Raw genomic sequence first — 72,089 nt, forward strand, 5'->3', positions numbered from 1 at the left:
TAATTTACTTATTCAGTTGAAAAGATACAGATAAGGTTTCCCCTGTCAAGTTGTATCTGACCATAGGGGGATGTGTTCAACTCAGTTTTTTAGCTGAGGCAAACAGGTTTGTCAGAAGACACTTCCATGGTTGTGTGGCCAGCAGGACTACAATATACGCTAAGGCACATTAAATGCTGTTACCTTCCTAGCAAAGTCTTATTTGTCTGCTTGCATTCACATGCTTTCAAACTGCTGCCCTGTTTCCCTGAAAATAAGACCTCCCTGGATAATAAGCCCAATTGTGCTTTTGAGTGCATGTGCTCAAATAAGCCCTCCCCCCAAAATAAGCCCTCTCTGAAAATATTGCAACACAGCAGCAGCCATGAGGTGACCACGCTCATCGCCTCCTGCACCTCAAAAATAATAAGGCCTCCCTGAAAATAAGGCCAAGCGCTTATTTTGGGGGTGAAAAAAGAAGACCCTGTCTTATTTTCAGGGAAATACCTTAATGAGCAGGAACTGGAGAAAGTAACGGGAGCTCACTCAGTTGCGCGGTGCTTGGGTCTCGAACCCAAGTTCATTTTTTAGCTGATAAGTTCAGTGTCTTTAACTGCTGAGTTATCGCGTCCCCACTGTTGTTCATTTGTAAAATTCTTAAGAACACATCCAATGCTTGGACTTAAAATTTTTTATAACTCTTCCTTGGCCTCTGTTAAGGAAGTAATTTCAGGTTTTTTTAATTCACGGGTGAGGACCATAACATTCTGGCTTTTTGCTTGTTTTATACAAAGTGCTCACCTCTATAAAGCTTGTCTATTTGCCAGTTTATACTCACATTGTAGGAACTTTCAGTATGAGTTGGTTCCAAGAGATGTACTCAGGTTGGTGCAAAAAACACCTAATTCTGATCCTTTTCTAATCCTGTGTTTATCATGCCATCCACCACCAATTCTCTTGGTTCTTCATGCAGGCATATCTAACATTAAATGGATATTCATGTGCTAGTTAAGTAAATACTGTTTTTGATGCCTCCATTGAATTTTATAAATATTCCAGTCCCTTAAGTATTGTGGAAAAACTGGAGAAATGCACAATTTCTAAGTAAAAATAGCAATAGCAATAGCAGTTCGACTTATATACCGCTTCATAGGGCTTTCAGCCCTCTCTAAGCGGTTTACAGAGTCAGCATAATGCCCCCAACAACAATCTGGGTCCTCATTTTACCCACCTCAGAAGGATGGAAGGCTGAGTCAACCCTGAGCTGGTGAGATTTGAACCGCCGAACTGCAGAACTGCAGTCAGCTGAAGTAGCCTGCAGTGCTGCATTTAACCACTGCGCCACCTCGGCTCAAAATACCAGATAGGAAATGTTAGTTATTACCTTGGAATTCTTACTGTTCAAAACCCTCTACTAATAGCACAGGATGAATAAAACTGCTCTTTGGTTTTAATATTTCGTCAGGTGTTTTCCTGACCACTATTGGAAATAAAACCAAAGGCCATGATTCAAGGGTATAACTCTTCATAAGCTAGTTTTACTGTATGTGGAAGAGCAGACTGCTTAGCAAAATTGCAGGCATCTGTGCTGCCTGCTTTACTTCTCTTGAGTCGCCTTCCCAGTGTCAATACCACAGAGTTTCCAAAAAGCTTCAATCTTCACACAGGGGCGAGAAGAGGCAGGTAGTTTTGAAACTCTGCAAGCCACAAGCAAACAGTACAGCAGCCAAACAGGGAGGCATTTTCCCGTAAGAAGTGGACAGTTCAAAAGAAAGGAAAAGGAGTAGCAGCCCAGCAAGACGAAGCACAACGTAAAAAGTGCAAGAGCTCAGGCATGGGTGTTTTCATTGGGCGCTACTTTAGCATAAACATTGGGACTCATGGGAAAGAAAAGGAGAGTTTGAGACTGCAAAAAAAGTGACTTTTTAAAGAATGCAGTGCAATTCCCACTGCTTAAGGATGGGGTAATGCAACACTTTGGAACCGAAGATGGTCCACCAATTTTCTGCCAAGAGCAGCTCACAGGTGGTTTAAAACTCTGAATATTACACTGGTCTGCTTTCCACATGAGTTGTCAAGGCTAAAAAAGATGACCCGACTTTTCATGCAGATGTTTTCAGAATAGTGAAGGTGAACCTATGACATGTCTCAAAGGTGAGATACATCACAAGGTTTTGAGTGACATATCAATGTTCACCAACACCCCACAACAACTACTCTTGAAAGCACACCCTGTTCTCATATGATTTTCAGAGGGTGTGGAGGCCAATTAGACTGTGCTCTCACACAGAAGTTGACTGAGAGGGTTAACTTATTTCATGAGCTGCAACTCAACTCAGATGAAGAGAAATCTGGAAAGAAGCATTTCAAATCACTCAAAGTTCTCTTTAACTATAAATGTGGCTGGGAAATTCTTATGAACGTTTTTTAAAAGTAACACTAAGCATCACACTGGGCAAAAGAAAGAAATCAGAAGTATACATATTTTAATCTTTAATGCTAGTTGGGGGCGTTTTGGAGGAGGGTAGGGTTAAATAATTACAAGAGAATATTTTCAACCTCATTAATAGTCATTTAAAATGAAGCTTCTTGGAATATTTTAAATGGTTTTCCCCAGAGTTTTCCCCATTTGAGCTGGATTGCTGCCAATAGCCTCACTTCCTTTGGATGCTATAAAACTACTCTTCCTGTCCGTCACTTCCCTGCAATCTCTCACATCTGTTGAAATATACTATTCTATGATTGAAGGGCCAGGCTACAATTTTTGGCTTTATTTCCCCCAAGGGAGGATTTAAGAATGAGAGTAATTTTTCTTCTCAAATGCCTTCTGCCCTCATACCACATAAACACAAAGATTACAATTGGGCAGAAAACATCACCCCTATCCAAATGTCTCTGGAGATTCTCAATCATCCAGGCTTTTTTGGATGAGAGGCGAAACATTTTCAAAGAAAACTAAGGAGTCCAGTTGTTTTTTTGCAAAAAGCCCCTTTAGGACATCAGCCCTGTCCATTTCTCTGATACTACAACAGTCTCTTGTCATTGCGGTCATCTGAAAAATCAGGAGGCCAATCATAACAGTGAAGGTCTTTCTAGCTTCAGAAGACCATGGATGATGTATGTCCGCAAGGTCTTGATTTTTCAATCCACAATGTGGATTGAAAGCTGCCTTGTCAACCTTTCTTTTGAGGGAATAAAGCTCATTGCTGTAATAGGCCTGGCCGGAGATGTATTATCTCTTCCCAAAGTAAAGGTGATGGCTTGTCAAAGGCTCTCATTGCTAGGGCTGACTGACCCAATGCTTCTGCATCGTTGTAACTACAGCATTTTTAAAAAAATGGCCGTTTCATATCAGAATCTACTTAAACTAAACTGATTAAATCAATCTTGTTGGCAGATTCTTTGGTCCATCTCTAAGAAATGCTGGGGAAAGCTACCTGCAATTTAAATGAGATGGCCTCAGCAAGTAACAACATCTGACTGCCCTCACTAGATTAGAAGACTCTCAGGGAATCATCACAATTATGGTGAAATCCTCCCATGAACCACTATGGCCATTAGGTGGCACTGTAAAATCACAAAATGTACATGGCAGGCTTGAAATACTTTTTCCTTTGACTATATCCTGCCTCCTATGCTTTTCTATCAACTGTAGACTGCTTGTCTAAGCTGCTTTTTATCATCATTTAAAGGTTACTGATTGGATTCATTTTAGTCGCTCTAAGGTAAAGGTTCCCCTCGTACCGACTCTAAGGGGTGGTGCTCATCTCTATTTCAAAGCCGAAGAGCCAGCACTGTCCAAAGACGTCTCTGTGTCATGTGGCTGGCATGAATAAAGGTGCACAGAACGCTGTTACCTTCCCACCAAAGATGGTTTCTATTTTTCTACTTGCATTTTTACATGCTTTCGAACTGCTAGGTTGGTAGAAGCTGGGACTAGTAATGGGAGCTCACTCCGTTATGCAGTCCTAGGGATTCGACCCACTGAACTGCCGACCTTTCTGATCGACAAGCTCAGCATCTTAGCCACTGAGCCACTGCATCCCTCTTTAGTTGCTTTGCAGTAGAGAACAATCAAGCCAATGAAGACTATTTTAACATATGCTGATTAGCGTATGCTACGCTAAGCCTGCAACACAAGAAGATAAGTATTCTGGTGACTTCGAGTTTGAGTTGGCTGTGGAAGGAATGACTTTGTGCTCCTTTTGGGTATGGCTTTGGCTAACTCGCGCAGGAGTTACCTCTGGTTGCCTAAGAGTGGAGTTGGAGAGGCGGCCACGGAGTTGGTCAACGTGCCTTCTCCAATTCCGACTGTCCTCGAGCTCTATGAGACAAGAGCGAGGCCCGGTGATGCCTATCACTATGGCAGGAATCCACAGAGTTCCCCCAGTGTAGTTGTGGGCGTAAACTGAATCCCCTATGCTAAAATTTCAAATTTTGCTTGTTGAGTCTGGGGGCAATGTAGCAGAATAGTTTGGGTGTAGCCAGTCTAAGTGGGACCTTAGCTGGCGACCCATGAGAAGCTCGGAGGGGCTCATAGTAGCGCTTGGCTTGTTGTGTTGAATTAGAAGATAATGATCAAACTGTGTTTGCCAATCTCCCGGGCCCATCCTGGATAGGGCCTCTTTTGCAGATCTCATCATTCTCTCTGCCTGACCATTGGAGGCCGGATGGAATGGCGTGACCAGGGCATGTCTGATTCCCTGTGCTGCTAAGTAGGTCTCAAATTGCATGGCCGTGAATTGGGGCCCATTGTCAGAGACCAGGACATCAGGCAGACCGTGTGTGGAGAAAAGTCTCTGTAGTACCATGATGACTGCTTCTGCCATGTTAGAGGTCGTGAGGACTACCTCTAGCCATTTCAAGTAGGTGTCCACAACTACTAAGAATGTCTGGCCATGATCTGGGCCGCAAAATCTATGTGTTCGGTCCTATCCCCCCTTCTGTTCAATATCTACATGAAGCCACTGGGTGAGATCATTCGACGGCACGGGATAAAATACCATCAATATGCGGACGATACTCACTTGTATCTGTCCGCCCCAACTCAGTGAAGCGATTGACATGATGTGCCAGTGCCTGGAGGCTGTCAGGGTCTGGATGGGAGTTAACAAGCTTGTACTCAATCCAGACAAGACCGAGTGGCTGTTATGTTTCCCTCCCAAGAATTTGGCCAGTATTCCATCACTCAGGCTGGGGGATGAAAATTTGCGCCCCTCAGACAGGGCGCGCAACTTGGGAGTCCTCCTGGACCCACAGCTGACCTTAGAACATCACCTGTCGGCTGTGACCAGGGGGGCATTTGCCCAGGTTCGCCTGGTGCACCAGTTGCGCCCCTACCTGAACCGGGAGGCACTCGCGACAGTCACTCATGCCCTCGTGACCTCAAGACTGGACTACTGCAATGCGCTCTACATGGGGCAGCCTTTGAAGAGTATTCGGAGACTACAACTCGTCCAGAATGCAGCCGCGCGAGCGATTGTGGGTGCACCTCGGTACACCCACATTACACCTATCCTCCGCGAGCTGCACTGGTTACTGATCGGTCTCCGGATACGCTTCAAAGTGCTAGTCGTAACTTATAAAGCCCTTCATGGTATTGGACCTGGGTACTTGAGAGACCGCCTTCTGCCAATTACCTCCCACAGACCCATTAGATCGCACAGGGTCGGCCTCCTCTGGGTTCCGTCTACCAGCCAATGCCATCTGGCTACTACCCGGGGGAGGGCCTTCTCTGTTGCAGCTCCGGCCCTTTGGAATGAACTCCCCGCGGAGATTCGGACCCTCACCCCTCTCCAGGCCTTCCGGAAAGCCGTCAAAACCTGGCTGTGCCGGCAGGCCTGGGGTTGATGAGTTCCCCTCCCCTCTCGACTTGTATGGCCATATGACTCTTGTGTATTTTAATTATATGTATTGTGTTTGTATCCCCTTTCCCCTTTTGAGTTGTTTGCCGCCCTGAGTCCCTCCCGGAGAAGGGCGGCATACAAATAAATTAAATCTGAATCTGAATCTGTGTACCCTAGACCATGGTGCTTGAGGTCACTCCCACTCTTTAGTGGGCACCTCTGGGGGAGCTGGTCTGGACTCCTGGCATGGTGCCAGGAGCCACCAATTCTTCGATCTCCCTATCCATGTTAGGCCACCACACATAACTCCTAGCCAAAGACTTCATCCTGACAATTCCAGGATGCCCTATGTGTAAAGCCTCTAATACTGCAACACGCAGTTTGGATGGAACAACGACCAGGTCCCCCCACAGCAAACAGCCATTAATAAAGACAATTCATCTCTTTTACAATAATACATTTTGAAATCAAATCCACAGGCCCCTTGGGCCACCCCCTCCACACCCAGTTCAAAACTTGTTTGATCGTGGGGTCTCTTGCAGAATGGCGGGCAATGTCATTAGATAAGACAGGACCAGTCTCTAAGCAGTCAATGAGAGGTTCTGGCATCTCAGGGGTAGGGTTGGCAAGTAGTTCTAGCAGTGGGCAATGACTCAAAGTGTTGATATGCCCCAAGGTTGAGCCATAGCAAATGCGGCTGCTTCAACTCTGCCCCAGGACCACTTTGTGTTGTTTGCCAGGAGACAATGTAAGGGCTCAGCAACGGTGGCTTTTTGTTTAAGAAAGACGCTGTAGAAATTAAGGAGCCCGAGGAACGCCTGCAGCGCGGCCTGATTGTGAGGTGTAGGGGTGTCCTGGATAATTTTAATTTTTTAAAAGGTCGGGTGAATCCCAGAGCCATCGATGAGGTAGCAATAGCAATAGCAGTAGACTTATATACCGCTTCATAGGGCTTTCAGCCCTCTCTAAGCGGTTTACAGAGAGTCAGCATATTGCCCCCAACAACAATCTGGGTCCTCATTTTACCCACCTTGGAAGGATGGAAGGCTGAGTCAACCCTGAGCCGGTGAGATTTGAACCGCTGAACTGCTGATCTAGCAGTAGCCTGCAGTGCTGCATTTAACCACTGTGCCACCTTGGCTCCTAGGTACCCTAGAAATGCAACCCTTGGCACGTTAATTTGGCATTTTTCTTTTTTGAGACGGAGGCCTTTGTCTCTAATTCTGGTCAAAGCAGTTCTTAAAGAGTCTGAAAAGTTGCACCTCATTTGCAGCTGATACCAAGATGTCGTCAAAATAGGGGACAACACCTGTAATCCCCTGCAAAAGCCATTCCATGATGCTTTGGAACAGTCCAGGGGCGATACTAAAGCCAAATTGCAGGCGGTTACATTTGAATGCACCCCTGTGCGTCACAATGGTTTGGGCCTCCACCGTAGCGCCATCTACAGGCAATAGTTGGTATGCCTGCGCCATGTCTAATTTAGCAAATACTTTGCCGGGGCCTAAGGAATGTAATAAATGCTGTACAATGGGTACAGGGTGCTTTTTTGTAATGCTTTATTAATTGTGCACTTGTAGTCCACACAGATGCAGATAGACCCGTCAGATTTGACAGGTGTCACTATAGGGGTCTCCCAGTGTGCATGATCTACCAGCTCTAGGATTCCCTGACCTATGAGCTTGTCAATTTCCAAATCAATTTTAGGGCGGAGAGCAAAAGGTACTCTCCTGGGTTTTAGCCTGATGGGGACTATGTTGGGATCCAAATTAAAAGAGATTGGAGTCCCCACATACTTACCTAGACAGGTGCTGAAGACATCCTCAAACTTCTTAATGAATTCTTCAGCGCTCTCATCTTTCAAGGCGTTGATACCAGTCACTTCTAGGCCCAGGGCTTCGAACCAGTCAAGCCTCAGGAAGCTCTGCATGTCATCGCTGACCACTGTTACTGGAAGCTGGCCGCTGAAGTTTTTGAATTGCACCTGGAAGGTGCCCTGGCCCACAATGGGGACTTGATTCCCCTGGTAATTGCAAAGGCAGATGTCAGATGCTGCTTCTTCAGGCTAGGGATAGCCTGCTTGAGTGTAGACCACGGCATGATGGTCAGTGATGATCCTGTATTGATCTCCATCTTGCATGGAGAGCCCTCGATGAGGACTGTGACTTTCAGCTTTTTTGGCCGCCTTGTGCGGACTTGGCGGATTGAGGTGTGGTAGGTGACTCTGTTGTCGCCCTCTGAGCGCTGTGGTGGCAGCTGCCATGCCCCTTGGTTGGGCCTCTGCTGGCAGTTAGGTCGGCTTCTGGGCTTCCAGGTCGTTGTGGGGTGCTCTCTTCTGCAAACCTTGGCGATGTGCCCCTTTCGCTCGCAATGCTGGCAGATGGCGTCATGGAAATGGCAAGGCGATTTGGCATTGTCTCCGCATCTTGCGTAAGGTGGGAAACATGGTTTGAATTTGTGCACCCACTTGTTGCTGCTACTGCGCATGCAGCAACTGTCATTTTCACTTTCTGAGCCCTCGGCCTCTGTAGCCTCGCGATGTACATGTGCACTCTTTTGCATGTCTTGTGGAGTGCTTTGGTGCTGCAGGGTTTCTGTAGACTTAATGGCAGATTCAGATGCCCAGGCTTCGTCCAAGGCAATTTGTAGAGTGAGATTAGATTTGGCAAGTAATCTCCTCTGTAAATTAATGTCCCGCACACCACATATGATGCAGTCTAGTATGAGTTCGTCTAGGTTTCTGAACTCGCAGTACGCTGTGGTCTTTCTTAGCGCCGCAACATACTCGTTGATCAATTCGGCTTCCTTCTGATTGCGAATATTAAATTTGTGCCGGCGGATGTGCTTAGATGGCTTAGAAGCGTAATGTGTCCTCAGTGTCTGTTAGAGCACTGACCAAGTGACCGATTGGAGTGGCGTTGGCTCAAATAGATCTTTGACTGTTTCGAAACTTCTTGTCCACAGTAACCCAGGAACATGTTCTCATTTCGGCCTTCAGAAAGGCCCATGAGGTTATTGGCTTCAAGGAAGCAGTCGAACCTCAGCATATACGATTCCCAGTGCTCGGTGACTGGGTCATACGGAGTCGGTGGGGCGTGCATGGCCATTTGAATTTGCCACTCAAAAATGGCTGCTTGAAGCCATGCTGAGCTCTGGGCTGAATGTACTTGCTACGCTCTTTTTGGTTCGCTTAGTTGCCTTCCAATCCCATCCTCGTCGCCAGTGTTAGATCGGGTAAAGGAAAGGCACACTCAGGCTAAAGGCAACAACAGCTCTTTATTGTAACAGAACAACTATGTGCTCTACATGGGGCTGCCCTTGAAGAGCATCCGGCGACTTCAGCTAGTCCAGAATGCAGCCACGCGAGTGATCGTGGGCGCACCGCGGTTTGCCCACATAACACCGATCCTCCGTGAGCTGCGCTGGCTACCTGTTGATCTCCGGGTGCACTTCAAGGTCCTACTTACCATCCACAAAGCGCTCCATGGTAGTGGGTCTGACTATTTGAGAGACCGCCTTCTGCCAATTACCTCCCTGCATCCCATCAGGTCGCACAGGGTAGGCCTCCTCCGAATTCCATCCGCCAGTCAGTGCCGACTGGCGACTACGCGGAGGAGAGCCTTCTCAGTTGCAGCTCCGACGCTATGGAACAATCTCCCCGTGGAGATCCGCACCCTCACCACCGTCCAGGCCTTCCGCACGGCCCTTAAGATCTGGCTATCCCGTCAGGCCTGGGGATAGGACCTTACTCTCTCCCTGCCCGAATGCCAAGTGAATGTTGTGCTTTTATTGTTATTTATTTTTACTCACATTTTCTTTTATGTCTTGTCTTGCACTCCCCTCCCTCATTATTGTAAGCCGCCCTGAGTCCCCTCAGGGAAAAGGGCGGCCTATAAGTGTTTAATAAAACCTAAAAAAAACCCTAAAAACTATGTACAATCCAGCGAAGGTTCAGTCTGACAGCAGCCCTTTTATAGGGAGCTGTCAGACCCTTCGACCAATCAGATTGAATCTCTGTTCCCACCGGATCAGAGGACCTTGGTGGAAATCAATATGACAGTTGTTACCCTGTTTTCCCGAAAGTAAGACCTCCCTGGATAATAAGCCCAATTGGGCTTTTGAGCGCATGAACTAAAATAAGCCCTCCCCTGAAAATAAGCCCTCCCTGAAAATATTGCAACACAGCAGCAGCCATGAGGTGACCATGCTTGCCGCCTCCTGCACCTCAAACATAATAAGACCTCCCCGAAAATAAGGCCAAGCGTTTATTTTGGGTGTCAAAATAAAATAAGATCCTGTCTTATTTTGGGGGGAGCACAGTAATATCTAACATTTATGACGGTTGCAGCCTCTGTGGTCATGAGGTTGCCTTTTGACCTTCTGACAAGCAGTCAGATTCACTTAACCACTGTGTTACTAACAATAACTGCAGTGATCCACTTAACAAGTATGGCAAGAAAAGTGGTAAAACGGGGCAAAGTTCACCAAATTGTCTCACTTACCAATAGAAATGTGGGGCTCAATTTTGGTCATAAATCGAGGATCACTCGTACTTCGCCTTCTGAGGTCCTTTCATATGCCTAGGACCTGGCTTCTCTACCGATGGAACTTTCTTTCCCTGTACAGTTCACTTGTGCTGCTGATGGAATACGCTTCCCACAATGGAACCACATTGCTGGGTTTCAGAGATATGGGAGACTTGCAGTAATTTTGTCCTGGGATGGGAAGAAGGGCAAACCACAAACCTGGAAGGTGATAAGCTCACAAGGATTGACTTAATTGAGTATTAAGTCCATGTCAATTCTTAGCAGCTGTGAAAACCCAAGTTCAAATTATCTTGCTTCAGACACATTTTGCAAAAACCTATCTCTCTGGAGATGTCATTAATGCTAGGAAAGGTGGAAAGAATGAGAAGAGGACAAGCAGCAGTAAGGTGGATGGTCTCAGTTGTAGAAGAGATGTGCACCATTGGAAGATCTAAAGAAGCAGGTTGAGGACAGATCCACCTGGAGGAAAATCTAGGTGGTCTCTAAGAGCTTGGTAAACTCATGGCTATATGCCACCATAAAATGGGAGATTGGCATATTGTGAGGGGCACAGAATGGTGTGTTTAGTTCAGAAGATAAAAAGTAACAAGAACATGCTTATTGTATGGTATTAAATAAATTAGCGGCTTAATGACATTTTTTAGCCTGTGCAAGCAACGCGAGTTTCATACGAGGATCAATATTTTGAACTGAATAAGGACTTAATTGAATTGCTGAAATACTGTCTATTTTACTAACTACTGTACTTCATTAATATGAAGACCAAGCATTTTTTCTACAGATTTTGAAAATGTGTACATAATATCTTGTGACATGTTAAAGAGGCTGCATTATGCATCTTACCTGTGAATACTGTTAATCTAAATTGCTTAGGAACCAGCTATTTTTAAGAGGATGTCTGTGGATGTATTTATAGAAATGTTCATTGTTGCAAGGAACTTGCAGTTCTATAGGAAATGCAACTTCCTTCTGATGTAATTTCTTATGAAATGTACTCAAGTCTTTTGGCTGACACCCTTTTATCATGTATTTATGTTTTGCTTTGTTGCTTTGCCTTCAGTTTGGGGTTGTATTTGTAGATCCTTTATCTGTTGAAAGTTAGATATTAGGAGGTGTATGTATATATATATATGTCTGTGTGTGTGTGTGTGTGTGTGTGTGTGATTGCAATTGTGCTGATAAATAAATAAAGAGAGATATTTGGGTATACCAGGGATTGTGACACAATACATACATATGTGTGTGTGTGTGTGTATGTGTGTATGTATGTATGTATGTATGTATATGTATAATTTATTTACAAACATACAAAATACACAAGACAAAACTTAGACGTACACTACATTTACACAATATAGTACAATATAGTACTATTCTTTCTAATAGAAATTTCAAATCAATACAATTATCTTTACGTTATTTCCCCTTCTAATATATTTCATTTGCGTTTCACCATGTTTAACCCTCTTATTTTACTCATCTATCTGCTATATTGGGTGATTACCTCTAATAAATTTAAACTCTCTTGAGTGCATATATACATGTTAATTCTTCTTAACTTGTATTTTTGAGTTTTATTGACTTCTTTCATTGATCCTTGTTTCTTTCTTCCATCCACCTATACCCGGGATAGCAAACCTATGGCACGCATGCCACAGGCGTTGCCCTGTCAGCTGGCCAGCGCAGTCAGCTGACTGCGCTGGCCAGCTGAGTTCAGCTTTTTTTAAAGCCATTTTTCGCCCTCCCCAGGCTCTAAAGGCTTTATAGGAGCCTGGGGAGGGCAAAAAGAGCCTCTCCCCCTGGAGGCCCTCCGGAGGCTTCAGGAGCTTCCCTGAAGCCTCTGGAGCACCAAAAAACGGTCCTATGGGCAAACCGGAAGGACTTCCAGTTTGCTCATAGGATCAGTTTAAGTCCTCTGGAGGCTTCAGGGACCTGAGGACTAAAAAGGACCCTACAAGGAAACTGGAAGTCACTTCCAGTTTGCTCGTAGGGTCAGTTTAGGCCCTCCAGAGGCTTCAGGGACATTCAGGAGACTTCCCTGAAGCCTCCGGAGGACTAAAAAGGACCCTATGAGCAAACAGGAAGTCACTGAAGGGAAATCATGCATGGGCATGCCGCACCCATAAAGTCACTTCCGGTTTGCTCGTAGGGCCAGTTTAACCCCTCCAGAGGGCCTCCGGGAGACAGAGGAGACTGTATTTGCACTCCCCAGGCTCCTATAAAGCCTCTGGAGCCTGGGGAGCGCGAAAAAAGCATGCAAAAAATGAGGGGGGGAGTGCCTTTCATGTGTGCATGCACACTGGGGGGCTTGCGCGTTGCATTATGGATGCTGCACGCCCACGCACAACCCTTCTGTGCTCCCCTCCTTATGGCACGCGAGCTGACCTATACCATTTTCCCCATATTTGGTAATATTCTGTTTCTTCTTTTAGATGCTAGGAGGTTTTATCTCATACTTATGGTGAATGTTTATTGTGAAGCTTAGCGGCAGAGAGATATCAGGGATACCTGACCAGACAGTGTGAGCTAGATTCTTTCATCTTCTGAAGCATAAACTAACAAAATGGAGTTGCATGTCAAAATAATAGTTTCCATCTTGAAAATGTAAGTTCAGGAAGACATGGAAGGGATGACAACTCAGTCTGACAAAATCAGAAGTGAACAGGCTGAAATTTGAATGCAATAACAAGGGAGAGATGTCAACATTTCCTCCTGGCTTAAAGCAATAGTCCCTTGGTGTATTAAACTGTTTCTGAATTTTATGAGATTCCCCATGCTGACTGGGGAATTCTGAGAGCTGATGTCCGTACATCTTCCAGTTAACAAGGTTGAGAAACAAGGTTGTGTTATTTCAGCAGGAGAAAGAAGCATCAATCTTGAATTTCACTATGCCCATTTGCATTTTGGTTTTTACAGTTGTCAAAATTTTCTTTTCTTTTCTTGTGTTTGCGGTAAACAGAATTTATTGATGCATTTGAATTTGAATCACTGCCAGTAAAGTATCTCATTTCAGTACTTCTTTTTTTGGGGGGGGGGGTGGAGAGAGAGAGATCGTTCTCAAATCAAATCAAACCTTTATTGTCAGTGCACAACATGTGTACAATGAAATTGAATTCTCATTTCCTAATTATGCAAAAAGAAATATTTAGATGTTTCGGCATATAGTTCCTACTTTTGACTATTTGTAATTTTCTTTTGAAGAAAAATTTTAAATCTGTGCTGCCACAAATATATCTGATTAAGTAGGCAGCTTTTATATCTATTTGGATCCAAGGCTGTTCAGATTGGCTGTAACCTGACCCCTGACATATGGATAATATAGTTAAACGGTTTGGTGTCTTTTTGACAACACAACTATACCTCATGACTGAGGCTAGGAGTAGGGGGACATTAAGATAAGGTAAGGCGTTTTTGGCAGGAAGTAGAATGATGTCCACAGATAGAAATGATGTTGGAGACTGTGAAATTTGGGTAGCCACGTTAAAATGTTTCAGTCTTGGAATTAAATAATGGATAAAAGGACATATTGGCCAAAACTGCATCTGGACAGATGGATTAGGAGGCAAAGTCCTGAACATTGAGAAATGTCCTACTCCCAGCTCAAATAAAATAGTTTTAATGGGGAATATTGATGCTTCTCTAACTGGAATTCTTGTCAAAAAGAATGCTGCAGGCAAGTAAAGTCTTCTTTTAGAGCAGGGGTGGGGAATTCTGACCCTTTTATGACCTGTGGACTTCAACTCCCAGAATTCCTGAACAAGCATGGCTGGCTCAGGAATTCTGGGGGTTGAAACCCACATAAAGGGGCCACAACTCCCCACACCTCTGTTTTAGATGATGTGGACATTTTTCAGGCTGACCCTGGGACGGGATCACTGAATGGGAGGCTTGGAAATCTGGCCTGGATAAGGAAAATGAAGTTTGTATTAAGATAGCACCCCACCCCCACCCCAAAATCATGAAAAAGGATTAACTCTGTAGCGTGTTATTTATGTCTTTATTAAATTATAGTCAGCCACATCTCAGCAATTCTTCAGATTGCCAAGGATAAAACACAACAAGATCACAGAAAATACAAATAATACAAGTATAGTAACTAATACTAATGTGGGCATACCCCGTTTCTGAGAATGGAGAAGTTCCAGAATTTCCCAAATTCTCTTTTTAGTGGATTAGTCACAGGGTATTTATATTGCTTCCATAACACTTGGTTTATTTACATGTTAAACATGTCACAACAGCTGAGGCTAGTGAATTTGTCAGAGCTCAAAAAGCTAAGAAAAATCAATCTACTCAATATCTGGATGAAAGGCCACAAGGGGCCTTTCATCCTAGAGCTGAAGGCTAGATAGAGTAGTTGAAAGAAAGGTATGGCAAAAACAAATCCATGCTTTGAAAGAAAATTATAGGTGGTCACCATGAATTTGTGGATTTCAATTGAAGAAAATCTTTATTTTACGGCAGTGTTGCTCAATCTTGGCAACATTATGATGTGTGGACTTCAACTCCCAGAATTCCTTAGCCATGCTACCCTGGGAATTCTGGGACTTGAAGTCCCTACATCTTATTGTCACCATGGTTGAGAAACCCCGCTATAAATATGTAATGTAGTGCAATATTAGTAGTCTAATAGACCCTTGTACCCATTTGATCTGAATTAACATCTTGGAACTATATCTCAGTCTTCATTATTTATTACTTAGGGCTCTTCTCTATGGCAACCAGAAGCTGCTGGTCTCCCATGGTGATACCATTTTTTTCTTTCAATTTTAGAGTAAGACATAATAATATAGTGATCTATGACCATAATAAAGATTTGAAGCCACTGTAAAACATAACCAGTATTCTAAGCTTTAGGCTCCCTACTTAAAGTGATTCCACTTTCTTTTTAGAAAAAGAAAACTAGACATAAAAAGGAAGAATTCCAAAGGTTCAGGAAGCAGGTTTTGCAGGATTTAAGAGTTCAAAAGCAACATTGACTGTCCTTCCCTGTGTGCCAGCTTCAGCTGACAAGATCCCAGTAAGTTAATTTACTTGTTCTCCAACTGCTCCTTCATGAAATACTTTTTTTGCAACTTCAAAGACAAACTTCTAGTGGAAGTTCTTCAGAGGAGTATGTATCAACCATGTCTTGGTGGTGTAAATCTGATGGCATTGACTGTTTTTACCACAAGGAAGTTCACAGAACTCATGGTCTAACTTTCATCTGGTAGGATGTAGTTAGATAAAGGGCTTGCCTATCCTACTTGTATATGCTTGTTGGTCACAAAACCTGCTTCACTAATCCTTGCTCAGATTCGATTCCCATTCTTAGGAACACATACAGAATTTCAACAAAGTGAACAGAAGGAACCACACATTACTTCTGTCCCACCCCCCAATTACACTTTAAAAATTATATTTTCTGTCCCTATGATCCTGAATTTGTCTTGTCATCAAGTCATTGTCCTCCTCTCTTCAATGTTGTTAAAACATTCCTCAACAGTTGCCATGAGCTTGCTACAATGCCATGGTGAGTCAACTTCCATTCATTTTAATTTCAAGGAAATGTTCCCATTATTGTACCAGATGCGATCGGATTACCAGATATAACACCTGAGATGAAAAAGGTGGCTTCACTTTAGGAGGGAAGAGAATTACAGTGCCACTGGCTATTTAATAACCTATTAGCAGTCTCAAACTATTTATCTGTCTTTTTGTTAACCTGCACAGGTGAGGACACAACTGCCTTAACAAGAGTCAGAACAATATAATAATCAAAATATCATTTAGCCACTGCAAAGGGTAGGTTTTGGTATTGTTGGAAAGCTCTTATTTTCAGAATCTGTTTTTCTAAATATTAAAAGGTTTATGGAAATTATTACAAATCTCCTCACCTTTTAAATTATAGTAAGAATATTCAACTCAGCCTTGCCCATATCCCTGTTCTAGAATCAAAAGATCCATCATTGTATCTGAGAACTGAGGATCAGTTGCAAAAGTGGATTTTCACCCTGATAATGATCCTGGTTGATGGGGTATAAACAATTTCTGGGTGCAGGTTAACTTGCTTTCACAAGACATAAACTTCTTCATGGCTTCATAGAAAAATCAATAGTTTTGATAGATTTGTCTCTAGATGGAGTTCAGATTTAAAAGCAAAAATATTCCTGCATGGGCCCCTTTTAAAAATATATTATTAATCAGAATATTGAAGGAGTTTTTCCTTAAATATTCTCTTCCAGTCGTGATTATGGTTATAGAGTTCTGATACTCATAACACCCTAGCAAGTCTCTCAACAGCTACCTGTCTGACTCTTTCCCCTACTGGCCCATCTCAGTCTTGGGAAAAAATTGGACTTGAGCTACAGAATGCCAGGATTCAATTTGCAGTTTTGGGTATTATAATAATCTACTTGTGAAGACACTTATGGGCAGGATATGTGCTCACCTGAACCCAGCATATCTCTGGGTTATGAAAGAGGAAGGAGGATGTCTATAGCAAGATGATCCTAACATGGGTATCTGTAGTATAGATGGATACACCAACATCTCGGAATGATCTTCTCTTCTGAATAGCCTTCCCTATTGGTTCTCCTTAGTGCTTTCTTCGGACACTGTTGCATAGATACATGATTCATGGACTGTATCATAAAGGCTTGGTGGTCTGATTTTCAGTGAATTGTGGTTTATTGCAGCATAAGAAACTTCATCAGGGGTTTCCTCCATGGGAGAGCTTAAGTACTGGAGAGAACAAAAAAAAAAGACATTGAGAGTGTAGTGTTTCTGCTAATGCTTCAACAGAAGCCTTTAAGTATGCTCTAAAAATGTTAAGTGTGGCCTCTCCTGAACAGTTAAATAATGCTGGGATACTGATACTTAACCAAAAGCCAGTTTGGTCTAATGGCTAAGGCACGGCCTAGAAAGCAAGAGACTTTTGAGTTGAAGTTCCACCTGGTCATGAAAACCAGCTGGGTGATCTTGGGCCAGTCACTCCCTCTCAGCTCAACCACCCTTATGCTTTTTGGTGTCCCCATATGCCAAAAGAGGGGTTTTTTATGTTATAATAAACACGTTTTGTCAATTGCCGCCATGTTCTCCCAATAGAAACCTAGGGTTGGTGTGGCTATTCACAATTTGATTACAATTCAAAATATTATGAATCAACAACATTCATTCAATATTCATTGAGAGCTGTCTGGTGTGGTGATTGGGATGCTGGTATGTATGTATGTATGTATGTATGTATGTATGTATGTATGTATGTATGTATGTATATGTTTGTGTGTGTTTTTTGTGTATATGTATACACACACACACACATATACACGTTATCTATCTATCTATCTATCTATCTATCTATCTATCTATCTATCTATCTACCTACCTACCTACCTACCTACCTACCTACCTACCTACCTACCTACCTACCTACCTACCTACCTACCATCTATAAAAATTCCTTCAAGAGCATTATTGAGGGGTAATTTTCTCAAAATCCCTATCATAGTCACTCATGCCCTAGTCACTTCCTGTGTTGACTATTGCAACATGGTCTACATGGGGCTGCCCTTAAAGAGCATCTGGGAGCTCCAGTTGGTGGAAAATGCAGTGGCCTGCATGATTTGTTTAAACACGGGTGTGCACATGTATCACCTCTCCTGTGGAAGTTGCATTGGCTGCTGATTTGCTTCCAGATACAATTCAAGGTGCTGATTGTCACCTTTAAAGCCCTTCCATGGCTTGGGAACAGGTTATCTGAGGGACCGTCTCTTGCCAATTACATATACCTGACCCCTAGAGCGGGAAGGCAAGGAAGAAGGGCCTTCCCCGTTGTGGCTCCCTCTCTCTGGAACATCATTACCCCAGAGATTAGAATGACCTGCATTCTAATACTCTTCCGGAAGGGGCTAAAGACTTGGTTCTACCAGCAGGCCTGGGGAACACAGAGTGGGATAGAGCCCATTAAATGGCTCATGTGAGGTGCTGTTGCCGGAATGGGGGGGGGGGGGAGGATAATTTTAGTATATTAATTTACTATATGACATTTTTAAAATTAATTTTATTGTTTCTTATATGGGGTTTTATATTCTGTAAGCTGCCTTGAGTTGCATTTGTGAATAGGCGGCAATGTAAATTCCGTTAAATAAATAAATAAAATACTATATGCAGGACTCTTGATCACATGGTTTCTTCCTAATTGTATAATCTGGAGTTTTACGGGAACTCATTTTGATTTCATCTTACAAAAGACAATGCAGAAAGCAGAAGTAACCATGTGCCTTGTTCTGTGTTAGCAAATTTAATTGCACTTTCTCATCATTAAGCAAAATTTTACCTCAAACAATAAACAATGTTTGGAGAAATCATGAAGAAAACTTCCAGGGTTGAGATCATTAGAACTTTTGCAGATTAATCATGTACCTTGAGGAGACTTGGATATTGAAAACCATTATTTGGTGATGTGTTGGAGAAGCAGATTTGGAAATTAAGTATTTCTTTCCGTAGCTATTTTTGGCCCTTTGATTGATTACCGGTAAATTCCATCAACTCTTAGTGAACGCATTAATCAACCTTTTCCAGGATGTCCAACTTGATCCTCATGGTGCATCATCATTGTAGTTAAGTCCGTCCAAAGTGCTGATGTTGGTCCTTTTCTCTTCCCTTCCACATTTCCCAGCATTATGGACTTCTCAAAAAGGTTGGGTTTTTTGATTTACATGGTCTAAACGTGATAGTTTGAACATGATTTTTGGTGACTTAAGATTTTGGATTGATTTGTTCTACCATCTGTTTTTTTTTTTTTTTTTTTTTTTGCTGTCCTTGACAGACATCTTCAAGTAATTTCTTCAACTTCAACTTTTAACTAAAGTTGAAAACCATCTACTTCTTCAAAGTCCAAAGTTTACTTCCCTAGAATATCAAAGAAAAACGTTGCCTGCCCAATTCTAACCTTTATAGATATAGGCCCAGCAGGGACCAGAATGATTTTTTCTAAAGCCTTCGTTGCTCCCCTACTGAGTGCTGGTCTGTGGCATATTTCTTGACTGCTGGTTCTTTTATTGCTAATACAGGTAGTACTCAACTTACAACAGTTTGCTTAGCGGACATTTGAGATTACAACGGCACTGAAAAAAGCTATTTATGACCAATTTTCATACATGATCATTACAGCATCCGCATTGCCATGTGATTTACATTTGGATGCTTGACAACTGACTCACATTTATGACAGTTGTGGTGTCCCAGGATCATGAGCCTTCTGTCAAAGAAAGTCAACGGGGAAACCAGATTCACTTAACAACTGTGTTAGTAATTTAACTTCCATAGTGATTCACTTGTCACAAATGTGGCAAGTGAAGTCATAAAATGGGACAAAGCTCACTTAACAAGTTTTTCATTTAGCAACATAAATTTTGGGCTCAATCGTGGTTGAAAGTTGAGGGCTACCTGTAGTTGATCCTAAAAGGCAGATATTGCTTCAATATCTTTGTTGTGAATCTTATGTCTGGGTGCAGTGCCTTTTGCCATAAGCATAGAGGTTGAATAAATAAAGAGAGGATATTTAGCCATGTCTCCTTCTTTTGCTGACATTCAAACTTACCTTGAAAACTTCCATGCTGCTTATGATCGCTTAGCAGACCCAGTAAAAATATTGGCCTAATATGAAATGTGAAGGTATTCTTAAGGCCAAGATACTTTTCCTTGCCTTTTGGGATACTCAAAGATTTTTTAAAAATGAAAATTAGCCCCGACTTCTTGATTTATGACCTACAGATTCATGGACAGAATGTTGACCATTATAGGATTAGTGTGCAGAAAATGTTTCTTACCATCTTGGCTGGTACATTGCTTTCTTTGGTAACAGAACCTGTAAGTCAAAAAAAGCCTTGTGAAAAAATTTTCTTTGGCTTATTTTAAATGATAAATGCTGGTTTATTTTCTATACCCAAGCTCCTGGTTTTAACAGTTTGGCTGCATATAATCTATATTAGAAAATTTCTGCAATCAGGTAGATAGATACATCTTACATTGCTTTCTGTACTCCACAGAAAGGCAGTGAATTTTCCAACCAAATTATGGAATCCTATCGCTGGAAAAGTTCCAGTCTTCCAGATTGAAGGACATTGTCCAATGTGGTGTCATCACCATAAATGAATGTGGTAGAATTTTGGGGTGGATTTTAAGGATAACAATGGGAAAGGAGACCTCTAAAAGAGAAATATTTCCCTTCTTAAAAATCTTTGTTTCAAAGGATGGAGATGGTAGTAGTGATACACCACTCTGTTCCCGCTTTTTACACACCCCTACAACCTGAAAAGTGAACTAAACTCACATTATCGGCAGTTCAGCATTAAATACAGGTAGTCCTCAACTTCCAACAGTTCATTTAGTGGCCGTTCAAAGTGACAATGGCACTGTGACCATTTTTCACACTTAAACCATTGTCTTCTTCCCATGGCCATGTCATCAAAATTCAGACGCTGGCAAATGACTCATATTTATTGTTGTAAAATGGGACAAAACTCACTTAACAAATGTCTAACTTAGCCATAGAAATTTTAGGCTCAATTGTGGTTGAGCCTAAGTTGAGAACCACCGGTACTGATTCACCAAAAAATGATTGTTTAAGGGGATTCCTCAGATTTTCCTTTACATCGATTTAATGCGTTTGTAATATTTATGGACTAATCCAAGCTATAGTAGCAAACAATAGTTGCAAAATACAATAATTAATCGATAATAGCAATAGTATTAAATTACCTGTGGCAATTATCTGAACCCAGCTAAGGATGGAAAGCTGCTGGAATAGTACAGATTTAACTTCTTTCCCAAATCAAATCAGTTTGGAGCCATTTCTACTTCTACATCTGGTATGAAGCTGCTCCAAACAAATGGAATTCTGTGTGTGCTTTCTGCTCCCTTGCTGTTATAGCTTATTTCATTTTTAAAGGGAAACCATTCTCTTTCTCACACAAACTGCATCTTTGTACAGGTAGTCCTTGACTTAACAGTTCATTTAGTGATCGTTCAAAGGTTGAGGTTGAGGTTTGTTTTATTTATATGCCACCCTATTCCCTGCGGGACTCAGGGCGGCGAACAACCCAAGGGGGAAAGGGAAACACAAAAGTACAATACAAGCATTTAAAAATAGCCAGCAGCCACACAGATCGAGAGGGGAAGGGAACTCATCAACCCCAGGCCTGCCGACACAGCCAGGTTTTAACAGCTTTTCGGAAGGCCTGGAGAGAGGTGAGGGTCCGAATCTCTGCGGGCAGTTCGTTCCAAAGGGCCGGAGCTGCCACAGAGAAGGCCCTCCCCCGGGTGGTAGCCAGATGGCATTGGCTAGTAGACGGAACCAGGAGGAGGCCAACCCTGTGGGATCTAATGGGTCTTTGGGAGGTAATTGGCAGCAGGCGGTCTCTCAAGTACCCAGGTCCAATACCATGAAGGGCTTCATAAGTGACGACTACAACGCCACTGCAAAAAGTGACTTATGGCCATTTTCCACCCTTATGACCATTGCAGCATCCCCTGTGTCATGTGATCAAAATTTGGATGCCTAACAATTGATTCATATTTATGATAGTTGCAGTGTCCTGAGGGCGTGTGGTCCCCTTTTGCGACCTTCTGACAAGCAAGATTCACTTAACAACCGTGATACTAACTTAACAGCTGCAGTGAGTCACTTAATGGTGGCAAGAAAGGTCGTAAAATGAGGCACAATTCACGGAACAAATGTTTCGCGTAGCAACATAATTCAATTGTGGTCGTAAGTTGAGGACTACCTGAACTATGAATAGGTTTTTATCAAGTGAGATTCTTAAGCAAACAGAGGAGCATTGGCTTGTGCTCGGCTGCTGTAAAGCCATCCATTTTTAAGGGAGTCTTTGGTGCTCCTTCTGCTGGCACTGATGATGTTACCTAGTCTGGATAATGAAACGTCTGCCAAAAAACAACCAAGCTCATTTCGAACCTGAGCTACAAATATTCTCCTCTACCAATCCGTATCTCTTACCTTTTCTTCTTTTTCTGTATAAAACGAAGATAAGCACCAGGAAGAGGACAGCCAGAAAGAAAAGGCACGCACCAATACTTGTCCATAGAGTTATTAAGGATTTACCTGTAAAGCCATAGACAACTTGGATAGAAGGCTAATAATGTTATCTAATAAATGCAGAGTTGGCGATGGATAACTACCTATTCCGATCTTTTTACCAGTCCAGTCCACCCAAATTGTTCGTCTTCTCAACTTTCCTGGCTTCCAGGCTCTTAACAACCTCTTTAAGATTCCAGGCAAATAATACCGGTTGCAAGGAAAAGAATGGTGGCATTTTCCAGTTTATTTATGTCATCAATATCCTGTCTTTATTTTATACAATTTTAGGCAGAGTACACAATGCTCCCTCTTTCCATTTTCCCATAAGAGCACCCTAAGAAGTGAGTTGGGTTAAGGCGGATGGACAGGCTGATAGTTAGCTAGTTAGCTTCTGCACCTAAAGGAGGATTATAACTCATAACCAACTTAGTTTCTAATCCACTATCTTAACCACTAAAATAAAATAGCTTTTGAACTTCTCCTCCACTCACCAACTCATTACCATCAATCATCTACTGAGAAGAATACTAGAACTGCATATCAGTTTTAAAATCCATTTTATTCTAATTTACAGACAATGCAACTTTTAACAATTTAGGCAAGTTGCACAACTGTGTTTTTCTTGAGGTGGGGTTGAATTGTGGAGTCCTTGGTGCTCTCTGAGCTTGATGGTTTGATTCAAAACAATTGTGATCACGACCTATGACTTGCTATTGATATGTACACTTTGAGCTTATGTACCGGCAACAAATTCCATGTGTGTGTCCAATCACACTTGGTCAATAAAGCTATTCTGTTCTATTTCTAGTTCCATTTCTATTTCAGAACATATCCTCTCCAGTAGCCAATACTGAGATAAGCATGGATTAACATCAGACAAACAATCAAGCAAAGCAGAAAACAATACCCTAATAAAATAAAATAAACTATTAAGAAGAAAACCACATACCCACCAAAACAGGCAGGGCAAGCTACTGAAGCAACCCTTACACTCACTCATGCTGATGATGTCACCTATAGTAGTTGGGTAATGTGACATCTAAACAACGACTTCAGAGAGCACCAAGGACTCCACTTCTGTTTTTTTCTGTATTGTTTTTCAACTGGAAAGGCTTTTTCTGCTCTTGGCCCACTTCCATGCTTGGAGAGCCATCTGAAGCTGGTCATGTGATCAACTTCAGGGGATTGATAGAGCCTGTAGCTGAACCTACTGCAGTTCTGACTGTGATCAAAGGCCTTCTGCCCCCTCACTCCCTGCAGAAAGCAATACATACTGTACATTGCTAACACCTCTACCCCTTCCACATTTTCTTGAGAGCACTTTCTTATCATGGGAATTTGAGCAGTTACTGTCAAAGGAGAACTCTTCCTGCTCCTCCACCTCCACCTCCACCATTATTATCATCATTAACTAAATCTTCTCATTGTATGGTTAACCCAAACTATCATTGGCAAGTGGCTCACTATTTCATTAATAGCCTATAATGTGTATCCTTTTTATAGTCTATTATAATCTGGTGATAGATTAACTCAGCAATGCAGATAAGCCTCTGGTCCATACCAGAGTACGTCTCTACTCTCTCTTGTCTCGCTTTTATGTCTCTTATGTTTATTAATTGAATTTCCATAGCCTGTTTAAAAAAATGGAAAGTCTAGGTCTCATTCTATCTGTCAATATTTCTGTCTCTCTACCTTTACTTGATGGCATCCACTAAACATTTTCAAACGTCCCACAAGCCAGTGATGGGTTGCAGATGGTACGCCTCGGTACGAGTGTAACAGAGCCTGGCCGGAGCACCGGGTACTGTTCTGGTACGGTGCTCCAGAGGACCCACCCACCCACCTGAGCTCCTTTCCTGTCCTTTAAAGCCTTCGGCACTTCCGCACACGTGCATGGCACATACAGCGCCTGCATGACACTCCAACAAGCAGCTGGAGCATCATGGAGGCATCACTGGAAGGTATGACACATGCGCACATTGCATGCATGTGCGCACATACATGTGGAGGACGCCGGGCCCCATTGCAACTGTACCGGTTGCAACTGGATCCAGAACCCACCACTGCCCACAAGCCCACCTACTGCTACTCATATTTAGATGTGTGTGACCACTACATTGTGCAGACAATGTGTCCAATATCCACTGTCCCGGTTCAAGGTCTTTCAGAAATTCAGTCTGTCTCTGACTCACTGACAGGGCAAATGGGAAAAATGAAACATGTTACTTTGTCATCATACCTTTAAAAACACTCTTCAGTGGGTCACTTGGCATTGACCAGACAAAGGGCTTGCTTTTGTTGTGGTATTGGCAGGTATAATTTTGTGTCTCTTCCAACTTCACCCAGCGGGGAGAAAAAATCACCGCCTTTTCCCCTAGCTGTGCAGCTTTGCAATCTATCTGTTCCCCTGATTTCAGAAGAGCAAAAATCAGATCTGGTTCTGTTGCATTGCACTGTATGGAGACATTTGCTTCTGGAGCATCTTGCTCTTCATTTATAATCTGGATGGAAGGCTTGGTCAGGCCGGGATCTAGAAAGGGGAAAAGATTCAGTGGAACCTCAGAGACTCTTGTAGACCAGAATCTCCCGTTTCACTCAACCACAAATAACACCACCCCCATCTCCTTTCAATCTTTTGGCAATAAAAGGATCATCTTCTCCATTCTCACATACATATTTGTTTCAAATAAGAAAGCCTTTTATTTCTTCCCCATTCTGTTAATCTATCCAGGTGTCCAAATATGCCTTATATTACATTATGTGTCTTTAAAGTGATATGCTAAACAATTTAGCTTACAGAGAAGAATGGCATCTGTAAAAGCAGAAAATGTGTCAAAATGAAACTATAGATGCCCAGTGCACCCTCTTCTATCCATCAATCAAAGAAGGGTTGAGGTTAAAGCAGGGTTGGGCAATTAATTTTCCCAGAGGGCCACATGAGAAACTGGGACTCTTGTAGAAGGCTGAGCCAACAGGGCTCTGAAGATGTATAGGCACCCAGGCATGAATATATAATCTTCCTTTTTACAACCCTGTAATCCAGGGGTGGGTTGCTCCCGGTTGGGCGGAATCGGTAGTGGTTTTTTGGCCTGGGTCACAGAACCAGCAGTGAGTCAGGCAGGCCACACCCCTGAACTGGTTCCCTGGTCCCTGCTGCTGTTACTGGCATGTTGTTTTGTAGTGCGCCCGCATATGCAGTTCACTGTAAATTGTTCTGCGCATGTGTGAAGAGTGAGTTACATTGAACTGCGCACGCACACGCAGCCTGCGTCTGGTGCACATGAAGCGAACCAGTAGTAAAACTGGGACCAACCCACCTCTGCTTTAATCCCTTAATTACAATCAGGAACATATTTACAATTTTAAAAAAGCAGTTGCCTTCAAAATAAAAGCAATGCAGTTATATGGTGTGCATAGCATACACTTATTTACATTTGATTTTTAATTTCCAGTTGACCTCGTGAGGGGCAGACAGGGACAGCCAAAGGGCTAGATGTGGGTTAGGATTACACCTAGCTATCTCTGCTACTCCAACTGAAATTTTGTACATCTAATAATCTAATTAAGACTGTGATCCATGAATGCATGTTTGACCCAATTAAGGTGGTGTGAGCTGATACTATGTGCTAAGAATACAAATATTAAAACTAATCAAGCTTCATTTATGGAGAAAATATAATCACCAACTTTTTGTGTAAATCAACCATCCAATCTCAGCATTTCCAAGGAGGACTGGGAAATGTATTCCCTTAAGCCCGTGAAAAGCAAAAGATTATTCTCAAATTTCATTGCAGGAGAGACCTTTGAAATAAATACCTTGACCGAGGGCTTCTGGGAAAGAAATGGCAAACTGAAGATGGGGTCTAGCCCATCCAGAACCAAAGATGTTAAAGAATGTGGTAAGTTATTAAAATTGTTTATGTTTATATATATATTGTAATGAAGGTATTGTAATGGAGAAATTTTCTGACAGTGAGAACAATCAACCAATGGAACAATTTGCCTTCGGATGTTGTATGAGCTTCATCACTGGAGGCTTTCGAGAAAAGACTGGACTCCCATTTGTCAGAAATGGTGTAGGGTCTCCTGCTTGGGGGGGAGGTTGGACTAGATGACCTACAAGGTCCCTTCCAACTCTGTTAATCTGTTTATCTGAAGGGTAGTAATTTCTTTATATATTTCTCTTCCTTTTGTTACAATTTGTTTTTTTCCCCCTTTTCTATTTTTTCTTTTCTGCACTTTCTATTATTTATTCTTTACTTTATATTTTACTTTGTATTAGTTGTGTGTGTGTGTGTGTGTGTGTGTGTGTATGATTAAAAACTAACATATATAAAAACGGGGAGCAGCCGCTCACCCTGATATTGGTACTTTGTTGGTTGTGGAACATTTGCAAGGAGGGGGATGCATTGGCTCAGAGGTTTAATGACGCTGGAACTCCTGGCCAGAAATGGTTTGGCCTTCGGCAGTTTGAGCCCGGCTCCATGAAATGGAGTGAGCTCCTGTCGCTCGATCCCTGACTCCCGCCCACCCAGGAGTTCAAAAGCATGCAATATTGTGAGTAGAAAAATGGATACCACTTTGGTGGTGCTGGTAGTGGTGGGGGTGCCTTTGTATATGTGTAGAACAGAAACCGCTGCTGGATCTGGCCGGATGGGAGGCATCGCAACACAAGGTGAGACCAAGGGAGGAGCCCAGAACAGCCAGCAACTTGAGTACCGCTAGTTAACTGGTGTAAAACTAGTTTTCCCCCCGCAGAGCACCAAGGATAGGTACACAAGCATCAAACAGAATGAGCTAGCAATTTAGGCTGCTAGGACTGCCTTGTGTCTAGCATGTGTAGATTTCTCTGACATTGTGTGCCACAGGCTAAATAAATAAATCTGCAAAGAATCTAAGCTCAGGATTCTATTTATGTCTCTTTCTCCAGGCTGTGGCCTGACGGCAGCCTGCAGAACTGGCAGCAGTGGGCCAGTGAGGAGGTTGGGGAGGAACAGGGGCCAGTCCTGAGGGCTGGAGAAAGCTCAGACGAGGGCTACGCCTCAGAGGAAAAGAGGGAGCTAGACAGCAGCGAGGCAGAGGAACAGCTGGAGCCTGTTCCCAGTGTGCGCATGCGCAGAGCTGCCAGAAGACAAGAACAATTAAGAAAGCAGACTCAACTTAAGAGTAAAGATACACCTTGGAGATGATTGGCCCCTCCCATAGGAAACAAAAGAGGAGTGAATGGGGAGGGGGCTTTTGCAGGAAACAATAAGTTTCAATCAGTCATGTCAAAAGATAAAAGTTCTGTTTGTAACTATAAGAGACTCTGTGCCAAGTTTTGTCTTGCCCTGCATTTGGAACTAGTTCAGTGGTGGGATACGACCGGTGCACCCCGGTATGGGCGTACCGGTGCAGGCTGGCAGCACCAGGCCCCGTTCCAGTATGGTGCTTCAGAGGGCCCACCCATCCGCCCGCTCTCCTTACCACTATTTGAGGTTACTGGGGCATTTGCGCATGCGCACGGGGTGTACGGTGCCTTTGTGATGCTCCGCCGACATCTGGAGCATCACGGGCGGTGGGTACGCATGCACGCGCTGTGCATGTGCACATGGTGGACGCCCAGCTCCGTTGAAGCGTACCAGTTGCAACGGGAACCAGAACCCACCACTGAACTAGTTATTTGGCAACTTGCCAAACAAGATAAGGTTCGTGTTTGATAAACAACCCTCTGAAAGACTGGAGCCTTGTGGACTGTGAATGAAAGGAATTCACAGTTGTGTAAATAAAAGGGGTTTTGCTGGGACCAAGACTCCGCTTCTTGCTTGTTAAGGAAGCCTGGATCAGAACACTCCACCTGCATGGCTTAACAGGCTGGGCTTCACACTTCCTCTAGTAGAAGTGATGAACCCACGCACATATTACACTGTCCCTTTTCTTTTGACTCTATGCATGCTCCTTTTCACACCTACAGTATATACATAATGCATATGAAGTTGGCTGTATTTTTTTCACTTTCTCATTTTTTAAAATACTTCCCTTATTAAAGCATCTCATTCTCAGGTTTCCTCAAATGGTTCAGGATAAATGGTCCCCAATTTTACTCATGGTTCTTATTCAGGATATGGGGTTTGGAAGATAGTGGGGATTGGGGAAGAACTAATTCCTTACCTCTTACTTGAAGCTGCAGAGGGTCACTTAACTTTGAATACATAAAGGGTTTATTTTCAAGCTGATAGCAACAACTGTAGTTTCCTATGTGTTCCATCCTGACTCCCAAAATGGAAAACTCAGCCAAGAAACTGTTTGGTTTTGCCGTTTGGGAAGCTATGAAGTCTGTTGACTTATAGAAGGAATACTTCAGGCCCCCTTTTGGCCCCTGGCAGTAGATCCGGGCGTTTGTTTCAAGCATTTGCTGTCCCTTTGGTTCCATATAGATGGCAGGCCCTGTAACCCCGGGGTCTGAAGGCAAGAAAGTATTAGATAAAGAGCAAAGGCATTAGAAGCACCAAATGACAAGCCTTAAAAGTGGCAAGAACCTACAATTTCTCCCACTTTTAGATTTATGCAAAATCACTAGTAAGACTGATATACTGGGGATGGGGTGAGGAATTTGCTGGATAGGAAAATAAACACAGAGAAATAAGTAAATGAACAGCTTTCCTAAATTTGAACAAGGCTACACATTCATTGTTGACTTAAAAATAATTTTGGGTTTCCACTGAGCGTTCCATAACAAACTTATCAACTCCATCTAAACACAATTTCTTAATCCTTTTAGAACATAGAATAATAGAATTGGAAGGTACCTCAGAGACAGGGGTGAAAGGCTACCGATTCAGACGAGTTCCCCTGAACCGTTAGCATTTTTTTGCTACCAGTTCAGGCGAACCGATAGTTCTGACGATCAGTTGTGCAACAATCAGCTATGCCGCATGATTTATATTCATTAGAAAGTGGAAATCCTGCTTTCTTGAAAATCTAAATCATGCGGCATAGCTGTCCCCCCCCTCCACTGTTCTACTTACCTTTGCAGACTCAGAAAAAGCTTCTTAATCCTCCTTTTTCAGCACTGCGCTCTGTGAAGTGAACCGGTAGCAGACTTCAGAGCATTTCACCCCTGCTCCGAGGTCTTCTAGTCCAACCTCCTGCTCGAGCAGGATACCGTATACCATTCCGGATAAATGATCATCCAGTTTCTTTTTGGAAGCCTCCAATGATGGAGGACCCACATATTCAGAAGGCAAGCTGTTCCATTATTTGATTCTCACTGTTAGGAAGTTTTTCTTCTCCTCAACCCACTCATTCTTCCTAAGGTTTGTTTAATCATTTGTTCATTGTCTTTATATGATCAAACCACATATGTCTTCCATAATCTCATTTGTGCAATCCACATTTTTTCAGCATTCACTCACTCACTCACTCACTCACTCACTCACTCACTCACTCATTGAAATTGTATGGCCACCCATTGCACCTAAGTGATTCTGGGCAGCTCACAACAATTAAAAACAGCAACCTAACATGTTAAAAACCGATATTTGATTATATGCCATCAAATCATTTTCAGTTCCTATTGACCACATATTTCCTGCCACATACATCTACCTTGATCTCTCATCCATGATATTCTAGATTCATATTCCTTAATGCATCATGCAATGTTAATATATAATATTATTATTTATATATAATAAAAGCATTTCTCCCATGCTTTATGCAATCGGTGTAGGGTGCATTCTTTTAATAGATCTTAGGAAATAATGACTTAGCAGATTTTGTATATATAACAATAGCACTTAGAGTTATATACTGCTTCACAATGCTTTTACATTCCTCTCTAAGCAGTTTACAGAGTCAGCCTCTTGCCCCCAATGATCTGGGTCCTCATTTTACACACCTTGAAGGATGGAAGGCTGAGTCCACCTTGAGCCTGCTGAGATTTGATCTGCCAAATTGCAGGCAGCCAGCAGTCAGCAGAAGTAGGCTGCAACATTGCACTCTAACCACTGCACCATTGCAGCTCACACATATGTATGTCAGAGGTGGGTTGCTACCGGTTTGCATTGGTTCAGGCGAATCAGTAGTGAAAATTGCGACTGAGTTGCCGAACCAGTAGGGACGGCAGGCTCTCCATGCCCCCGAACCGATTCCCCAGTTGCCGTGGCATCTTTTTTGGCATTTTAAATCTTATTTACAGGCAACTGGACATGCGCGGAGCAAATCGCGCGGGCACCGAACTGGCAGTAACGCCAGCAGCAACCCACCCCTGATGTATGCATGCATGCATGTAAGTATGTATCTGGAGCAAGTTTGTGTAGTAGTTAAAGGATCAGGCTAGAAACTGAGAGACTGCACATTCCAGTCCCTCCTTCCTAGGCATGGAACTTACAGGGGATCTTCAGCCAGGAGACTGTGAGCTCTAGTCCCTCCTTAAGCAAACCAAGAGAGGATCTTGAGCCAATCACTCACTCTCAGCCTCAAGAAGGAAATGGCAAATCCCTTGTAAAAATCTTGTCAAGAAAACTGCAGGAACTAGTCCAACCAATCATCAGGAGTCACAAATTAACTCAAGGGCCTTCATTCTACAGCATATTATTACCATACAACACAGGGAAGATCACAATATGATTATTACATTTGTATATTCTTTGATGTTCAAGAGAATAATAGCAACTTAACTGAATCGCAGATGCACGAAGAGATGAAGGAAAAAGAAAATTCAAGTGCTAATATTATTTGTATTCTAAGTACAGAAAATACAAAAACTCTGAACTCTCTTTTGTGAAGTAACTATGAAGAATAGGAATCCATATCTTACCAGTTATGTTGATATATATTTCACTGCTGATCTTTGAGTATATATCGTATCTGTACTGCTGATTGTAGATTTGATAGTCACAAAAGTAGATCCCTCCATAAGGTTCTTGGGCACTGTGAATAATGAATTCAGCCATTTTGTTATTTGAAAATTGGGCTGTTGGTGCATGTATATCCCCCTTTTTATAGAGGTTAAATGTTACAGTTTGGTACAATTCCTGTTTACACTGGATGACGACTTTTCTTCCTAGGACAACCAGGCCTTTGGGAATCACTGAAATGAAGGGGCTGGAATAAGATTGTCCTGAGAAAGAGGGAAAAAAGATGTAATTTTAATACTGCAATATTTGCAACAGCCTGAGTCATTAAAGTGGCAAGATACTGTATTTGCATTTCAGAAGGAAACAAACAACTACGGTTAGGTCCAAACCCAGCTGGGAAGGGAGGCAAAGACTCAGGATAGGATCTCAGCTGATCTAAACCTGTCCCCTTTTTACCTGTGTGGCTCCTGAGATGAATGTAGAAATATTGTCACAGCCACCAAGTTGCTTTAATGATCCCATCCTGGAGACTTTGATCAGGCAAGTGTTAAATTAGCACCTTCTCAATTTTTTAAAACCCTTTTTGCTCTCAGTGACAGAATGGATGGTGATCAAGGAATGAAACTTGATCAGTGACCACTTGCCCACTGATTCCCTCCTTTTTCAGCAGAAGAAGAGGCAAAAAGAGGATCATGTCTATTTCTCTATATCAGGGGTGTCAACTCCATTTCATTGAGGGCTGCATTAGGGTTGTGTGACATTGGGGGCAGGGATGGGTGTGGCCAGCTTGATGTCACACATGTCAGGAGTGCCTGTGGGGCCCAAGCACTCTGCCAGCGAAAATGAGTCCCTGAGCTCCGTTTTCAGCTTCAAGGGCCTCCTGCAACCCTCTGCCAGTGAAAATGGAGCTCAGGAGAGTTGCAGGCAGCCCTCGTTAGCTCCATTTTGGGCTGTGATGGCCTCCTCTGTCAATGAAAATGGAGCTTGGGAGGGCTGCACTCGGTCCTCCCAAGCTCTGTTTCAGCTGGCAGAGGCACTACAGACTGGTCCTTTGCTGTTTCCAGGGTGGCCCCATGGGCCGGATCTAAGCACTCATGGGCTGGATCCAGCCCTTGGGCCTTGAGTTTAACACCCTGCTCTATATAGTTCTTGGTGACGTGATACTTATCTCATCTTAGATAATGCTCCCCCTTGTAACTAGCTATGGCAAAATCATTCCTCAACAATGGCCAATATCTATTTGTCTCCAGGATATTGACTTCAGCTCATCCCCAGCTGGTGAGAGCTACAAGTCACCTATTGCAATAGTAAAGTGATGGTTTCCCCCTGATTCTGATCTCAGCTATGGAAAGGTGGTGAAGAAGTAAAGTCGGTTTGGCTTTGCTTATCTTCAAGAGCCAAGGTGGCGCAGTGGTTAAATGCAGCACTGCAGGCTACTGCTAGATCAGCAGTTCAGCGGTTCAAATCTCACCGGCTCAGGGTTGACTCAGCCTTCCATCCTTCCGAGGTGGGTAAAATGAGGACCCAGATTGTTGGGGGCAATATGCTGACTCTCTGTAAACCGCTTAGAGAGGCCTGAAAGGCCTATGAAGCGGTATATAAGTCTACTGCTATTGCTATTGCTATTGCTAGTTTATTTCTTAACAAATTTATGTAGCCACCCAACTTACACATGGGTAACTTAGATGGCTTACAAACATTAATCTTTGCCTTCAAATGATAGGGAACAAGAGCAGTAGGGTAGATTAGACATCGGCAACAGGATAGCAAATTCATGCCAGTACAATTTCCTGCTGGCTTAAAGACAGATGGAGAGATCTAAACTATTACACATTCCCTTAAACTTGCAGGGATGAACAAATCCATGCAAATTTATGTTTTTCTTCCCTCACTTTGTGGGGATGAGGGCAGGGGAAGGACAGATATAGCAGCAGCCACATTTAAGAAAGCTTCTTAATTAATCTGTGGATACTACAGGCTAAGCTGGGTGTCAGAAAGCAGTGGCGTTTGCACTGATAATGTTACCTAGTTTGGTAATGAAGCGTCTGCAAGAAAATAACCAAGATCACAGAGCACCAGTTTAACCTTGAGCTACAAATATTCTCATCTATTGATAATTCTGTCATGCCTTTCATACATTGTCCTGCCTTGATCCTGAAATTTAGAAGGTATTATTTCTACTCTCCCATGGAGATATTGGGGTGGTTGGAAAAATGAGGAATAAACACTTGACCTGCTGAGCTTGGCTGAACAAGAGGCTCCACTCTGGAATGATCTCTCGAGAGCTTGGCAGGAAACAGCCTTGGGGAGAAAATGGCAATTTCCATTCCTTCTGCATTTTGGGGGAATGCAGACTTTGGTTTCCATTTATAGGTGGAGGAAATACAGGTGGTCCTTGACTTCTGATCACAATTGAACCCAAATTTCTGTTGCTAAGTGAGACATTTGATAACTGAGTTTTGCCCCATTTTAAGACCTTTCTTTCCACAGTTGTTAAGTAAACCACTGCAGTTGTTAAGATAGTACTGTGGTTGTCAATTGAACCTGGTTCCCCATTGACTTTGCTTGTCAGAAGATCACAAAAGGGGATCACATGACCCTGGAAACACTGTGATTGTCACAAATATGAGTAATTTGTCAAGCCTCTGAATTTTGACCATGAGGATAAAGCAGTGGTCATACGTGTGAAAAGCGGTCATAAGTCACTTTTTCAATTCTGTTGTAACATCAGATGGTCACTAAACAAACTGTTGTAAATTGAGGTCTACTTGTAGTTTCATGGATGAAAGCAGCACGGAAGAGGACTTACTTCGCACAAAGATATAAACTGGATTGCTGTAGTATGACCAAGTTGGAGATATACGATATATACATTCGTATCTTCCCTGATGTGATTCTTCAGCATTGGAAATATGAAATTCAACCTCATTGTCCTGGGTATCAGCTTCAGCTATGAATCTATTATTATCTTTCCTTAGATAGAAAGTGGATTTCTCTTTTGCGTTCCAATCCTTCTTACAACTGATACTTAGATTCTCTCCCAGAGCAATCACGTTACTGGGATTCACTGAGATGGAAGGTGCGGGATAAGATTGCCCTGGATAAGAGGAGAAGATGAAAGAGTTGCAATATGGATAACCTGAAAGCAGTTGTTTGTGTAAGAGATTGGTAGGCTGTACTTTTAGCCAACAAACAATATTTAATGTGACATATGAGGGCTATATATGAAATTGTGCTAAACCTAAAACAGCAGCAACATTTTCCTTGCTCAGTGACACACACTCACATGAATGAAGAGGGAATGTGTGTGCGACAGAGAGAGAGAGAGAGAGAGAGAGAGAGAGAGAGAGAGAGAGAGAGAGAGAGAGAATATGAAAGGCTGCACTAATGCAAGATACTGTAGTTGTCTGGAAAAAAATAATAATTTGGGCCCCTCTGGTTCCAGGAGTTGATCCCAATGGATTGAGGGATTCCCCCCACCCCATCCTTTGGAAGGGATACCATCTCCCACCTTGATTTGGGGAACAACGGCAGAGTTAGTTCACATGAGATTTTTTTTAAAAAACTTGATGAGAGAGGAAATATTCAAGAAGGCAAGAGACGAACCATTACAATACAAGGGAAAATAATAGGTGGTCTTGAAGCAGGTTCCTCGGAGAGTGAGAGACCTACAGAAACAATATCAATTATTGACTGTGATGCTGATTAAATGTAATGTAAACTACAGATGGCTGATACCTGAGAGAATACAATTGGAATGACAAAAGATACAGACTGGATTCACTAGACTAAGCAATGGAATTTTATGATCACCATTTTAGCACAAATGAGGGGCAGGAAGTGAGGGGAAAAATAGAATATAAAAGTCAGGAAGAATTAACAAGAGAAGAAAAACTTTAGAAGAGGAGCATAAAAGACTTCAATCGGAGCTACAAAAACAACTGCAAAAAGTAAATGTGAATGTAAAAAATCAAATGGAAATAATTAAATATAAATTAAGTATAATGGAGAAAGAAGAATCAGCGCAAAGAATTAAAAGATCAAAACAAAATTTCTTTGAAAACGCGAATGAACCAGGAAGATGGCTAGCATATAAATTGGAAAAGGAGAAAGAGAAGAATCTGGTAACTAAACTACAACATGAGAAGACAACATTACAGTATCAAAATGAAAGTAAAAAGAAAATAATCCAGGAGTTCTATAGGGAGCTATATGACCAAGAAAAAGTTTCAGAGGAAAAAAATTATGCAATACTTGAAAAAAGCCCAATTGCCAAAAGTTCCTGAAACGGTGAAGACTAAATGAAAGAATAATGATGATGGAACAAGTAGAGGCGATTAGAAGAGAAAAGAATAACAAAACACCAGGATCAGATGGATTACCAGTAGAAGTTCATAAAAATCTAAAAGATACATTAAGCGTATCAATGTTAGAGGTGTATAATGAAGTATTGTTAGAAACTAAGATACCACATAGATGGATGGAAGCAAACATTACCTTAATTCCATAAGAGGACTCAGATAAAGAATTACAGACCAATATCCTTATTATTAATTATTTGTTTCAATAATAGTTGAAAGTCTAAAGAGATTTTTGAACGAGTTTATACACTCGGATAAAAATGGCTTTCTATCAAAAAGGCAAATTAAAAATGTGAGAATTATCTTAGACACTTTGGAGTATTATAAACACATTCCGAAAAACAACTGGTGTTGATGGTTCTAGATGCCCAAAGAGCATTTGATAATGTAAACTAGTAATTCATGATGGAACAATTAAAATGTATGGACTTTGAGGAAAATTTTATAAATATGATCAAGACAATATACTGTATTTTTTGGAGTATAAGACGCATCTCCCCCCCCAAAAGAGGGAGAAAATCTGAGTGCATCTTATACACTGAATACAGCATTTTGGCCTCCTGAAACCCTGCCCCTTCACAAAAATTGATGTGCAGAGGGTTTGGGAGGCCTGCAAAGTGCTCCTGGGGGCTGGGGAGGGCAAACCTGAGTGAAAAATGGCCTGGTTTTTTGCTCATTTTTGCACCCCCCCAGTCCCCAGGAGCACTCTACAAGCCTCCCAAAGGCTATGCATGCCCTGTGTTTTTGCAAAAATGGGCTATTTTTTGCTCATTTTTGCCCACCCAGCCCCTTGGAGCACTTTGCAGGCCTCTCAAACTCTCTGCATCCCCGGTTTTCCACAAAAAATGAGGCCTGCAGAGAGTTTGGGAGGCCTGCAAAGTGCAAAAACTTTTTAAAAAATTTACCTCTTCAAAATCTTGGTGCGTCTTATACTCCAAAAAATATGGTATACCGCTCAAAGGGCAAAAGTGATTGTGAATGGGGACGTGGTAGATAATTTTTATATAAAAAAAGACACTAGACAAGGAAGTCCATTGTCACCACTATTACTTATATTGACATTGGAAGTGTTAATTAGAAACATTACCGGTAGGCAGGATTCAGAAATAAAAGGGATGGAAATAAAAATATAAGTTACAAACATTTGCAGATGACCTGATATTCATCTTAGAAGAACCATTAGAAATCGGCCCCAAACTAATAAGAAAAATAGAAGAATATGGAGAAGTTGCAGGACTGAAAATAAATGAATAAAAAACCAAAATAGTAGTTAAAAACTTTACAGAGAAACAGAAAAATGAACTGATAAAGAAAATAGATCTTCTGATAGTAAAGATGGTGAAATATTTAGGAATTTACTTAACAGCACAATGCACAACAATTAAATAAGATAACTACATGAAGTTAATGCAACAAATTAAATTGGATTTGAAGAAATGGAAGACCTTACAACTATCAATGGTAGGAAGAATAGCTACTATAAAAATGAATATATTGCCAAAGCTACTCTTTTTATTTCAAACAATTCTGATAAGATTAGAGAAAAAATATTTTGAGGAACTAAATAAAATAATTTTGAAATATATCTGGCAAGGGAAAAGAGCAAGAATAAGATTGAAAATGCTACAGGAGTCTTAAAGCAAGGGTGAGGGTTGAGTTACCAGACTGGGAGCTGTATTACCAGGCATCTGTACTTATGTGAGTGAAAGAATGGATAAACCTGAGGCATAGAAGATTACTGTTGCTGGAAGGACATGATTTACAATTAGGTTGGAGTGCCTTTTTGTGGTACAGAAAAGAAACACAGGACATGGATATTTTCAAAGACACTACGTGAGGAATGCCCTATTCTTAGTATGGGAAAAAGTTATAACTTTTAAATGCCGAAGGAGAACTTAAAACCAGGCAGGAATTGCAAAACCAAGGGGTGGATTCAGCATGGTGGCCACACCTGCAAATACAGTCTAGATATGAGAAAGATGCCAAGACATAAAGAACCAACAGCACTTGATCGGATACTATTAGGGACAGATGAAAAACTAATAAATAAACGATATAGTTACTTATTAAGCATTAAAATGGAAGATGAAGAAGTGAAAGAAACAATAATAATATGGGCAAATTTTTTGGGGCTATACTATAGAACTAGACAAATGGCAAAAACTTTGGGATAGGAAGTATAAAATGACAATGGCCACCTCATATAAGGAAACCTATAAAAGGTGGCATTTGCCACCAGCAAGGCTAGCAAAGATGTCTAAAAATATGTTTGCCAAATATTGGAAATGTAATCAGGCTCCAGGTACTTATTATCACATATGGTGGACATGTGTGAAGGCAAAAAAAATTCTGGGGGAAAATACATACGTGGTTAGAAAAGATAATTAAGCAATATATAGATCTAAAGCCAGAAATATTCTTGTTAGGCATACTACCAGAAAGCTACAATAAAGGGGCTACATATTTAATACATGTGTTGACAGCAACGAGAATTGTATTTACACAATATTGGAAAAAAGATGAAAATATAATTCGGAAAATATTAGACTGTGCAGCGATGGATAGACTAACTTTAAAAATAAAACATAAAGCAGATACAGAATATTACTCAACATGATATGTTTTACCAGTGGTAAGATATAAGAGGTAGAAATTAGAAGAAAGATTATTACTGTATGTAAGTAAAAAATGAGTTAGTATGACTATGAATATAAATAAATTAACATATTTTTGTTATTATGATTTTTACTGTTACTATTACTTTCAGAACATTTGTTATTTCTCCATATGTAGCTAAAATATAAAATATAAAAAAAGAAAATAAATGGATTTGCTTTGGGGAGACCATGATATGTAATTCTCGTTTTACATCCATCCAATAGTTGTGTGTCTAATGAGACTCACCTTCAGCCGTCCATCTATACTGAGTCAGCCACCATCCTGGAAAAAAAATGATTCGATTAGTGTCAAAATACCTGACCTGTAGAAATTGACACTGGATCTTTGACCTTGGCCCCATGTCTCCATCTTCTGTTTACTAACAATACCAACCCAGGATCAGATTGAAAACGAGCCTCATGCTGAGATTTTTGTAGGTAGCAGAACTTCTGGCTTCCTAGGTCTTCTGAGTTGTCCTGTCCTGTTGCTCAGAGGAACAGATTGGTGCTGAAATGCCACAGGAATTATGCACCCCTCCCCAAAAGCAGCTTAATTCAGACAAACGTTTTCTTGTTCTGCCTGATGATTCTCTAAACTTACAGTTGTGAAAGAAAGAAAATAGAGGAAGTGACAACAATCTATGGGTGTGTTGAAATGGAGGAACTGAAGAATCATTTGCAGGAGACCCAGAGTTTTAAGGCTCTGAGACATTCTCTTTGAAGTGGGGGGAGAAGGACCCCCCCCCCAAGGTACAGAAGGGCATTATCAAGTTTTTTCTCACATTGCCTAGCAGATGGAAAAAAAACAGCTAGAATCATAGAGTTGGAAGGGACCTTGAAGGTCTTCTAGTCCAACACCTTGTCTGTAGTAGGACCATCCCGTACAAGTGGATCTCAAATCTTTTTTTGAAAACCTCCAGTGATGGAGAACCCACAACTCCAGGAGACAAGCTGTTCCATTGATTGATTGTCATTTTGGGGAAATTTGTCTTTAGTTCCAGGTTAGATTTCTTTTTGATCAGCTTCCACTCATTGCTTCCCTCAGGTGCTGGAAAACAGGTATCATGTCGCCCCTGCCCTCTTTAGCCTTCTCTTCGATAGACTGAACACACCTAGTTTCTTTAGCCATTAATCATATAACTTAGCCTCCAGACCCCTTATCATCTCTGTTGCTTTTCTCTGTACTCTTTTTAGGGCCTCAGCATCTTTTTTGTATCTTGGTGGCCAGAGCTAGACACAGTATTCCAATTGTGGCTTCACTAGTGCAGTAAAAATACCATGAGCAAAAGCACTTAGACTTATTTACCGCTTCACAGTGCTTTGCAGCCCTCTCTAAGTGGTTTACAGATTTAGCGTATTGCCCCCAACAATCTGGCTTCTCATTTTACCAGTCTCGGATGGATGGAAGGCTGAGTCAACCTTGAGCCAGTCAGGATTGAACTCTTGACAGTGGGCAGAGTCAGCCTGTAATACTGCATTCTAACCACTGCGCCACCACGGCTCATAGAGGAAGTGACATGGCGTCACTTTTGCAGTGCGTGATCTTGATGGTATCCCTCTGCTAATGCAGCCCAGGATGGCATTGGCTTTTTGGGCAGCTGCAGCATACTCCTGGCTTATATTTAAGAGGTTGTCTACTAGGCTAGGGTCCCAAGAGACCTCTTACAGCTGTTGAGCCAGGTACCACTTATTCTATACCTCTGAGTTTGGTTGGTGCGATGGAAGGAGGATTGGGGGGAATTTTGTATTGTAAAATCAACATCCAATCCACTTCTCTCTCTCTCTCAGTTTGCTTGTATCCAAAGGACAGTCTTCTCCCAGTTGTCTCCACTTGTCCCATTTGGTCAGACGGGTTGGACATGTTGCAGGTCCCATCAGCCAAGAAATGTTAACTGGTGGGAACCAGGAGATGAACCTTCTCTGCCATATTCCCTGCCCTCTAGAATATTTTCCTTTCTGCTATTTGGATGACCCTGTTTGCCTTCCATAAGACTATGAAGACTTGGTTGCTTGCACAGGATTGGAGCCCAGAGTGTGTTAGGGCCCTGTTTATGGATTGAATTAACATCCATATTAATGATACTACTTGGTGCCATTTTTACAAAATTAATTAATTTAATCCAATTTTTATATTCCTATCACACTTGCACACACCTGGAGGATTTACAAATAAAACAGTAAAATGATATAAAAGCTATAGGTAAAAATAAGTGTGCTACACAAAAATGTATTTTGTATCGTTCTGCTTTTATGTTTTACTAGCTGTACCCGGCCATGCGTTGCTGTGGCCCAGTCTGGTTAAATGGAAAAGAAAGAAAAGAGAAAGAGCAAGTTTCTAATATGTTTAATTTCACAATGCTTGTGGGTATACAATATTTTTTGTTGTTCCATTGTCTGTGCAGATATAGAGATTGTCTAGTTTGCCAACTCTAGAACACGCAACATATAATTGTCCATGTGAGAAACAATTTTCAATTGCCGGAAAGACGTTGAACCGGGCACATTTACCAACAGCATGTGAAGAAAGAAACATTCCCAGAGTGGTTCCCTCTGGGCAGGTTCATGCCGTTGCCAGCAGCGGCAAGGTTCGTGACGGCCTTGCTCACCTGGAGGACCCTGCTACTCACTGCACTGGCCACAGCTCCCCCGGCAGAGGTGGCCTCTGCATAAAAGTGAGCCATGGTGGCCCCTGCAAGAGGCACCATGGAGGACGCTCCTGCAGGCCCAAGCCTGGTGCCCTCCAAGCTCCCTGCGAAGGGCAGCCTCCAGAACGATGGGCTGGATGGGGCCCCTCTGGACGTGGGCAGGGGGACCCCAGCATGGGAGGGAAGCTGGGGGTGTCCCCCGTGGGTGTAGTGGGGTGGGCGCTGCCTTTGACCAGGCCTCAGGGCTGCTGGGCCAGGCGAGGCTAGTTGGGGGAGACGGCGCCAGCGTTGTCAGCCTCGTGGAAGTTGTTGAGTGTCTCCTCAGAGGAGCTGCACTCGGGCTCCCCCAGGTCAGTGGCCTGGGAGAGCAAGACGTCCGGGATCTCGGAGGAGAAGTTATCGGTGTGCAACTCGTCCAGGTCGTTGCAGTTCTCTGTGTCTTCGGCGAGGCTGTTGTTGAACCTGAGGCTGGCCGAGATCTGCATCGGGGTCACTTGAGAGACCGCCTCCTGCCAATTACCTCCTCGCGACCCATCAGATCACACAGATTAGGCCTCCTCCGAGTTCCATCCGCCAGTCAGTGTCGACTGGCAACTACACGGAGAAGGGCCTTTTCAGTAGTAGCACCGACCCTTTGGAACAATCTCCCCGTAGAGATTCGTACCCTCACCACCCTCCAGACCTTCCGCACAGCCCTCAAGACCTGGCTATCCCGTCAGACCTGGGGTTAAAGATTGTAATCTGTCCCCTCCCGAATGGTGAATGTTGTTTCTATTTTTAATTATGTAGTTTTTTATATGTCATTGTTTGTATCCCCTTCCTCATAAGTTGTAAGCCGCCCTGAGTCCCCCCAGGGAAAAGGCGGCCTATAAATAAATTTTCCATTCCATTCCATTCCATGCTGGTGATCTGGAAGCCACTCTTCTTCTTCAACTGGACGCCCGCCGGACTTCCGACGCCTCCTCCTCCCTGCAAGAGCAGCTCCAGGCTCTGTGGCAGAGGTGCCCCAGGAGGGCGGGAGGAGATGGAGGTGGTGGCAGAGGCTGGGGGAGGTGTCGTTGGCTAGGCGGGGGGAGGCTGGCTTAAGGGCAGGGGGAGGCAGCCAAGGGATGACGCAGGTGTAGCCCCGCTGCAGACAGCAAAGGCCCGGTTGGAGGAAGAGCAGAAAGGGGAAAGGGTGCAGCCTCAGCCCAGCCACACATATAAAGGGACCATCAGGACAAAGCTGGAGAGAGGCCGACTGTTCCGAATATACTATACTCACAAAATGAACGCTATGGTAAATGACACAGCTCAATTCCAATGCAATGTTACATGAAATAATTACATCAAAATGAAAATAAATTGAATTCTATGAAAATTCGATATAACAATGCAATCAGAAACATTGAAATGGAATCATGAAATATTTAGCATAGCGTGTGTTGCTTTTACGTCCAACAGATGGCGCTGGTTTTCAAAAAAGCATGTTTTTACCTGTCACAGGTGTGACATCTATATAATAATAGGTATTAAAAAACAAGCGCATATTCGAATGCAACATTGTGTCAAAATTTCAAAGCAGTCGGTGAAGAACTTTCGGAGATTTAAGATTTTGAACAAGCGAACATTTACATTTTTTATTTATATAGATGATGTCCCTTGTTGAGATAGGTGGCTGTAGAAATCAAATGAATCCGTGAAGGAATAAATACTAAAATGAGGTGATCTGTACATAGGAAAGAAGCAGTAAGAAGGTACAGGAACAATATTTCTGGAAGAGCAGCTATCGTGACAGCTAGATCCACATTACACAGAATTAATATAATGTGGACCTGACATAGTCTATGACCACAATATTGTGTTGTGAAGAACAGCAGCAGCAATTTTAAAGGTTGGGACAGAATGATGTACCAGTGGTGGGATGCTGCTGGTTGAACAACCAGTTCGCTGAGTGTGCGCTTTGCACGCATGTGTGCTTTGCGTGAACATGCAGTGCTGAAAATGGAACATTTAGAAGCTCATCTGTTTACCTTCCCAATCAGCAAGAGTAAGTAAAACAGCTGGGGGGAGGGGAAATCAGATATGCTGCACGATTGAGATGAGCTGAAAGCAGGAAATAAAGGACAGGATAGAGCAGGGGCAAGTCGGCTGCCTAACTAATTGTTGGTGCTACCGGTTCTCCTGAACTGATCCAAACTGGTAGAATCCCACCCCTAGATGTACCCTAGACTGGAAATGTGAAAAGTAGAATCTCTCCAAAGGATACTTTGGCACAAACTATTTTCACTTTTTTATTACTTTGTAAACTACCACTGTATTCCAGCAGGTGGCCCCATCCAACTGATTTCAAATCATTTTGAAAAGTTAAATTGGATCAGATTTAAGTAGGACTTGATGGGAAAATAGTTCTACTTTGTGCAGAATATGGTCTCTCCTGTTCCTGACAGAAATAGCTTTTTCCGCCTCTTGGAAATATCCAGCTCCAGTTTCTTTGCATGCAAATCCCTGCCCTCACTAAGAGTGCTTTCTTATGGGAGGGTCCACATTACTCCACATGCATTCCTGAGTTGGCTGAAAAAGTATTCAACTCTTATAGCCCCTCCATTGATACCTCAGTTGGTACCTTTAGTGCATCTCAACAGTGGGACTAATGAGTGTGCTGTCTTTCCAGATCTAATGGGGCATAGTTTAAGGGCTGCCATTGGCAGATTCTCTGCCTTTCTTTGTTCAATGAATGCAAGTTGCTTTCCATAAGGATGGGTTGACAGGGTTGGAAAATGGATTATGGCTCACTTCAGCATGTCTTCTGTCAGCTATCACAAACAGAAAGGAACACATTACAAGTGTGACCACTTTCATTGTTGTATTGTCCATGTCCTGATAGTAGCCAGAAACCAGGTGAGTAATTAGCCTTGTGTTAGCCTTGTGACCTGAAGTCAAAAAGTTTGTGACCTGACTTGTGACATGAATTGTAGGGACCTGCTACAGAAAAGACAGAGGTGGTGCCACAGGAACTGTGACAGACCAGGTTTAGAATAGAATAACAAAGTTGGAAGGGACCTTGGAGGTCTTCTAGTCCAACCCCCTGCTCAGGCAGGAAACCCTACACCACTTCAGACAAATGGTTATCTAATCTCTTCTTAATGACTTCCAGTGTTGGGGCATTCACAACTTCTGGAGGCAAGTTGTTCCAGTGATTAATTGTTCTGCCATGAAATTCCTCCTTAGTTCTAAGTTGCTTCTCTCCTTGATTAGTTTCCACCCATTGCTTCTTGTTTTACCCTCAGGTGCTTTGGAGAATAGCTTTGCTCCCTCTTCTTTGAAAGAGATGTAGAATTCCATGAGCTGGAATGTCAAGCTGGGGGTTTGAAACCAGGGCCAGGAACATGTGTGAGAGGAACCCTGCTCCGGACACTATAGGAGTTGTGTCCAAGAATGGTCAAAGGCTTAGAAGGAGTTCTTAATAATCTCCAGGTATCAAAAAAAACCCATGATTGTTTAGCTGCTTCCCTATTCTCTCATTGCTGACCAACTTAGCTCAGCCTTTTGCAGCTGCTGGCTGATGTGGTTTTGGGCTGGGTGCCTTGCCAGCATCTGGCACCCCATGATCTGAATCAAATATTCCCCCCCCCCACTCTTGGTGGGGGGAGGGTTTCACTATCTCCTAGAGCAGTTACAGGGGTTTGATTGCCTGCTGTCGGTGGTGTCTGGCTCTTCAATCTCTGCCTTAGAACTCAGATGGAACCACAATTGTCAACTCTTCAAGTAGGTCAGATCAAGAAACAGGCATCGCCAAAACTATATTAATATGATTTATATAACAGATCTTGAATCCCTGACAGAGTTTCTCTTTCCTCCCTTTTCCTCCCAGGAAAGTCAAGACAGGACAATCTTGAATTTCTTCCTCACCCCTTCCTCTCATTCACAGCCAAGCTGCTATTTTTGTAATAGCTGTGGATATTTTTGGTATTTTGGTGGTATTTTTACTAGTCTTTATTGGTTGAAGAATAGTCTTGTCCAGCATACTATAAGGTAAAGGTTCCCCTCGAACATATATGCTAGTTGTTCCTGACTCTAGGGGCTGGTGCTAATCTCTATTTCACTAGCCGAAGAGCCAGTGCTTTCTGAAGATATCTCTGTGGTCATGTGGCTGGCATAACTAAATGCTGAAGGCGCACAGAACACTGTTACCTTCCCACTAAAGGTTAAAGGTTTATTGCATTTATATGCCGGAGGGACTCAGGGCGGCTAACAAACCCAGGGGGGGGGGGTAGTACACACAAGGTAACACAACAAACAAAATACAGAGAAAAGTTTAAAAACCCTCACCAGTCACACAATTCGAGTGGGGAAGGGAACTCATCAACCCCTAGGCCTGCCGGAACAGCCAGGTTTTAACGGCTTTACGGAAAGCCTGAAGGGAGGTGAGGGTCCGAATCTCCGCGGGGAGTTCGTTCCAGAGGGCCGGAGCAACCACAGAGAAGGCCCTCCTCTGGGTGGTCGCCAATCGACATTGGCCTGTGGATGGAATCCGGAGGCCTAATCTGTGGGATCTAATGGGTCTTTGGGAGGTAATTGGCAGCAGGCGGTCTCTCAAGTACCCAGGTCCAATACCATGAAGGGCTTTATAAGTGATCACTAGCACCTTGAAGCGTATCCGGAGACCAATAGGCAGCCAGTGCAGCTCACGGAGGATAGGTGTAACGTGGGTGTACCGAGGTGCACCCACAATCGCTCGCGCGGCTGCATTCTGGACAAGCTGAAGTCTCTGAATGCTCTTCAAGGGTGGTCCCTATTTTTCTGTTTGCATTTTTACGTGCTTTCAAACTGCTAGGTTGGCAGAAGCTGGGACAAATAATGGGCGCTCACTCCATTACTTGGTGCTAGGGATTCGAACTGCCGAACTGCTGACCTTTCTGATCGACAAGCTCAGCATCTTAGCCACTGAGCCACCGCATCCCTCTAACATACTACAATATGTTAATATTATAATATGTTAGATATTATAGAGCCACCACGTCCTTCTAACATACTATAATAAATGACAGCAATTTACTAAATGGATGATATCATATGATAGGGTATTAATGTTATCTTCAGTTCTCTTGGTGTTCTACAGAGTAGGGGTGGGTTCCGGCAAGCACTACTGCGAGTTTGCTCATGCGCACACTGCACACACACGCATGCGCAGTGCAATTAAAATTGTTATGTGCACAGAATTTAAAAACAAGATGGCAGCGTCTACAGCGGTGCCCGGAGAACCGGTTCAGGGGTGTGGCAGGCCTGAGTTGCTGCCTGGTCTGAATCAAATCAGTAGGAACTTAAAATGTACTTAGTGTCTGAGGTAATGAGGAGACCTGCGTTCATGCAACAGGTTTATTTTCAAACAGCAACCAGAACAAGGCAACAAATTGCGCTCTGACAGCTCTTTTATATTCCCAGCTGTCAGAGCGTTAACCAATAACAACACGCCAAATCTCCCGCCTGAATTCAACTGTAAATAGTCCAATCAGCTAACACCATGCCTGATTGACAGGAGGGGGCGGGACATGGAGGGACGTAACAGAACTCATCGCTGCAGGAGAGGTAGAACATTTTGCTGTTGTTTATGATATGCAGCAACAAAGAGAAGAGAAACCCACACCTGTCCATGTGTGTTATGGTAAATGTTCTCCCTTCCCTTCCCTGGAACATGAAAGAGCAATCAAAGCAGTTACATGTATTTCCTGTATCAAAGAAAAGTACACGAAGAGGCAAGGCGGGGATTGCCATCTGCTATTAATACCTGCCTGTCTCTGCACCACTTCTAATGGTGCTCTTTACCAACAAAATGGTAGCAAAGTGTAGTGCCAGGGCAGAAATCCTATTCTAGATTCTTCGGATAAGTCAAGAAACAGGCATGGTAGAGTTAATAGGAATGCTGTTTATTGCAATAATGATTTTCAGAAAAGAAATGACGAAATGAAGATGGCTCCCCTAAAAGCATAGCTGAAAACTGTAGTAGAATGAAGAGCCGGAGTAATCTTTGCAATTCCTCTCTGGACAAGGATTTGAGATCACCCACAAGTATTCCAGATAGTTGCTCCTTTAAGAAGACAACAAAATGGCAGTCTCTGGTTAAGAGCTCTAAACTAATCTGATCTTTAGATGAGGGAATAACCATCTTGCTCAAACCGTGGTCAGCCGCTTTTGGACAAATCGGCTCTTTGGTTTGTTGTTAGATTGATAGAATTTGACCCATAGACATTTGTCTCTTAAGGAGAGATATTTCTGCTTCAATGAAAAGCCTTGAGAGGAATGAGGCTGCATTTCATATTGTCACAGCTAAAAAAACAACAACAGATGCGGGAAGATACAGTTATATCCCTGGGTTATGAATGAGAACCATTTCTAAATCTGGCTTTAAGTCAAATTTGTAGGTAAGTTGGAACAGTTATTTAGCACCAGTTGTCTTGGTATATAGTATATATTTTACCTTTCTGTCAGGGGTGGGTTTCAACCAGTTCGCGGCGGTCCCCGCGAACCGGTTGGTCAGCGAACCCGGAAGTAAGTAACTTCCGGGAACGGCGAATGGCGCACCTGCCCGTGCTCCTTACCCGGTTTTGACGAGTTCTGCGCTTCCACGCATGCGCAGGACGCATACAGCGCCTGTGCGATCCTCCAGGAGCAGCTGGAGCATTGCACAGACGCTAGTACGCATGCGTGCACCGCGCGTGTGCACGAGGACGCCGCCGGCCCCGCTCCAACTGAACCAGTTGGAACGGGGCGAGAAACCCACCCCTGCTTTCTGTGCACATGAAACACTAAAAAAAACACACTCCAAATACACTAAAAGATCTTAAATATAATAAAACAGTACATAGTAAAAATTATACAATAACTATAAAAGTAACTTTGTACTGTACTGAAGAGAGAATATCTCCGTGTATGGGCAGAGATATACAAATCTGTAAAAACCAGTGAAGAAGTAGTTCTTGAAAGAGTTTTGATAGGGAAAACAAAATCATGATTAAAGATTAAATTATTCTTCTTCCATGGATGCCTTACTTACTGGAAAGGTTGTGCTTGAAATAATATGCTGGTAATAATTGGATGATGCATGGAAGATGATGGAGAGATCGCTACGGTTGAAGTTGTACTTTCTATCTTTCAGTGCTTTTTTCAAAGCAGAGACCAAATTAGACCTTTCCCAAAGCGAGTTTGGGTTTCAAAGGGAGTTGAACATTTCCATTCTCCAAAATGTAAGAGAGACAAAAGTAGCTGTTCTCACCCTAAGGCTGATTCCTACAATATTCACAAACCAAAACACTTGCACAGCCAAACTCAGCAAGCACTGTGTACCCCTTGTGATAAGACCAAGAACTGTATAGGTTAGCAGACCACGTGGTTCTCCTTTTTTGCCTCTTCTGCAAAGAAAGGAATCTGGGCAAGATTTAAGTGGACTTCAGTTCTTGACTGTCATCAATTCTGTGTCATTGACAGCAAGTGGATTTTTAAAAATATGTAAGGTGCTAATGAGGTCCAACTGCCTGATTGATGAGTTTTGAAGCAATTGCAGTCTCTCTCTCTCTCTCTCTCTCTCTCTCTCTCTCTCTCTCTCTCTCTCTCTCTCTCTCTCTCTCTCTCTCTCTCTCTCTCTCTCTCTCTGTGTGTGTGTGTGTGTAGGCTTAAGACAAGATGGTGGTTGTAATAATATAATTGAAGCCCTTTTCTATATTCTTACTCATGTTCTGGAGGAGCCAATGTCACAACAAGATAGTTATGTGGTCTCAATGCTCTGAGACCACAGCCAATACTTTTGCCACTGGGTGGTTCAAATGGACCTAAACTGTCTTGAAAAGACGGTGAACAGGAAGAATACGTCTTGCTGATCTCAGGGATATCGCAAAATCCTCGAAAGAAGCAAGAGAAGTTCTTCAAGCCAGTGACAAAAATTCCAGCCACAAGGCTGACAAAGTCGGAACGGCCCAAAATGGAAGGATAAGGAAAGAGAAAGTGTTTCCAGCTGGTGAGGAATTTTTATTGTTTTAAAAAACAGTCTGCCTATAAAAACTCAAAAACCAATTTAAATTAAAGAATAGAAGGATCAAGCAGCGGAATTGAATTTGGAATGATTTTGGACAGTGGTTATCTTACTTTTTAAATGTTATTTACATGGATCGAATCTAGGCAAGCCTTTTGAAATGGATGGATTAAGTTTTCTTCTTCTACCTTCTCTTTGTGACAGACTAAAGCTTTCCGCTTTTATTGCTGTGGGTATTTACAAAAAGAAACTCTTTAAGAGTGTCTCCGCTCCGGAGGCTGGGAGGTACTCGGAGTTTTGAGTATTCAAAACAGAATGGGTTTTTTTCTTCTTTTCTTTCACGGATTGCTTTGACTTGGCACCTCAAGGCTTTATTGTCTTGGCTGCACACTAATAAGAACACACAGATGTCCCTTTGATGTTCGACCAGCGTTCTTTGTGAATCTATGCTTTAATTTTGTTAATCTTTTGAGCTAGAGTAGCTGTGTTTGTCAGAATGACATAATCCTAAGGAAAAATAGAGGTCTTGACTTTGCAAGATATACTTTCAGAACTACAGAAATTATTAAATAGAGAAGAGAAACAACTGGAATTCCTAGAGCACATAACAAGAAAATATGATGAAAAAATTGAAAATGTTCATCAAATGCAAAACGGGGTGATGGAAACTCAAAACACCAAAGTGGAAAATGAATATAAAGAGACTAAACCTGCTAATATCTATGGTAATTGGTTTGTTCCTGAAAATGGAAAGAATGGAATACAGAAAGAGGAATTAAATGGAGAGGAAATCTACTTCAAGGGTAAAGATATAGAAGAAGATAAAATTAAAGAACCTATGGATTTAAAGAAAGAAATGCCACTAGCAAAACTTTTGATAACACTGCTGACAATCAAAGACAAACTGAATAAGGAAACAGAAAGAGGGCATCAAGATTATATGAGAGATCTTATAAGCAAGGAGTTGCTAAGAAAAGTCCATACAAAGCTGATCAAGAAGATGACTAGAGGATTGGTACCACAAATGGCAGAAGATATGAGATTGTTTTGTTATTGGAAAGATACAGGTTGATAGATGGAAGAATATAACTTAAAACAGTTAAACTTAGTGAAATTTAGTAATAATAGATATAATTAAATAAATAATTAATTGATAATGATAATAATGTATACAATGTGTTGTGTTACGATAAGTAATAATTGGATATGAATATTGAATGGTACTCATGAAAGGAAGATTAGAAATCCTTTTGGATTATATACAGAGGTTAATAAAAATAATTAAATTTGATATAGTTAAGTTTTGATTATTAGGGGGAAATGTTATGATACAGGATATAGTTAAATAAAGGAGGGATAATGATGACAACCTATATATATGTATGGGTACAATATAAAGAAACTGGATGAAAACTGCAAACAGTGATCTGGAAAGGAGGATTAGAAAAGTTTGTTGCTAAATATTATGGATGTTTAGCAAGAATAGAACATAAGGATTTAATGCTATTGGAGGATTTTAGAAATATTAAATGAAATGCCAGTATCTGGTTATGTATTAAATCTTGGTATATTTTATGATGAAGGACGTTTAAACAATCATAGTCAAATAAAAATGGAGGTATAAGGGTAACATGTATAAATATCTGAGTTAAAATACTATGGCAAAAGATATAAGATTGTTTTGTTATTGGAAAGATTCAGGTTGATAGATGGAAGAATATAACTTAAAACTAGTTAAACTTAGTGAAATTTAGTAATAATAGATATAATTAAATAAATAATTGATAATGGTAATAATGTATACAATGTGTAGTGTTACGATAAGTAATAATTGGATATGACTATTGAATGGTACCCATGAAAGAAAGATTAGAAATCCTTTTGGATTATATACAAAAGTTAATAAAAAAAGAATTAAGTTAGGTACAGTTAAGTTTTGATTATTAGGGGTAAAATGTTATGATACAGGATATAGTCAAATAAAAGAGGGATAATGATGACAACCTATATACCTATATATGAGTATAATATAAGGAAACTAGATGAAAATTGCCAACAGCGATTTGGAAAGGAGGATTAGAAAAGTCTGTTATTAAATATTATGGATGTTTAGCTAGAATAGGACATAAGGATTCAGTGTTATTGGAGGATTTTAGAAATATTAAATGAAATGCCAGTATGTGGTTATGTATTAAATTTCGGTATATTTTATGATGAAGGACATTTAAATAATTATAGTCAAACAAAAATGGAAGTATAAGAGTAACATGCATAAATATTTGAGTTAAAAGACTTGAGTTAATATGAATTATGCTTAATGACTGTGGAAGAGATGAAAACCTTTTGTAACCAACTGATACATTTTCTTAGTATGTATGGATGAGAAATTTTTTATGTTGTTTTTTTATGTTTAAAAATTAAAAAAAGTAGCTGTTCTCACCCTAAGGCTGATTCCTACAATATTCACAAACCAAAACACTTGCGCAGCCAAACTCAGCAAGCACTAAAGTGTGTGTGCACTTTAACAATTAATATACCCCTTGTGATAAGACCAAGAACTGTATAGGTTAGCAGACCACGTGGTTCTCCTTTTTTGCCTCTTCTTCTGCAAAGAAAGGAATCTGGGCAAGATTTAAGTGGCCTTCAGTTCTTGACCGTCATCAATTCTGTGTCATTGACAGCAAATAGATTTTTAAAAATATGTAAGGTGCTAATGAGGTCCAACTGCCTGATTGATGAGTTTTGAAACAATTGCAGTCCCGTGTGTGTGTGTAGGCTTAAGACAAGAAGACAAGATGGTGGTTGTAATAATATAATTGAAGCCCTTTTCTACATTCTACTCATGTTCAATGAAAGTAAAAAGGGCTGCCTTAGATCATCTGATGATTGCAACAGCTATCTTGCTACCTTGATCCTCCCATCAGAAGTCAAATACACAAAGAAGAAAGTGGCTTAGTCCCTTATTGCCAGTGCTCAAGAATCAGATGGAGGGATCTATTTTTGTAACTTGCTCAATGTTTCTACTATTCCTTAATGGTACTACATCTATATGGAGGGAAGTAAGCAGTGGGGTATCACAAGATTCTGTCTTAGTCCCAGTATTCTTCAATATCTTCATAAATGACTTTGATTAGAGAATAAAAGGGGGACTCGTCAAATTTTCAGATGACACTAAGCTGGCAGGAATAGTCAATACCCCAGAATACAAGTTCAGTATCCAAAAAGATCTTGACAGACTTGAACAATGGGCCCTATCCAACAACATGAAATTTAAGGTGGAGAAAAGCAAGGTTTTAAACCTGGCAGGAAAAACCAGGGGTACAAGTATAGATTAGGCAAATCTTGGCTCAAAAACAGTAACTGTGAGAGGGACCTTGGAGTCCTAGTGAATGATCCCTTAAATATGAGTCAACAGTGTGTGGCAACAGCCAAAAAAAGAGGTAATATAATCCTTGATTGTATAAACAGAACCACAGAATCAAAATCATGTGGTGTCTATAATTACACATCAGTGGGGAAATAAAAGTAAGCCATTCTTGCTTGTATTCATCTCAGGAATCGTCCTCCCACCCCAAGGTCTTATGGCATATATGGCTGAAAACCTGTATTTTTTACCACTGATGCATATAAGCAAGGTTCAGAGGTCTGCCTAGGATTGGTTGCCTGTTGAGTTTCCTGTGGCTGGTGATTCAAAATAGCATAGGAAACTTCATCCGGATGTTCTTCAACATCAGAGGTCTAGAAAGAAGAAGAAAGGTTTAGAAGGCATCCTTTCCTTCTCTGTTGCAATACAAGCATCTGAGGTGATATAATGGTGGGTGGGAATGAGCTTGCAAGGGGAAGAGATGCTGCCTAGGGAACAAGCAGATAAAAGGAGGGGGAGTCTGCAGCTGAACAATGGGCTGAGAAAGAAGCTTAGAAAGGATCCATGCTAACTTTTCAGGTGGTTAAAAGAGACAGTGGGTGCTTTGAACTGAGATTTGCATGGCTAATGCCAGCCTCCCAAGTACTAAGCTCCCTCTGAAAGCATAAATCTCGTACCATCTCCTTTTACCACTCGAGGAGTTATGGCAAATAGCAATAGCACTTAGACTTAAATACAGCTTCACAGTACTTTACAGCCCTCTCTAAGTGGTTTACAGTGTCAGCATATTTCCCCCAACAATTTGGGTCCTTATTTTGCCCACCTCAGAAGGATGGAAATCTGAGTCAAACTTGACTTCTCCGGATCCTTTCTAAGATCCTTTCTTTTCCAGTTGTTCAACTTTAGGCTACTCACACTTTTAACTGATCATCCCCCGGACAGGATCTCTTTCCCTTTTCTCCCAAGATTATTCCCACATACGACTTATGAATACTACTACTTTTATTATAAGGTTACAATAACAGAATTGTAGAAGTCCCATTTGAAATGCCCCTGCCATCTTTGTGAAAACTAGGAAGGGTCAAATCTGAGACGTTTTCTCAAATTAGTCTTCTACCTTGGATTCAAGTTTCATTTATCTAATCACTTAGTTCTGTCTCTTCCTATTGTTCCTTGAGGTTATTCCTACTTCCCATTACATGCAGTGGTTCTTCAGCTATTCATAATCTAGTCTCTACTCTCTACTAGAGGCAGAGGTTTGTAAATGTAAAAATCTTTGCCATCTCTTAGTTTATCAATCAGTTCTGGCTACTTGCTTGCTAAAATCTCAGATCACTTCTTTTGATTTTTGTTCCCAGGTATCACCAAAAGGAGCACATGCTCTTTCATTCTCCTTCTAATAGGATGAAAGCACTAGGTTTTACTTGCCTCTATTGTATATTTCTTGTAAATAAATCTTCTTTCAGTTATAGTTTTAAAAACTCATTCCATTAATCAATGCTCAGGCAGTTCCTGTTCTTAAGAACCTTTATATGCTTCTACACAATGCTTTTACTACTTCCAACTTTGAAGAGACCTAGTGAGCTCCCATTTTTTCATGGAATGGATTGATTTTAGCTTCAGAGAAATTGAACCAATTTTCTGGTTACTCACAGGGACAGGACTGAACCTTTACAGAATCCCCACTTTTCCCAGTAAAATAGTTTGCATGATAAGGAGAATTAATTCAGCCTCCAACAAGAATGGTCAGATGTAGTCTTCCTTCTTTTAATTGAGTGGATCATTTCTGGAGTTAGAGGATTCATATGCACCAGTGCGTCTACCCATTCACTCTCATGATGCCATTATGAATTTAATGCCACTGGTTTCATTATGTGGGATGGCTGCTTAAATTCTAATTCACATATGCCCAACTATTTAAAAGCTTTTATGTGTCTTTCTTCAAGCCAGACTCCCTAAAGCAAGACAAAAAGTAAATGGTTTTAATAGTTAATGTTGAATGTTATCAACTTTTTTTTTTTACAATCCTGTAATTCCTTTTAGCGGGGTGGAGTTAGAGTGACTGAATGGAGCTGAGCACTTACTGGCCAGATGCTCTTCCTGATGCCTATGTGGAGTTAGCAGTAGATATTTTCTCTTTGCACTCTGATAGAGGAATATCTGTCAATGTCTAGTATTGAACTAAACCTTCTGAGTGGGAGGTGAGTGTCTTTACCTCTAGGCCATGTTGCTGCTTTTGTTGAATGTTATCAATTAATTAGAGTTAATAGCTTTACTCCCTGTGCAACACTCCTTAGATCAAATGAAAACTGACAATTCAGAGGTAACTTTGGAAGAGGACTTGTCTATTCTAACGTCTGTATCTGATGAAATAATCTGGACAAGAAAGGCAGAGTTATGAAAAAAAATCTTACCAGATTCATTGCTGGCTTATGTTCATTGGTTTTGGAACCTGTGGATCAAAGACAGCCATGACATTCTTTGCCTAATTTGAATTTGATTAAAATAATAGCAGCTGATCCTTTCCAAAATATTCTACTCTTAAAATTCCTGTATGAATAAGTGTCTCTCAGATGATTACACCAGAAAGGTTTTGTGCCAAGGTGGCCCCACTCTACCATTGTTAAGAGTCATGAAGACCTGAGCCTTTGGCACCATCACATTTACCCTCTTTTATTTTTATCTTTTACTGATTTTATTCTAATTTCTTTCATTGTTTCCAACCGTTCAGAGCTGCTGGGAGTTGGATGGCATACAACTTTATTTTTTTTTAAAAAAATATTCATTGCTTAAAAAAACTCCTGCGGTTTTTAAAATACAGCTGTTAAGATTTTCATATTATTCCAGTTTGAAAAGCTGGACTTTTCATATGGAATTTGCAGTTAAAACAAGTTCTGCACATTTCCACTTTAGGTCTTTGCACTCCAAATTTGCAATTTCCTGTCTGGTTAGATTTGCTTGTGACACTTTGTTAACATTAGACATTAGACTATGTCTGTGTTGATTCAAAAGGTTGAAGTTTTATCTTGTACTGCTGATTTATTGCTCAGTTTTCTTAATTTTGCATTTTTCTTTCATCAGATGGCTTTCTTTGCTTTTCAGTGTTTGGTATAAACCATTGTAAACAATTTTAAAAGCACATGCATCTGTTGAATTGTAATGGCTATAATGCATTTCTTCATTTTTTTTAAGCCAGCCTAGTTCAGTTTTTTTTTACTTAATTCAAGGAGTATATTAAGGAGATATACAAGCTGGGCCAATTACCATGGTTTTCGCCTATTGCTAGCAATCTTCAAGCTTCTTTTTAAAACCACCAGGTCTAAAATGTTCTTTGCTTCTCTGTCTGATATTATTAGCTATAATATTTTATGGAGAAGCTTTTTTTATGCTTTTTGTGAAAATGAAGGCAATGCAGTTATTATGAGAGGTTTATAGACCATGGTTGGTTATTGCTCATCCACTTCTCTGTAACCATGTTTATTACAAGAGCATCTCCACTTACTTTTTCTCCTTTTCCTGTACAGTACCACAGCCAGCAGCAACATGACAATCAGGAAAGCGCTCACCCCAATGCCTGCCCATAAGTATGGGCCAAGAACTGTAAAGCCAAAACACTTGCATTATACTGCTGCTCCTCTAGATGTCCTTCTCAACACTCATGTAGGATTTTCTAGAAGTTCCTCCTCACCCTTCTAGAGATGACGCAGGTTGAAACTGGCGCCTTTTGAATGCAAAGTATATGCCCCAAAATAGACTTATGATCTTTTCACACCTTTTGCTGACAGTGGGGAAGAAAAGCTACTATGATTTTTAAGTCAGTGTGTTTGCTTCTCTCAATGGAGCCCTTTCCCCACACTGCTTCTTGTCCATAGTTCCTGGTTCTCAATCCATTCCACCCTTCCCCTTTTTACACACATGTACGCACAGACATAAATTCCCTGCGTCATCGTTTTACATCATGAGGTGGACCTAGACTTAAGCAACCACATGAGTCAAACCAGTTGAGTAGGTCTTTCCACATCCCTTTCACCACATAAGCACTACAAATATCGGTTCACTGACAAAAGGGCAACTGACAAAACTGCGCCCAACTAAACCGCGGTGACAAAACCGCGAGTTCTAAACCGCGCTGACGAATGAGCGCTGAATCGCGCCGACAACAACGTGGCGACAGAAGCGCGCTGTAAACCTAAACCTAACTCTAAATCTAACCCTAACCCTAAATGTAACGCTAACCCTAACCCTAACCCTAAACGTAACTCTAATTCTAACCCTAACCCTAACCCTAACCTTAACTTAAATCACCCTTCTGTCGACGCGCTGTTATAAATCGCCCTTCTGTCGACGCGCTGTTGTCGGCACGATGATGACGTCACGGTTTTAGTGACGCACTTTTGTCGACGCGCTTTTGTCGTGTGCGCTTTTGTCGGGTCACGCAAATATCTAAGGATACTTTTCTGGAAAGTTTTGTTCCCACTGTTAGTCCCCTGACTCCTTACTTAATTGACAGACACAAATATATCCTTTTTTTTTTTTTTTAGCTTTCTGAAAGTAAATGAAAAGGATTTTCATCCATGTTTTGCAGAGACAACCTGTTTGCTTAGGGGAGAATTGCCTATCCGGTAGCCCTTTAGATATATTAGATACCCCCCCCCCCCAATCTTCAGGTTACATGTTTGAAAGCTAATATGTTAGGCAATGTTTTCAAGTTTTTGTGCCTATATTTCACTTCCCACCACCTTTATTTCAAACTGCCATGCTGTCTCTGAGTTTCTATATCAGATCCAAAAAAACCAATGGCTAGTATATATTAACATGATGCTTCCACAATGTTTGTCAGATGCAATAACCAATTTTGTAAAATTAAAACAAATCATTATTCTTGTTAGCAGTTCGGTATTTTACAGCTCAGCAAAACCAAATTACCATGTCCTGGTTTGATTTATAGGCAAATGTAAATATGATATGTTTCTCATTAATGGATAAATTAGAGTGGGAAACTTGATGCTATTTAGATATAGCTGAAATAAACTTTTGAGCATCATTTCTCACAGACTCACCAGCTGTGGCTTCTGCGTGGTGATTCAGCAATATCTTTCCCTTAACAGAGATGATTTTGACAAACAAACCCTGTTGGGCAGTTAAGTAGGAGGGATTTTAAAATGGAGGGAAGAGGAGAAAATCCTTTATTATAAGCATTTTTAAATAAAGTAACTGACACAGGGAAAGCTAATGGAGGACAAAGAGGACTTATACATAATTGCCTAAGGTAGATTTGAAGCTGCCTTGAAGGACACGTCCTCATGACATAGATTTGCTCTCCCATCCATAGCCAAGGATGCTTTAGATTTACCTCATTCAATATTGAAGTAGTATTTTCACCTTGCTGCATGCCACTTTTGTAGCAACTGTAGTGATGGTGGTGAAGCAAGGACTGAGACCTTCTGAGCTCCTAAAGTCATTATTGGCTTCTACGAACACCTCCCTCTTTTTTTCCAATTAGTTCTGATTTCTCTCTATGTCCATTTTAGATTTTTGAGAGCAAACATGACCAGGCACTGGGGTTTTGCTGTATAATAGTGACCTCTAGGCTGGAATACTGCAATGTGCTCTACATGGGGCTGCCCTTGAAGAGCATCCGGTGACTTCAGCTAGTCCAGAACGCAGCCGCGCGAGTGATTGTGGGTGCACCTCGGTTCACCCACATAGCAATAGCAATAACAGTAGACTTATATACCGCTTCATAGGCCTTTCAGGCCTCTCTAAGCAGTTTACAGAGTCAGCATATTGCCCCCAACAACAATCTGGGTCCTCATTTTACCCACCTCGGAAGGATGGAAGGCTGAGTCAACCCTGAGCCGGTGAGATTTGAACCGCTGAACTGCTGATCTAGCAGTCAGCCTGCAGTGCTGCATTTAACCACTGCGCCACCTTGGCTCCTGGTAACATAACACCTATCCTCCGCAAGCTGCGCTGGCTACCTGTTGATCTCTGGGTGCGCTTCAAGGTGCTACTTGTCACTCATAAAGCCCTTCATGGTAGTGGGTCTGTGTACTTGAGAGACCGCCTCCTGCCAATTACCTCCCTGCGACCAATTAGATCACATAGATTAGGCCTCCTCCGAGTTCCATCTGCCAGTCAGTGCCGACTGGCAACTACACGGAGGAGAGCCTTTTCAGTAGTAGCTCCGACCCTTTGGAACGATCTCCCCGTGGAGATTCGTACCCTCACCACCGTTCAGACCTTCCGCACAGCCCTTAAGACCTGGCTAGCCCGTCAGGCCTGGGGACAAAGATAATTGCCTCCACCCGAATGATGAATGAATGTTGCTTACTATTTTACTTCTATGTATTGTTTGTGTCTATTGTCTGTATACCCCCTCCCTTCATTTTATGTAAGCCGCCCTGAGTCCCCTCAGGGAAAAGGGCGGCCTATAAGTATTAATAAATACTCAAATACTCAAATACTCAAATAATACTTGATCTGTGCCTCACAATATGCTAATCAGGCGTTACATAAAAACTCCATATGAACTGTAGCTCCTTATTTGTACAGTTCTAGCAGTCTCCCATATTAGACAGAAAAAAAATCACATGGGTGACAGACAGTTTATGGGGTGAGGTTTTACTGGTGAAGCAATGACTCCACCCACTGGTGTTAATCAGCTGTTTTTAGACAGAACAAGTCAGCAAGAGAGTGACCTTGAGAGACAGGAGGAAAAGTTGAATTTAAAGCAGCATTTAAAAGATGCCTCAGCCCACAGAAGAGGGAAGGAGCATGGGGAAACACTTCAAAAGGGACCTTCTCTAATTTCCAGAGAGAAAAAGGGAAGAGAGGGGGAGAGGAGAAATATTTTACAGTCTTGCAAGATCTGTTAATAATAAAGAGAGAGCTAGCACTTCTGTTTGTGTTCCTTCTCTGGACTGCCTCGCAGGGATTCACACCAATCTTGAAAGTCTGAAAATATTTCTTAGAAATCCTATACAATAGGTAGGTTAAAATCTAAGAAACAGATGAAGTTCAGATAATCCTCGACTTACAATCATTTGTTTAGTAACTATTTGGAATTGCGATGGGCTGAAAAAGTACAGTCCTTGCACTTACAATCATTTCTTGCACTTATGATTGCTGTACCACCCTCATGTGGTATGAGATGCGTGACATTGGGATGCTTGGCAACCAGTGTGGATATATGACAGTTCCCAGTATCCTGTGCTCATGTGATCATGATTTGCAACCTTTTGGTGGGGGTTGTGGCAAAAAAAAAAAAACCAATTTAGAAGAATGGATTTGCATTTATTGACTGTGGCATTAACGACCACTGGTGGTAATTAATGGCTGTCATAAAAATGGCCGTAAAATCAGATCTGACATGGCTTATGACCACAATGACTTCACAAAAGAAATTCCAGTCCCAATTGTGGTTGTAAGTTGAGGACTACCTATAAATCCAGGAAATGGAAAATCAGAGAGCACGAAGACATTATTGTTATTATCATCCCCGACATGGGAAATTAAAGCAATCTGCATATGGAAGCCACTTAAGAATTATGGCCAACAAACATGGTGAGCGAATATGGGGCTACTGAGAAGTAAAGCCCACAGACTTAACTGCTGGGCTGGCTGCAGGCCGGGGCAGCAGGTGGGCGTTGGCGTCGCTGTGAATGTCGGCATCAGCGGGGCACTTTGCATCGCGGGAGCCGCCAAGAGCCTGTGCTGTAGACCCGGGTATAGTGCCCAGCACTCCCGCGATGCAAAGTGCCCTGCCGCCGCCGAGGCCGCCGCCCACTCACTGCCTCCCGATTCCCACCGCCGGAGTTACTCACTCACATGAAGCTGCCCGGCGGTGGCTCTTGGCAGGGCGCGGCGCTGCTCTGGCCAGGAGAGAGGCAGGAGGCCGCATGAAGGGAGGGAGTAGCAGGAGCAGCCGCCGCCAGGAAGAGCAGGCTGGATGGCCACCTTCCCACCACGCGCGTTGCATCGCTGGCACCGGCAGCTGCACCACCCCACCCGAAGACTCCTGCAGGAGAGCGCAGGGGCGGCAGCTGTTTCACCTCATGCAGAGAACTTCCACTCAGTCCCGGAGCTCCTGCCACCCGCAGGAGAGTGTGGTGGTGGCGGCTGTTTCACCTCGCGCAGAGAACTTCCACTCAGTCCCGGAGCTTCTGCTGCCCGTGGCGGCGCCTGTGCAGTGCCGCCATGGGCGGCAGAAGGCTCCGGGGACCGAATGGAAGTTCTCTGCACGAGGTGAAACAGCCACCGCCACAGGGGAGGGCGGCGGGAAGCGACCACGCCTCGTGGAATCGCGGCGTGGTTGCTTCCCACCGCAGCACGGGCGCCGCCACGCCAGCAGAAGCTCCGGGGACCGAGTGGAAGTTCTCTGCGCGAGGTGAAACTTTGCAAAGGGGGAGAAGGAGGAGAGGAGGGCCGTCTCCTCCCCCAGCGCCTCCCGATTCGGAGTCCAGCCAATCAGTGAGCTGGCTGGGATGGAAAATTTTAAGCAACGCCGCATGCTTAAAATTTTCCAATCCCAGCCAGCTCACTGTTTGGCTGGAGTCCAGGCCAATCAGGTGAGCGGCAGGCTGGGCTGGCTTATATTTTTAGTGTAGATAGAATGGAATGAGCCAGCGAGCTAGCAGCTGGTGGACAGGGGAGGGGCGGTGGCGGCAGCAGCTGTTTCACCTCGCGCAGAGAACTTCCACTCGGTTCTGGGGCTTCTGCCGCCCATGGCGGCGCCTGCACAGGCGCCACCATGGGCGGCAGAAGCTCCAGGACCAAGTGGAAGTTCTCTGGGTGAGGTGAAACATCCGCCGCCACAGGGGAGGGCGGCGGAGCAACCATGCTTACGGACTCGCGGCATGGTCGCTTCCCACGCAGCAGAGGGGCCGGCAGAAGCTCCGGGACCGAGAGGAACTTCTCTACACTAGTGAAACAACCGCCACCGCAGGGGAGGGTGGTGGGAAGCGACCATGCCTCACGGACTCGTGGCATGGTTGCTTCCACACCGCAGCACAGGGGCCGCCATGGGCGGCAGAAGCTCCAAGACCGAGTGGAAGTTCCTCTGCGTGAGTGAAAACAGCCACTGCCGCAGGGAGGGCAGCGGGAAGCGACCACGCCTCACGGACTCGCGGCATGTTGCTTCCCACTGCAGCACAGGGTCCGGCAGAAGAAGCTCCGGACCGAGTGGACGTTCTCTGCACGAGGTGTGAAACTCCGCAAAGGGAGAGAAGGAGGAAGAGGAGGGTCTCTCCTCCCCCAGCGCCTCCCGATCCATCGGTACTGTGACTCACCAGTTAAGCTAAGCAGCAAGCAAAACAAGACGAAATGAAATGGAGACTCGCCAGCATGCTAAGCTAAAGCAAAGTCCAGCCAATCAGTGAGCTGGCTGGGATGGAAAACCAGCCAGCTCACTGATTGGCTGGAGTCCAGGCCATTCAGTGAGCAGCAGGCTGGGCTGGCTTATATTTTTATTGTAGATAGAACGGGATAAGCCAGCGAGCTAGCAGCTGAGGGGCGGGGGAGCGAGCGAGATGCGAGCGCCAAATAAAGGCGGGTGTTTTTTTAAGAACGGCCCAGGACACTGGGAAAAAAATTATGGGAAGGCGTGCCTGTCCCGCCAAATGCGGGACGTCTGGTCACCCTACTCTTGGCGGCTCCCGCAATCCAAAGTGGAGATTGAACTTGCTTGGAGCATGTGTTTTCAACAGAGGCGTGTTTTACAAGCAAGGCTCCTGCTAGATGCGCAGTCGCTCAACTGCAAGGCATGATTAGCTGCTTTCAGATCAGGAGGCGGGAGAATCAAGTGCCTCCTTTGCATATGAATTTTTTTGCTTTTAACCCTTGCTTAACTCTTAAAGGTTGAAAAATTCCTTATGCAAAGGAGGCCCATAGTTCTCTAGCCTCCCCGTACAGTAACACTAAGCAGACTCAAAGTCACTGTGACTGGAGTCTGGCAGCAACTACCTGGCTTTAATTATTTTAAAAAAATCTTTAAAATTCTTTCCTTTTCCTCATGACTGGTGAAGCAAATCTCTCCTGCCTCTAGTGACGGCATGTCCCTGGAAAACAGTGAGGTGCTGGTACCTCCACATAGGCCCAAGAAAAAAAAATAGAAAAAAATGTGTGATTGAAATCAATTTTTGTTTGAAAATATGCTGACAGGAACATCAGGGGTAAACTGTAAGGGGGTGAAATGGTGTATTCAGAGATATTTTTTCCATGTGCTATTTGGGAATTGGGGCATCTTTTGATTAGAGGAAACCATCATGGTGGCAATTTTGAGAAGAAGAAAGCTCTCAAGGCCGTCATCATGGTCTTTGCCCAAAGCATACTTCTGCTTTTTCCAGACATGCTCACGTAAACCCCCAAGCTGCTGCTCTCTTGGTGGCTGAGCACCAGTCTCTACCCCTAGAAAGTCTTCCACCAGGGGTTTTTGAGTGGAGGGATTATACAATCATTAAAAAACCCCATATGTCTCATTGATTGGAGGCAAGAAATTTGAAATCATGTTCCTTTGGTCTATATCCTCAAAATCAACTCAGACCAGTCTGAACAATTTATCTCTCTTTATCACAATCCTCAGAGCATCCTTGAAGATGTTCCTCAGGCGCCTCCCTTCCTCAAAGGATTGGTTCAAGATCTGTGTTCTTGGTCCCAAGGATAATTAATCAAAGTTAAACCTAACTATGCTTAGTAGGTTGCAGCTGCTAAGTTTCTCATTGGTTCAACAGGTTTGTCAATGGGGTCTGGAGAAGACAGTCCCCTTCTTATTATGAAGGACAAAAATCAGACCTTTTCTTAGCCCCTGGGACTCTATGGGGGATTCCCACCTGAACCACTGGACCCTCTGGGTATCATCATGGTGGAGTCATCATCTCTTGATCTAAAAACAATCAGGATTCAAGAAAGAAATTCATTTATTCCTCTGGATTTTAACAATATTTCTTGTGAAAATTCTTAGCAAATACACATTCGCTGCACATCTTATTTATTGGCAAAGAAAAGAGAATTCCCCCTCAAAACAATGGGAATGGAATCCCGGCACCACTCTACACAAAACATAGCAATAGCAATAGCAGTTAGACTTATATATGATTTTAGATTTAGATTTATTTATTATTTATAGGCCGCCCTTTTCCCTGAGGGGACTCAGGGCGGCTTACAATTCATGGGAGGGGAAGTGCAAGACAAAACATAAGACAATACGTGAGTGAAAAAAATAAAACGATAAAACACAACTTTCATTCAGCATTCGGGTGGGGGCGGATTAGAGTCTTTATCCCCAGGCCTGACGGGATAGCCAGATCTTAAGGGCTGTGCGGAAGGTCTGACAGTAGTGAGAGTGCGAATCTCCATGGGGAGATCATTCCAAAGGGTCGGAGCTGCTACTGAGAAGGCTCTCCTCCGCGTAGTCGCCAGTCGGCACTGACTGGCAGATGGAACTCGGAGGAGGCCTAATCTGTGCGATCTAATTGGTCGAAGGGAGGTAATTGGGGGATTGGGGGGATTCTCACCTGAACCATTGGACCCCCCAGGTATCATGGTTGGAGTCATCATCTTCGGATCTAAAAACAATCAGGATTCAAGAAAGAAAATTCGTTTATTCCTCTATATTTCATCAATATTTCTTGTGAAATCTCTTAGCAAATACACATTGCTAACACATCTTCATTTATTGGCAAAGAAAGGAGAACCAACCCCCCCCATAAAACAATGAGGATGGAAGCCCAGCACCACTCTACACAAAACATATGACCCTCCCCCCTCCAATGAACAACAACAGTGAATTAACGTAACCCGCCACCAGCTGTTTTCCAACAAGAGTGGCTCGTTCTGCTCTGGGCACACTGCCACACCATGGAATCGACCTCAAGTTGGCCACATGATCAACTTCAGAGGACAAGCAGAGCCCACCAGTAAAGGTCCTTGCAGGCCCTGTCTTGACCAAATCCCTTTTCCTCTCTCTCTGCATAAAGGAATACTCACATTGCTAATAATCCCGCCTCTTCTGTGTTTCCAATTTCAGCAACTGCTGTCAAGGAATCACTTTAAAAATATTATCATCCAATTTTATGCTCATTTCCTGATCTTTGGCTAAACAATGTCAGCAGTTGCTGTCAATGGATAAGATTATCATCCAAATCTTATGCTTAACCTCAACAATCACTGCAAGCATCACCATTGGAGCAATATCCTTCAGTGTTTACAATTGTTATAATCTGATGATGGACAACTCAAAAGTGCAGATAAGCCTCTGGTCAATATTGCAATATGTGTTCTATTCACCCTTCTGTCTCTCTATCTCTTCTCATTCTTCTGAACATTATTTTATTGTTACAACCTACTAAAACAAGAATGAGCTGTCTCTTCTTGCCTCTCCATCAGCCTTCCATGTCATCTTTCTCTTTCCTTTTCTTCTCCTGAAAATGCAATGGTCCCAAGCAGATACTTGCCTATCAAGGGTCGCCGACTGGCCTAATGTTTACCAATCTATATGATTGGTACTAAAATTTCTGCCTCAGTCTGAGATCTTCCAGAAATTCAGTCCATCTCAGATGGCAAATGGAGAATAGGAATGACTTACCTCTCAAAGGGAACTCCAACGGATCACTTGGCTCTGACCAGACAAGGGATTGCTTTCATGGTGGTACCGGCAGGTATAAACTTTCTGTCTCGTTCATAGCCTTCCCCAATAGAGAGAAATTTAACTCTCTTTCCCCCGTAGCTGTGCAGCCTTGTAATCTATCGGCTGCCTTGAGTTCATAAGAGCAATGTCAGACTAAATTCTGTTCCCTCGCACCGTATGGAGAAGGTATGGACGAGCTTTGCATTTAAAACTGGATGGAAGGCTTGGTCAGGCTGGGATCTAGAAGGGGGAAAGATTCAATGAAATCTCAGAGATCCTTATAGACAAACATCTCCTGCTTCATTCAGCCAGAAATAACATCCCTCCCTTTCAGTCTTTTGGTAGTAAAAGGATCATCTTCTCCATTCTCAGTATTTTTAAAAAAACAATATTTATAAGAAAACCTATTTATTTCTTCCTATTCTATTATTCTATCCAAGGCCCAAGCACTCACATTTCCCTTATCTCACATTCTGTCTCTTCAAAGTGATATACCAATCAGAGAATGGCATCTATAGAGAATGGCATCTATAAAAGCAAAACAATATCAAAATGATATTATCGGTGCCATGATGCAAGTGTGCAAATGGCTGAATTGTCTCATGAGGTCAACAACATCTGATGCAAAGATGTAAGTGACCACATTTCTATTTTGCCATCCTCATGCACACGTAGACACGCTTTGTCCAAACCAGGGGTGCCCAAGCATAGATGTGGATTTGGCATTTCAAGGACTGCAAAGAACCTAAGTCACATCAGGCAAAAAAATGAACCATTTTTAATCTGGATCACATTATTCAGAAGGAAAATCGCTTGCAAAAATGGCTGAATATTTTTAATTGAAAGCAACTTGGCTTTCCATTCGGCAGTACAAACGCTAATTTCCCACCTCCTGTACCAGGGTCCTGAGTGGTATACAGAATGCTCCCTCTTCCTTCCCTTTCCGAATAACCTTCCTGTGAGGTATGTTGGGTTGAGAGAAACTTGTCTTTTGGGTTTAATGGAAAAAGACATGGAATTTGTTTTTTTGTGGGGGGGGCTTTGATGTATATATGTTGATGGCAGCAATATTACTTGATGTGCACAAAAGGAAGGACTCTTCAATCCCCACAATGGATGAATGGTTGCAAAGGCTAATGGAGTTAACAGGGATGGCTAAACTTGACTGCTTTGATTAAAGGAAAAAACACAATTACTTTTGTTTCTACTTGAAACTGCTTCTGGGCTTTGTGCTCGAGGTGGGAGGGAAAAATGAAAATTTGACTTTGGTAGAAATGGCTGGTTTATCCTATTATGTAAAAGTAAAAAGTTGAGGTTTGATGTTGCTCTTATTCTACTACACCAAAAGGAGTTGAAAAGTCAATGCCTTTTCTTTCTTTCTCCCTTCTGTTCTACACTTTCCCCTCCCCCATTTTTCCTATTATTTGCTTTTGTATTTTTCCAAAATTATCCTATGAGCTTCTCTGGCATGGAAAGGAAATATGTGGCTAAAATGTGCAAAATTGTGAAACTCTTTGTAGTGCCAGTTGTGTGAAAATCAAACATTACTGAGCAGACATCACCTGTTAGGTTGAGATAGATTTTATCACTTAAATCTGAGCATCGCCATTCATCTAGGCAAGATCTGCAGCGATACATGCCGCCATGTGATTTGCTAAGAATGGACAAGGAAAATGCAGCCTGATTGGATACTGCATACTTAGTTTCTGCAGGTTTCCCTTCATCACTTGAGCTTGTATATTTGGTGAGATAGAATTTTCCATGAAAATCCTGCTGGCTCTGCAGTAGATGGTGACATCTTTTCCCAAAGCAACCATCCCACTGAAGTTGGTGGATATTAAAGGTGTGAGAAGAGTTTGACCTGGACAAAAGAAAAAAATAATAATACATATGGATCAAATATGGAAGGTGGAGCATCTGTTTATCCTCAAAATGGAACAACTAAAGGCAAAAATCAGGACTCTTTCTGTGTTTGAAAGCAGTATTTTCTTTCGAAGAGTGGCCCATACTTTTTGAAGAAATTATTTCCACCAGGAGCACTTACCAGAGAATAGACCTGCAATAACATCCATTTTGTTTGCTATATATTACCATTACTGCATATCACCAACCTCTAGTTTATTCAATATTTTATATTTAACATTTTCTAGTTCTGCTTTTGTGTATTTTACTATGTATTCCATTTATTATTTATTCTAGGACATCATACATAGATTACAACATCCAGAGGTTTTAAAAAAAATATAACCTATGCCAGTGTGGCTACCTTTTCTTGTTGCATACCAAAAGCACTTGCCTGCGATCCCATGCACCCACAACCAGAATGCAATGTGTGCTCCGCCCCCTGTGCATGCACACGCAATCCCCCCTAAATGCACCCACCCTCTACGAGCAACCGCCTGTGCATGCGCATGTGGTCCCTGTGCTCTGCTTCCCCCCATGCATTCCACCCTGTCCCCCTCGCCCATTTTTTGGCTTCCAGGTTGATGCAGGAGGCTTTCCAGGCCCAAAACAGGGCACAGAGGGACCTGGATGGTCTCCTGCACCAACCTAAAAGCCAAACGTGGCAAAGAGGGGGGGCGCACACATCCCCATGCCCCCCAAACCCCATTTTGGGTCGGCAAGTCCTCCTGCACCACCTGGAAACCAAAACAGGGCACAGGGTGCTTGCACAAAGCCCCAAAATGTGATGCAAGCAGCCCCCTCACGCATGCACTCTTCCCCCATGGATTCACATGCCGTCCCCCACATGCGCCCCATCCCACATGCATTCATGACAGAGACCCAAAGATCAGCTGGCCAATGGGAGGCACACTTGCATGCACGGTAGAGCTGGGATGGGACGACGGCTGGGGTGCCTATAGAGGAGGCTCTGCATGCCACTTGTGGCGTATATGCCGTAGGTTCCCCATCACTAAGGTGACCAGACGTCCCGCGTTTGGCGGGACACACCCGCCTTCCAATGCATTTTCCCGGGTCCCGCCCGCCTTTTTAAAAGCACGCTTTTTTGGCGCTCGCAGCTCCCGCCCATCAGCTGCTAGCTTGCTGGGCTGGCTCATCGTTCTGTTCTCTATCCTACCTCCTACCTACAAATTTAAGCCAGCCCAGCCTGCCGCTCACAGATTGGATTGGTCTGGACTCCAGCCAATCAGTGAGCTGGCTGCTGGGATGGAAAACGCTGGCATGCTTAAAGTTTTCCATCCCAGCCAGCTCACTGATTGGCTGGAGTCCGCTTAGCATGCCGCATGAGTCCCCCGCCCATCTGTTGCCGCTCGCATGGGCGGGTAGCGTAGCGAGTGAGCAGGGAGCGAGCTCGCCTTTCCAGCTCCACTTCGACAAGCTGTGGAAAACCTCTGCGAAAAGTGCCACCTGGGCCGCCGCTTCTTCTCCGAACTCAGAGTAAGTGACGGGCGGGGCGAGTGAGGGGGGGGGGTGGCGGATCGCCACCCTGCGCACTGCAGTTGACTCACCCCGGGCCGGGCGGCTGGGAGGCTCTGGGCGTCCGGGGCGGAAGAGCACAGAGAAAGGCAGAGCGGCGCTCGACGCGACTCTGCTATTTCTGCTGGAGGAGTCCCTAGATAGGGAGGCGGGTGGCGAGGCAGAGCAAGGGAGCGCAAATGGCGGATCCCGGGCTCATATGCAGAGGGAGCTCTCCAGGCACAGGAGCGCTGGAAAAGTGCTCCGCTCATGCACCCACCGGGACGGAGCACGCTCGCTCCAGCCCTGCCTGCCGGCAGGACTTTGAAGTGTTGGCTTGCCGCTTGCCTTCCACTTTGGCCGCGCGGAAGGCAATCCAGCCCTTTCAAAGTCATGCCGGCAGTTTAGAACTCGCCCGCCATTCAGCGAAAGATGTTTCGCTGAATGGCAGCTGAGGGGCACGCTAAAGTGCCAGCATGAGTTTGAAGGGCTGGCTTGCCGCTTGCCTTCCACTTCGGCCCGCGCGGAAGGCAATCCAGCCCTTTCAAAGTTATGCCGGCAGTTTAGAACTCGCCCGCCATTCAGCGAAAGATGTTTCGCTGAATGGCGGCCGAGGGGCACGCTAAAGTGCCAGCATGAGTTTGAAGGGCTGGCTTGCCGCTTGCCTTCCACTTCGGCCCGCGCGGAAGGCAATCCAGCCCTTTCAAAGTCATGCCGGCAGTTTAGAACTTGCCCGCCATTCAGCGAAAGATGTTTCGCTGAATGGCGGCCAGGGGCACGCTAAAGTGCCAGCATGAGTTTGAAGGGCTGGCTTGCCGCTTGCCTTCCACTTCGGCCCGCGCGGAAGGCAATCCAGCCCTTTCAAAGTCATGCCGGCAGTTTAGAACTCGCCCGCCATTCAGCGAAACATCTTTCGCTGAATGGCAGCCGAGGGGCACACTAAAGTGCCAGCATGAGTTTGAAGGGCTGGCTTGCCTTCCATGTCGGCCCGCGTGGAAGGAAAGCCGCACTTCAAAGTCATGCCGGCAGTGGGAAGCCTTTGCTGGCCCGATACCAGCTCTGAAGTTGCTTTCCTTTCTACTAAAGCCCCTGCTCAGCAAAGCAAGTCCGGGGAAGTCCTTTGAGCCGGCTAGAAAAGGTCTGCCGCGAACTGGGAAGCTGACGCACCCTCCTCCTCTCTGCCCCCCCTCTGCAACCCTGGATACCCTCTGCCGCCGTGCCTGAAGCATGGGAGCGCTCACCAGCCGGCAGAACGCCGGAGTGGAAGAGGTGGATGTCCCGTCCAATTCCCTCTACAGATATCCCCCAAAATCTGGTAAGACGGAAAGCGGGGGGGGATATGCGAGAGCTTGCGGGGAGTCCCGCATGGCAGGGTTTTGCGCGCGCTCCGTACTCTGAGTTGAGGGAATGGGAGCAGCGGCTGCAACCCCAGAGTTCGGCTAGGCAGAACTTTAAGGCGAGCGGTGGGACGGACCCTTGCTGTCAATCTCCCCCCCCCTTGTGCCTTTTCGCAGCCGTCCCATCGTTCTCCCACCAGTGGGGCTGCTCCTGTGTGGTCCCCCCCCCTGGCTGCGAAGGAGTTTCCCGAGAGTTTTAGAGGGTCAGGAGTACGACCCTCATTGCAATGTCGCCATTTGCAAGCTCTGGCTGCTTGGGAGGATGGTTATTTATTTATTTTTTCTTCTTGCTTCTCTTTCTTGCCGGCTTGCAAGGATTGTGGTGGCGGCTTGGATGGAAATAGTGACATTCGTGGCATCGCGCTTGGGGTTAAAACTGCTTTTCGTTCGCGGCAGCAACTGCTCTTTGAGAATTCTTGCTTGAAAAAACAGGACTCCCTCACGTGGTCCTGAATTGAGGTCCATCTCCCTCCACCCCTAATTAAAAAGCCCCTGGTAAATTCTTGCCTGTCCTGTGCCACTTGGCATGCCTGCCTGTTTAGTTGTTACTGCGCTGATTGAATTCTAAAATACCCCATCAATCTTCCGATGTAACATTTAACCATCCCCGCTGCTAATGAGAGTTCGCCCCTTCTCCCCTGAGTTGGAGTCGGCGATGGGACGCGCGGGGTCGGTCGGGGCTCTCTCGCTCGCTCCTCCCGCCGCGGCGCCAGCAGCAATGGGATATGCTTGGGGAAGGGACAGCCAGAACCACCTGCCCGGATTTGTGCTCCAGCCGTCGCCACCGCTTCTGCTGCTGGTGAGCACGCGAAAGGAGAAAAAAGGAAAGGGCGACGGCTCCAGGACACAGCGACCCGTGGGAGCGCCGGAGGAACCGGGGGATGTTATAGCTGCTTTTCGCTTCTCCGCCTTTTCCTGGGGATCGTGGAGGAATCTTGGTCTGGCATCATTGAGGAGAACCTGCCGCGCGCCTGTTTCGAGGCTCATCACTAGCAAATACCCACCGCTAGAAGATGGGAGGGTAACCTGGGTCTTCTCGGGCCAGGATCGGACCTTCCTGGCTGCCTTTGCCACTGCTGCCGCCGCCACTGCTTGGCAGATTCTCCTCAATGATGCCAGACCAAGATTCCTCCACAATCCCCAGAAGAGGTGGAGAAGCAGGGCGGAGAGAGGAAAGGAAGCTGCAGCCGAAGGGAGAGACGCTCGCCCCCGTGTTCAGCAAAGCAAGCCCGCTGGCGGCGCCTGTGCTGTGGTGGGAAGCGAACTGCGGGTCCCCCCCTGCCGCCGCCGCCTTCTTTACCTCTGCCTCTTCCAGAGCCCGGGGTGGCTGTCAGGGCGCTGACGGTGGAGCGGACGCGGCCAGTTTGTTACTGCTTCCAGGATCGAGACGGACGAGGGAAGCGGCGGTGGCTGGCCCCAACAACAACACGGTGCGGTGGGAAGCGAGTCTGCAAGGCTTGGTTGCTTCCCATCCAGAGGTGGCGGCAAGAGCAGCGCGTTGTTGTTGTTGGGGCCTACCTTCTCGTCCATGGCTGGACCTTCCGTTCTTCCTCCGCACCTCGTTACAGTCGCTGCTGACGTCCGCCGCCACCGCTTCCCTCGTCCGTCTCGATTGCTGGAAGCAGTAACAAACGGCGCGTCTGCTCCGCTGTCAGCGCCCTGACAGCCACCCCGGGCTCTGGAAGAGGCAGAGGTAAAGAAGCGGCGGCGGCAGGGGGGGACCCGCAGTTCGCTTCCCACCACAGCACAGGCGCCGCCAGCGGGCTTGCTTTGCTGAACACGGGGGGAGCGTCTCTCCCTTCGGCTGCAGCTCCTTCCTTTCAGCGCCTTGACAGCCACCCCAACCGGCGGCTACCGGGCCTCACTGGAGTCAATTGCAAAACCGCGTTCAGCGCTTTGAGGACCTGAGGCATCTTGGGAAATGCAGTTCCCTATCGGAAAGAATGGAGTAGCTGCGAATTTGTAACAACAGAAGATAATAACTTGGTGCTTCGCAGGTTACGAAATTTGCACACTGTTTTTTAAAAGTTAGATAAAGAAATTATGCTGTGAAAGCGACTAGAAAGCCTCCCCTCCCCTTCCTGTGTGCGAGAAAGGGAAGGAGAGGAAGGAAGGAGGGAGGGGGGAAGGAAAAAGAAGAAGGGAGGGGGGAGAAGATGGAAGGAGAAAAGATGGATGGAAGGAGAAAGAATGGGAGGAGAAGGAGGAAGATGGAAGAAAAAAAGAAAAAAAAGAAGGGAGGGAGAAAAGAGGGAAGGAGGTAAAAAAGGGGAAGAGAGGGAAAAGCAGAAAGACAAAGAGGATGAAGTTGATAGGCAAGAGAAAGA

At 43.4% G+C, this 72,089-nt stretch overlaps 1 protein-coding gene across 1 annotated transcript; it reads right to left on the reverse strand.

Annotated features, from left to right (window-relative positions):
- Positions 1–15,391: 15,391 nt before the first annotated feature.
- Positions 15,392–39,026, reverse strand: LOC116520638 (immunoglobulin superfamily member 1-like). Its single transcript, XM_032234911.1, has 9 exons — positions 38,704–39,026; positions 38,557–38,592; positions 34,101–34,388; positions 31,252–31,554; positions 28,602–28,892; positions 24,691–24,981; positions 22,371–22,475; positions 20,185–20,222; positions 15,392–17,095 (listed from the first exon to the last, which is right to left on the reverse strand). Exons 1-9 carry the CDS (start codon positions 38,729–38,731, stop codon positions 16,937–16,939), a joined length of 1,539 nt encoding a protein of 512 aa, XP_032090802.1. The 5' UTR covers positions 38,732–39,026; the 3' UTR covers positions 15,392–16,936.
- Positions 39,027–72,089: the final 33,063 nt, after the last annotated feature.

The sequence above is a fragment of the Thamnophis elegans genome, chromosome Z (genome assembly GCF_009769535.1).
Source record: "Thamnophis elegans isolate rThaEle1 chromosome Z, rThaEle1.pri, whole genome shotgun sequence".
NCBI classification, from domain to species: Eukaryota; Metazoa; Chordata; class Lepidosauria; order Squamata; family Colubridae; genus Thamnophis; species Thamnophis elegans.

Excerpts from the sequence above, each read along its gene's own strand:
- LOC116520638 (XM_032234911.1), bottom strand. The coding sequence starts at position 38,731 with ATGAGGCTCGTTTTCAATCTGATCCTGG. Across the intron at positions 38,593-38,703 it reads CGTTTTCAATCTGATCCTGG|GATGGTGGCTGACTCAGTAT; the intron begins GTTGGTATTGTT and ends TTTTTTTTCCAG. Across the intron at positions 31,555-34,100 it reads AGTTTATATCTTTGTGCGAA|GACAATCTTATTCCAGCCCC; the intron begins GTAAGTCCTCTT and ends CCTCTTTCTCAG.